A 72,089-nucleotide genomic window follows, 5' to 3' on the forward strand; every position below is an offset into this window, starting at 1 on the left:
CAGTAGCTACTTATCACATACAGTAGTGTACTACGTACATACTGTTCATAGAGCTACTTATCACATACAGTAGTGTACTACGTACATACTGTTCATAGAGCTACTTATCACATACAGTAGTGTACTACGTACATACTGTTCATAGAGCTACTTATCACATACAGTAGTGTACTACGTACATGCTGTTGTTCATAGAGCTACTTATCACATACAGTAGTGTACTACGTACACTGTTCACAGAGCTACTTATCACATACAGTAGTGTACTTGTACTATGTACATACTGTTCACAGAGCTACTTATCACATACAGTAGTGTACTACGTACATACTGTTCACAGAGCTACTTATCACATACAGTAGTGTACTACGTACATACTGTTCATAGAGCTACTTATCACATACAGTAGTGTACTACGTACATACTGTTCATAGAGCTACTTATCACATACAGGGTACTACGTACATACTGTTCACAGAGCTACTTATCACATACAGTAGTGTACTACGTACATACTGTTCATAGAGCTACTTATCACATACAGTAGTGTACTACGTACATACTGTTCATAGAGCTACTTATCACATACAGGGTACTACGTACATACTGTTCACAGAGCTACTTATCACATACAGTAGTGTACTACATACATACTGTTCACAGGGCTACTTATCACATACAGTAGTGTACTACGTACATACTGTTGTTCATAGAGCTACTTATCACATACAGTAGTGTACTACGTACATACTGTTCGACTCAAAGTGCTTGTTCCGTTTTATTTTCACTCCCCCGCCTATGCCGCGCTGCATGCTGGGATTCTGCGGGAAGGAGCGGAGCGGAGCGGGCAGAGAGAGAATGCTATGGGACGCCATCTTTAAACCCCACAACAAGACTCTCACGCACACACACACAGACAGCACAGCAGCAACCGGGACGAACTGGAACAACGACACAGCAAAGAACACACAGACGCAATAACTTGTGAATTCGAGGTTTTTAGCGGGCGAAGCCAGCGAGGAGCCGTCCAGTGGGACCGTTGGCACGGCGCACCGCGGGGCCAGCGGACATGTTGTTGGAACACGACGGCCGCACAACAACAATAGACGGAAAGAACAACAACAACGGGACTCTGTGCTAGGCTAGCCGAGCTAGCATCTTAGCTCGAGCTGTAACTCGAATGATAATTACGAGCCAAAGCTAACCAGGCTAACGTTAGCTAGCTAACCACATCGCGAGCTAATCTCGCTCTAGACGTTATTTACTAGACTGGTGTTGTTTTGTCCCCGACTTTTAACAGTCCGGTGGCAGTTTTAATACAAACCCTCCCCGTGTTTTACGACACGTACCCACCGCCTCGTCCATCTTTCTGCGTTGTGGGACTGGAACCGCGGCTGTTGTTCGGGGCTGTTAAAAACTGATAGCACTAGCAGTAGCTGGCTAACGAGCTAAGCTAAGTCCCCGACTCGGCCCCCCTCCACCCCCACTCCCCCCTCCCGTCCCCTCCCCAGCAGCAGCGGCCCTCCGGCCGGCCGGAGATGCGTGGAAGATGTCGGTGTCGGGGCTGAAGGCCGAGCTGAAGTTTCTGGAATCCATCTTCGACACGAACCACGAGCGCTTCAGGATCATAGACTGGAAGCCAGACGAGCTGAGCTGCCAGTTCAACGTGACCGGAGAGAAGCTGTTGATCATCCACTGCAATATAACGGTAAAAAGACTGAGTTATGAGTGTGTGTGTGTGTGTGTGTGTGTGTGTGTGTGTGTGTGTGGGGGGGGTGGGGGGGGGGGGGGGGGGGGGGGTTATATGACCAATACGGCCTTGTTTATTGTTAATTTAACCCCTAGAGCAGTATTTCTCATCAACCATTTTAATTTCCATGACCCCCTCCCCCCGAGTTTGATATGCATTAGTCCACGGACCCCCCTTTTGATACCATTTTGATCTCCGGGACCCCCCAATCATCGTTAGTGTTATCACTGTTAATTTAACTCTGTGTACAAACGGGTCCATTTGGTTTCATTTGTACACTCTGAGTTAAGACACATAAGGGGGTCAATTTGGTTTCTAACTATCAATTTGGCTGGGGACCCCCTGGAACCCCCCCTCCCCCCAAGGACCCCTGGGGGTCCCCGGACCCCACTTTGAGAACCACTGCCTTAAGAGTGTGTAAATGGAACCAAATGGACCCCGTGGATGGTCCACTTGGTTCCATTTGTACACTCAAGAGTACAAAATGGATACATCAACAACACTGCGTTTCTTTTTTCCCCTCTTTTTTTTTTTTTTTTTTTTTTACTGTGTAGCTAAAGTTAGCTAGCATTTTAGCCGTTATGCTAGGCTAGCCCAGGATAGCATTTCGTGATGTGGTGATGATGAAACTGTGGGCTGGCTTCCTTTTGCTTTGCGTAGTTGTTTTACCTACGCAGTAAGAGGATCTATTTCTTAAAGTCGTCACACCTTGAAAACACCCCCTAAAGGCCACAGTCAAAATGCGGCTGGTGACGTTATTTTCTATCCTCACCACAATGAGGTCTTACTCACTCACTCACTCACTGCAAGAGAGAGAGAGAGACACACGCAGTATGTTAATGTCAGCGACGTGATGATGATTATTGGAATCGGAGGGACCTGATCCAACATTGAGGAACCGGAATCGGTTCCGTCACATTTGGAATCGTTTCCGGAACCGTTTATTAATTGCACTGTCAGAGCTGGTATGTGGACTTAAGTTAACCTCTGCTATACCATTACAATACCAGTGGTATGACTATAACTCTGAGAGTGTGCAGGGTCCATTTGGTTCCAGTTTGGAATCTCCTATAGGAATCGTGAAAGGGAACTGCTAAGGAATTATGGGAACGTCAAGAAGGGAATCGTTAAGAAACTGGAATTGTTAAAATCCTAAAGGATCCTAACAATGATCTGATCTGAACTGTATGTGTTTGTTTTCCTCAATCTTTCCTCCTTTAGGAATCCTACCCTTCTACACCTCCCATATGGTTTGTGGACTCTGATGACCCGAGCCTTGCACAAGTTCTGGAGCGTTTGGAAGATGTGAGACGAGGCAATACACTGGTAGGTGTCTTGCATTGCATACACATAGACCATTTTATATCCTTGCCATTTGGACACCCGTTGAATTTACAGTGACATTGTCATGGCAGCATGTACAATGAGCAGAATTAAGCTTTTAATGCATTTAGGGATGCCAGATGTTCTCAGGAATGACATGTATATGTTCTCACAGCCCAAGTCAGGAATGAACTTGAACAATTTCATAACAACAATGAGGCAGTGGTTACTGGTTAGTGACCAGATTAGTCAGCAAATCTTTTCATGCCCAACACGTTTTCTTTATAAACATTCTTTAGTGCTAGTTTTATCTAGCATGCTAAAGCAAAATTTTTCATGCCCAACACGTTTTCTTTATAAACATTCTTTAGTGCTAGTTTTATCTAGCATGCTAAAGCAAATTTGATTTTCCCTTTCAGCAAAACTGCTGTGTTGATGAATGGAAGGACAGAAATAGATGAGTAGAGAACTGAGAGATTAGGGCTTATTTGATGAGAGTTGGCAGGTTAAAGAATTATTGCCCAGGTTGTTTCCCAGCGGGGGTGTTTGTCTGTGTGCATTATGGTGACATAACGACAGCATGCTGGGCTTCAAAAACAGACAGATAATTGTAGTCAGTGCTAAATCAACTTTTGGCTTGTCTTTTCAATTATAGCCTTTGATTTAACAGTTGGGGAACGCAATCAATGAAAATTTGTTTGTTTTCAACTCTCTGTGCGTCAATATTTTGGGGGTATTTGCAACAGTTATGCAGAATTGCAATACATTTCCACCAAACGAACACAAGCTGCTAAATGATCTTTGTGGGCTTCTCTCTCCTGATTGGATGACATTTGTAATCCATCTGAAAATGTAATTTCTGTTTACTAAAGGGCTTGAGAGTTACCCCGGTTACTGAACAAACTCTCTGTAAAAATTATTACTCTCAGAATATAGAGATTTAAAAGGTATGGTAAGTGATATTTTTTGGTTGAAACAAAAGGTTAATTGTTAAAGCACTATTCTGATAGTAATCATTGCTATTTTGGGGCTATTGTCAACAGTTATGCAGAATTGCAATACATTTCCTATGTATTTGTTGCCTATTTTATACTTACTATCAGCTATTAATTAAAAAAGTTCACCTACAATGACATGACCAAAATAGGGACGCCAGGTTTAAAGTGGTCAGCATGGTGGTGTTTTAAAAAGTGCTCATTGCTCCACCATAAATTCCATGCTGCTCACAGCCATGTTCATGTAGCCGGAGATGAAGTTCTCACTGCCACTGAACAGGTTCCTTTTAGCTTTTAGCCATGTGAATTGTTGCAGCTGGGGATTTGCTGTTGGGTATCATATCGTTCAAACATTAGACAGTTTTCGGTGTTGACGTGAATGCAGAGGTCGTCCGACAAAGCCGTACTACTTGCTGTCAGGCAACTGGAGGGGAGGGGTCCATTTGGCAGGGCTGACTAGGCTCATAGGGGTGGCTTTTCATTAGGCCAAAGGGCCCTGTCATGTGAACACGGTTGACATTTGAAGTCAGAATATCGGTGACAAGCAGTTCCTTGTATAAACGTACGTGGTGGCATCCTTCAGCTTAGATAGCCTACTTCTTCATGCCACGTGGCACATGCTCTTGTTTATAGGCCACGAGATATGCTTTTTATGGAATTGTTGTCATTTTTTTGTGCTGGAGTTGTGTTTCTTTGCACCTTTGCACCAATACTGCTTTCAGTAGTAGATGCTGGCAGTTACACAGAGGCAGACTTTGCATTCCTCTGCACAGATACCATCTTTCTTTGCCAAAGTGTCTTGCTCTTGTGTAGACCTGAGGTATGTTTGTGTTGCACCAAATTTGAAGAGAGTAATACCAGCTAGCAATACTAGTAGTACCAGCTTGTATATAGTGAATATTCAGTTATTATTTGGTCTAAAAGGTGTTTTTTAAAAACATATATTTGTGTGTGTATATATGTATGTGTATATGCATGTGTTAAATAGCTCTGTATTCTGATAGTAATAATTGATATAGGTGGTTTCTTCGGTAACAGGGGTCTCCCTGTCTCTCCAGCTCTTCATTAAATAGAAATACATTTTCAGTTCGGGATATCATACCAATTTGATTTCATCTGGAGAGAGAACTCTTGCAGGTCCAGGATACAGGATAAACAAGTGAAATTGGAAGTGATGAAACAAACTAATACATTTGCAGACAAATGTAGAACACAAGCTGCTAAATGATCTTTGTGAGCTTCTCTCTCCCTGATTGGTGGATTTGTAATCCACCTGAAAATGTAATTTCTGTTTACTAAAGGGCTTGAGAGACGGAGTGACCCCTGTTACTGAACAAACGCTCTATAAAAATGATTACTATCAGAATATAGAGCTTAAAAGGTATGGTAAGTGATATATTTTGGTTGAAACAAAATGTTTTTTGTTAAAGGTTAGAGCACTATTCTGATAGTAATCATTGCTATATAGTGTTGGTTCAGTAACAGGAGTCTCCTCATCTCTCCACCTCTTTAAAAAACAAAAAACAGTTTCAGATTGCAAAATTTCAGCCAATCAGGAGAGAGTACCCATTTATCAGCTTCATTTTTATTGTGTTCCAGTTCCAATGTTGTTGTTTAATCTGTATCACCTGAGTTCTCTCCCCTGATTGGATAAAACATTGGTATCCCGACCTGAAATGCTTTCTGTTTAACACATTCCACGCCAGAGTTTAATATCATAATGTACTCACCACCAGTGCCAGCGATTTATTATTATTTTTTGGTTTTTTTCACGTCGCCACAGACCTCGCTAAATACCATATGATCGCGCGTTAAACTGTTTGTAGACGCACAGGGTAGCTGTGTGAGTGGCCCAGAGAAGACCGTTTCAATCGGCGACATTCCATTTTGCAGTAGTCGCGGTTTCTGTTAAACGGCGTTCAGCGAGGAGAAAAACAACTCCGAGATAATGGCGGATTAGGGGAAGCTTTAGAGCGGCGGCGGATGGGAACGAAAATCTCCGGATACGGATATTTCCATATGCTACAATGAAATGTGTCACTGTGAGGGAGGCTTACAATGAAATGTGTCACTGCGAGGAAAAAAAAAAAGACTTTGCGTAGAACTACGCGACTTGCACGCTGCGCAATTATTTAGGTTTGCGCAGAACTACGCGTTTGGCACGCTCCTGCTTGTCAACTCCTGTTACTGAACAAACACTCTAGAGCAATGAGTACTATCAGAATATAGAGCTATTTAACACTTATTTTAACTAAAGAAAATCACTTACCCTACCTTAATGTTTTAACTATATACATTTTGTTTAAATCCAAAAATATCACTTATAGCACCTTTTTACATTTTATGAGCATTTGTTCCTTTGTATTCCAGTAAGTGCATGGTTTACATTCTATGCTTAGCTGCTTACTTCAGTGTGATTCCCCACAAATCCTAGGATTTTTAGGCATGTCCAAATAGGCGAACATTCTGCAAAAAAATTGCAGATCTACATGCTTACAATGTGCGAATGCAACACATTGTGATCTTGTAGATCGACAATTTTCTGTGAAGTTTTTAAGTGTGTAATTAATGTACAATTGTTCACCAGTAACCTGCGCTGCAATTTTTAGTTGACTGGTGATACAAATGGTTCCCATTTCTGCTTCATAAAATAACTGGTAGGCTATGTCAAAATACTCTTGTCACCAGTAGGCAGATAACAACATATTTAGAGTGCAGATCAATTGTAACCTCCGTTCTTATGTTATGCTAACAGAAAATGACACCCACACTGCACTCGACAAAAGCTAAACTTTCATTGTCTATCTCCTGTGACCGTGTATATGTCTATCATGTGTCCACTGCTGTGCTCTTTTGTTTTTTTACCCTCTCTGTCACCCTGACCCTGACCCGCTGTTGCCTCTGTTTTTCAGCTTTTGCAGCAGCTGAAGAAGCTCATCTGTGACCTTTGTCGGCTGTACAACCTTCCCCAGCACCCTGATGTGGAGATGTTGGACCAGCCCCTGCCTGCAGGCCCCGTAGCACAAGACCGAAAGGCAAGTCTGCGTAAAAGTGCTCTTGCCAAGTACTTTTCCTGTGGCTTAGCACAGCAACAGCACAGGCCTGTGTTTGATTTTGGGTGACACACTTTCTAGCGATGTGGGAAGAACATCCGTAGCAGGGTTTTCTGCACTTGCAGACCACTTATGCTCGCTCAGTGCTGAGATGGTAGCTTACAGAAGACCCGTAATGATGTGCTCTAAGCCTTCCACAGATCAATAGCCTCTTCCTGTGGTTTAGGGTCAGCGAAAGGTGCTCTCCTCTGACAAATTGTCTTGTCAACTTGGCATGTCTGCTTTTAACCACTTGAACCCCAGCATCCCTATTCTGTGGGGAACATTCGCCAAAAGTAGCAGATCTACAAGCTCTCAACACGTCGATCTGTGACATGTATCTTGTAGGTCTGCTATTTTTGGCGAAGACATTTTGTGTAGATTTGAAAAAGAGTGGTTTAAACCACTACAGTCAACTTACCTCATTGTGTTCTCCATTATATTTTTAGCATGGGACCACTGATGAGGTCACATCCGAGGAAGAGGAGGAGGAAGAGATGGGAGAGGTATGTACACAATATTTTCTATTAAGGACAAATGGTAGTCCATTACCATCTGTGTATCTTTGTTTATTGGGGAAAAGTACAAGACAGTGTTGGAGAGGCACATCAGAGATGACTGGCAGGTTTCCATCTCAAGACTAGCACAGGTTCATGTGCTTCCAGAGTTAAACATCTTAACTGCTATTTTAGGCCTGGGCGATATGGACAAAATCAAATATCTCTGCTTGAAGATCTGATATTTAAAAAAAGAAAGTTTTAAAGTATGCCATATCACAATATTATGATATCCAAAATCCAAGAAGATATGTAGTCTATCACAATATCGATAAAATATGCCCCAGGCAAATAATATGATCTTTTGTTCTCATTGTGTTGTGTTTTCGGTTCAGTGATGATCACAATTGCATAGTGCATTTTGTAGTTGCATGATGCTGTGGTATGTGGCTTAGAACAGTTTGTCCAGCAAAGTGTCGGAACCCAGAAGTGGGTCAAGTAGAATTGGACTTGATTGAGGTAGTACAGTCTCAGAACTAGCTGTGAAGTGGATCCTTATGTTTGGTGCAGGATCTGGTGTTGGTTGGGTAACTGGATGTGGAGTCAGTGTAATGGGGGTTGTCTCTGAATTATTTGGCTTAGGAGTAAGTATATGAGTAACCTAAAGAGAGACTGAGAGTAATGGTAGCATTTCTGTCAGCACCTGTAATATTTGATTACACAGTTCTATCAGTATGCAGTTATACCACACACATCTTTATGTATGAGCATTTATAACAATATAGTTGTTGTTGTTGTATACAAAGTGGTCTGTCCCATGTTCTAGTTCCTAAATTAGCCATCGATTGTCTTCTGGCCCGCCATCTAATGGCTTAGAAAAAACTTGGCTGATGGCCAAACGTCTTCGCCGGCCCCTGGTTGAACCACTTTAAACCCTGTACTTGATTGACTGGAGTCCCCCAAGGGGATATACTTGCCCACCTCCTTTTTTCCCTCTACACCAAATAACATAGCTCAAAATAGCCAATCTAAAAGCTCACAGGAGTCACAACACATTGCTTTGCGACATGTGAACGTTTTGTTCTCTCATTTTTGCCGAATGTTGCTGACAGAATAGGGATACTAGGGTTCACGTGGTTAAACTGATCCTCATTTTGCTGAGAACCCCCTGGAACCCTTTTAGCAATTTTTTAAATAGCAAAAATAAGACATCTACAAGCTGACAATGCGATCTACAAGTGTTGGGCTTGTAGATCGGCTATTTTCCCTGTTTTTTATTTTAATTTTAAAAGTATTAAATTAGTATCAAGTATATGGCCTTGTGCATTTTTTGTTTACAAAGCCTAAAAGGCAAACAGAATTTTTTATTTTATTTCTATGTTTCATTGTTCAATGACAAATAATTAAATCATTAATCGTAATTAATTGTATGACAGTTAACCGTCAACAAAAATGTCATGATCGTGGCATGTCGATTTTATTAGATTTTTATGGGGTGACCTGAGAATTTAAAGGAGACACACCATGAATTTAAAAAATATATTTGATATTTAATATCATATGGTGTATGTCCCTCAAACCATTTTCAAAAGGTTTGAGCCTAAATCAACACTCAGATATACTCATCCCAAGTCAATTCTCTCAGGCTTATAAAGCACTTTCAGCTGCAATACCAAAACGTCCTGTTGGGCAGAGGGGTGCTGTACTGCGGTACTGAGCAATTCTGTCTGTCAAAATACATGGGCAGAAAGTTTGGTGAGGTAAGCAAAGACACTGGGGAGCCCAAAAAATACCCAAAAAAGTGAAATTCATGGTGTGTCTCCTTTAAGCTATTTCTGACAGCTTCATAAGTGTGTGAGATAAATGCCTAAAATGCCAATTTAACCCCACAGGACATAGAAGACCTGGACCACTATGAAATGAAAGAGGAGGAGCCAGTGGATGGGAAGAAGTCAGAGGATGATGGCATTGAAAAGGAGAACCTGGCGATCCTGGAGAAGATCCGTAAGAACCAGAGGCAGGACCACTTGAACGTAAGTGCTCATTCGGTAAGGTGACCTTTCATACATTTTTGGGGGTTGGGGCTGCATGCGGTTGATAGTGTTACAGTTGATGTAGGTCATAATCTCAGTGTATTGGTAAATTCTCTGCATGCCCTTTTGAGACAGTTAAATAGAAATTGTGCATGATCAGCTTACCATTTAACTGTTAACACCAGCCTTTGTCTTCAGTTTTATGCAGTGGTGTTATTTGAAATAACACCATCAAATGATGATCAACCCTGTTTCATACTCATAAAATAACTGGAATGACATTGTGAGAATGATTTGATGAAATGCTGGCTTAAATACAAATAATTCATAGTTTTGGGCAAAATGTGCTTGACATTGGAGGTCCTGTTTCTCGATGTGCTTCTATATATGCCTACAGCATCCTTCCTTTCAGGTTCCTTGAGATTCTGCCCATTGATGCAGCATTCTTGTGCAAACAATTGATTGTTCAGGGGGACTTCCCCAGTCCAGCCTTTTCTTCCCTCTTGTTTAGATGTTCAGCTGTCTGAGTTTATTTGGGGTCTGAATTGGTAAAAAAAATATATAATTATAGGTCAACCCAGTGGCGCAGACTTCCCATGCTCTCCCAAAGCATGGGGGTGACGGACTTGTGAGAGCATTCTCACAGTGTGGGAGATATAAATGTCAAAGTCTTAACATGTTTGCATTTGATGCTTCGTATTATTGACAGGTTATTAAGCACGTGCTGTGCCTTGGTGTCTTATTTATTTTGTAGGGGGCCGTGTCTGGTTCAGTGCAAGCCTCTGATCGACTGATGAAGGAGCTTAGAGAGATCTACAGGTCCCAGAGTTACAAGACGGGTATGCACAAATGCCTTCTAAATCAGTTGTTCTCACACTTTAAAGATGTTTCAAAAAATAGCAGATGTACAAGCTCGCAGCATGCGCTGTGAGCTTGTAGATCTGCTATTTTTGAATAGCCAACGCAAAAATGACACGCATGCTTTCCTGTTTTTGATGGGTTAAAATAAAAGCTGTTTTGTTAAAACGTTAAAGCTCCATATTCTGATGGTCATCATTGTTATAGTGTGTTCAGTAACAGAGGTCTCCCAGTCCCAGTCTCCCAGTTCTCTTTCCTGATTGGATGAAGTTGGTATCCCTACCTGAAAATGTATTTTCTGTTTACTATAGAGCCGGAGAGACCCCTGTTATTGAACAAACGCTCTGAACCGCAATGATTACTATCAGAATATAGAGCTATTTAGCTGACATGCCCTTTAAATAATGTGTATTACTATCTGCAAATAATAATTTTATGTGTATTATAATCTGTGTACCAGATATGTCATAATGTCATGGTTAGTTGTTAGTACTTCACAGTACTAATAACTTTCATATGATATAAAGTATTGTGTGTAAACACTATTTGACCTAGCTCTGCTTTAGAAATGGATAGAGGCATGTTGATTTACCCCCGAATAATAGATGTTATCTGTTTAATATACATGCATTGAGATTTGATGAAACCGAGCAGGCAATTTCTTGACACTAAATGGGTAATGTTATCTAGGTGTGGTAATCTCTTTTTATCTCTCCCAGAAATGATAGAAATAATGTGATGGGTGCGGTAATCATCTGTCTATTATATTGTGGGAAATTAATCATTTGAATTGTAGTCTTATCTCATTGCAGTCTTATCTCATTGCAGTCTTATCTAATTGAATTGAAGTGTGAGCTCATTAATTTGCAGTGCCATCAAATTATGTGATCTTCAAGTAAATGGAAAGACTGGCAATACTTTAACCCTTTAAGACCTGTAACGCATCTGTGTCACTTTAGATTTCTTTGGCTATTCAAAAATAGCAGATCTACAAGCTCATAGCGCGGCACCGAGTGCCGCGCTACGAGCTTGTAGATCTGCTATTTTTGAAAAATCGTGAACATTATTTTTTAAATATTTTTTTCCGAAAAAATTGTTAGGATTAGATGCGGCCTCGGGTCTTAATGGGTTAATTACTGTGTTTAGGATTCTTTCAATGACGCCAAACCACCTTGTCTCTCTTAACAGGCATCTATTCTGTGGAGCTGGTCAATGACAGCCTGTATGAATGGCACGTCAAGCTGAGGACGTAAGTAGCCTCCAGATTTTAATTTAGTTTTAGATCGATACTGTTTAGTTTCACATACTGTTATTATGAATTCACTGATTACACAATCGTACAATTCAACAGGGTGGACCCAGACAGCCCTTTACACAGTGACCTGCAAGTCCTTAAGGAAAAAGAGGGAATGGATTACATTCTGCTAAACTTCTCATATAAAGTGAGTACAGAGATTATTTTCCTTTGATGGAGTCTTGCCCGATTGGGTTGAAACGCTGCTAGTCGATATAAGTATCGGGAAATGTAATCTAATCTGCAGTCTTCTGGCTGATTTCTTCATAGGATAACTTTCCCTTTGATCCACCATTCGTGCGGGTAGTTTCACCTGTGCTTTCTGGAGGGTGAGTTCATTCCACATGATTATGTTTCCCGTTTCGACTTCGTTTTAATCGACACCTGGGTGGTTGTCTGCAGTCTGCAGGTGGCTGCGTCTGACGACACGCCCGGTGGATGCCCCAGAGGATGCAATAAAGAGATGACAAAATAGGCCATCAATGTTTTTGGAATATCATTGTGATTTGATAATAACCCCCTTCTGTTTCATCGTGTGTAGCTCATGTTTTTATTTTGACTTTTCTTCTTGTTCAAGTTATGTTCTTGGAGGAGGTGCCCTGTGCATGGAGCTTCTCACCAAGCAGGTATATAGATGTTTGATTTTTTTTACACTTAACCATAAATTGAATACATAGAATTGTAAGCAAAAACCAGTATATGCTCATAACGCTTGGCGATGAGCTTGCGGATCGAGTATTTTTGAACATTTTGAAGAGGGCTTAACCCATTGAGACCTGAAGCCGATTCTACATGTCTCCTAAATCTCAACAGTATTCTGAAAAACGTATGTTTCTATATCAGTGGTGCTCAATCTTTTTCATGTCAAGGACCCCCAAAATTACATGTGTTTGGCCGCGGACCCCCATCAAAATATTTTGTTCCAGGGACCCCCCAGAAGCAAAGATTTGAGTTAAAAATGTTCGCTTTAAAAATATATATATTCAAAGATTTGCACACATTTTCACAATTTTTCAAAAATAGCAGATCTACAAGCTCGTAGCGTGGCACTCGGTGCCGCGCTATGAGCTTGTATATCTGCTATTTTTGAATAGCCCAAAGTGTAACATAATTCTTTTTAGCTCAAATCTAAAAATGACACAGTTCCAGGTCTTAATGGGTTAAGTGGTTAAATGTAATGGCAGCAAATGCTATATGTTGCTGTGAATTTGTCTATTTTACAACTTTGTGTTTATTGGCACTACTTTGACTCTACATTGCAGGGCTGGAGCAGTGCCTATTCCATAGAGTCTGTTATCATGCAGATCAATGCCACTTTAGTCAAAGGAAAAGCCAGAGTGCAGTTTGGAGCCAATAAGGTAAGCCGGGCAAACTGTTAAGGAGTTCACTGAAAGTAAAATAATGTCATGTGGTAACTTTAACCCACTTAACAGAATGAGTGACACAGACCATGGTCATATTGCTTGATTTAGGGTATTTCTGTGGCACGGCTGAAGGATTCTGAGAACGCTAAGGGTCTGTTCCAGTGGCATTTGCACGTGGTTTGACACATAACAGTTGTAAACAATGCTCATTCCTGGATGACACAGTTTGATAACCATGTTCAGCAAGACTGAAGTATAACAGTGGGAGGGTTTAATGCTGTAGGTATTCAGTTTTTCACGGCTTGGTGTCTAAGGGGCGAGTCGTCAGCGATTCCCAACCTGTATTACTGGATCCACTGTGCTGTGAGGATATTGCAAGTGGGCCCCCAAATAATTGGCAAAACACCAAGGTTTTATTCATAGTATATCCTAGCATTAATATTTAAAAACTATTATAACATAAAAGCAAATGTCATGTTAGCTTTTTTAAACCTTGAAAAAGGTGTTTTAATTGTGATACAGATACATAGAAACTTAAAGCATACCACGTTAGTTCCATTAATCCAAGCCGGAACACAATTGATTGATCACCCATCTGAAAAATCTAATTATAGTTATAGAGTTACAGAGCTAGCATGACATGACATCTTTTGGGTGATTTGATAAGGACATCCGTACTTAATTCAACATTATACTTATTTGAACGACCATGTTGCTTGATGAAGATGTATTTTCAACTTATAAAAGTGTCGACACAAGTCACTTCGCAGTTGCTGGGTATCTGGGGGTCATTCAAGTCTGGCAAATGAATGGTGCAAAAGATTTGGTCTTGAACATCTGAAATATGAATTACAGTGGATTTGAATTGTCAGAATTTGATGGGATAGTTTTAGGAAATTCTGATTTGTCACTGCCTTATACTAGCCTCCTCTTTGTGTGATTTTGTTTGTTCACTTGTCTACCTAACATAGGCTAACTTATGTGACTCATTGGGTATGCTCGATAAAGTCAGTACTGGAGGCGTCAGACCGCCTCCAGCGGATATGACCTTGATTGGTCCAGTTCAGGGCTAAACAGGGTAATGTGTAGCTTTATGTCAGCGGCCTCATTCGGCTTCAGAAGGATTGTGGAAAAGCCCTTTTAACCTCTGCAAACTGGCCTCTTGTATATTGCATGTGGCCTGATTGTTCTATAAGAAAATGTGTTATAACTAGTGTTGATTCCCTTAAGGCACTGTGAAGGAAACAAATAGTAGTTGTTTTCTATGCCTTCTGTATAGCCAGAAAGATGATTATCTACGTTTCCCTATGCCTAGCTATGTTTTGAGACATCTCAAAGCATTGCTAGCCACAGCAAATTTAAGTAACGTGGCTAAATCCCATGAAAAACACAGGGTAGCGTGTGCACAACAGATGAGCATTGCCTGCTCTCCCAATGTCTGCCTGAGCGTGGTCATCAACAAGTGCCTAATCAATGTCACAGACTGTGGCCATAATGCTTGAACAGATCCAGCCCAGAGTGACCTCTCAGAGCAGGCCTGATGTAATTCTGTCTACATGGTCCTTAAAGCTTGAGGCTCGACTTACGCAACATGGTGCTGCGCTTAGCAGCCTGTTGCGTCTTGGACAGCCAGGGAACTGCTGAGCTCTTAATGCAGCGGCAGCATCCTTCCAGTTCACTCTGTGCTGTCACTTTCCTTAGACTTTATCGTTCTTTTGGTGGCAACCAACCTGGCCCCAGGCTCTCGTTAGAGTTTGAAACAGACCCAAACAATCTAAGATAGTATTTATAAGCCACCCTGGAAAGAAAGCTTGTTGTCCCAGTTTGGCCTTATCTCAGCCACTGAAAGAAATTGATGTTGGGAGCCCTGATGTTTTGATTTCCCTTTGGGCATTCAGTTTTTTCCTTGCCTGGTCTTGTTTTCTTATTTCCTACATGTATATTTTCTTTCTGTGTTGTTGAATATGATGTTGGTAAGCTGTCAAATTCACCAGAATCAGTCAGCATTATATCTTTTTGCATCCCTCGAAATGAATAAACATGTGTGTGTCAATCCATTATCTATATATGTTTGTGTACCTGTGTCTAAAATGTATTTAGTTTCCACAGGCAATCACAACAAGACAACTCAAGTGCATGTGTTACTGGAGCACCATTTTTTTTAGATCTGTCGTTAACGTAGCTCACTGTCATAGGTTGACTGTCTCGTCTCTTTGTGCAGAACCAGTACAATCTTGCCAGAGCACAGCAGTCCTACAAGTCCCTGGTCCAGATCCATGAAAAGAACGGTGAGTGTTATCGTATCCTGTTTCATACAGGGAACATTGCTGACCTTGTTTACTGAAACCCAATCCCTCCTTCTGTTCATCAAAGTGTTTGAAAATGACTGCTGGCTCAGTGATACCGCAGTTCATATTGTTTCTGCAGTAAACATGGACAGCATTTGCATGCACACAGTGTAGTTATTGACCTGACTCTTGAGTCTGAAAAGGTTTGTTAACAGTTTAACCAACATGAACCCTAATGTCCCTGTTCTGGGGCGAACAATATGCAAAAATAGCAAATCTACAACAACCCAGAAAGTGTCGCAGTGTGACGTGTTCTTCGGCTATTGGGTGTTGAGGGGAAAAAAGAAACAGACATTATTGAGCCCTTTGGAACCTCGGTCAACTAAGTAAATGGAACTTGAATATCACATTCATTAGTCCTTGAATGGGCTTGTAATAAAAGGCAAGTTGTTTTTGATGCCATATAAGGATTAGAATGGGATGGTCTGTTTTGGCTTACACCTTTTGTTTGCACATCTTGGTAGATATTCAGATTAATTTAGTGTGCAAAACAACAACAAAATAACAAAATTCTGACTGCCTGACTCAAAAGTGAAATTACACCAGAGTTTGGCATTACAGGGCTCGATATTGCAAACACTGTAGATGCATATGCTCCCAAAATGTAATCTTCGCCTCAAAATATAAATGGGAGTATTTGTGAGAGTGCAAATAATAATTCTGGTGTGATCAAAATGGGACGTTGCGAGACAAAAACGAACGCTTCTCGCCATCCAGAAAAGCTCATGCGTCGTCATCACTACATTGTGAGCTGACAGTAGGCGCTCTGGTACTATGCAGTAGTGTGGAGATAGTTTGCGCATTGGCATGACGGAGCAGACGTGTCACTGAGGGCTGTATTTTTAACACATTGGCTGCCAAAAACGCAGATCTGCGGTCTATTTAAACCAATCACTTGGCTGCCAAAGACGCAGATCTGCGTTTTATTGAAGGAAAAAAATAATAATAATAATTATTTGACCCAAAGACCAAGGAGATATGATTTTTCGAAGATTTAGACTCCCATCCACTTCCTTGTTAACTTAAAACTTAAAATTATAAATAAATAAATAATAATAAATAAAATAAATTAGTCCATTGCTTGCTTGGCTGCTTGCCCGATGTGTGTGTGCTTGCATTTTTAGGTGACAGAAGAGTCATGGGAGAACACACAGCTAGTATAATTGTATACAACTGATTTTGATTCAAAGATTCAGATAAACAATACAAAAATGACAATACTCAACTTGATTGTTGCACACATAAGAAGTGAGTTGTGAACATGTGAGTGGCTATATGCAATGGCCAATGTAACAGCGTATAATACCCTCTACTACACCACTGGTTGCAGCCCAACGTTCATCTTTTCTCGTAACTTTTCTACAGAGCCATTATGTATATTCTTTGTTTGCACAGAAGCGGACATAAACAATATACAATATATGACAATATTATTTAGGTTACTATATCTATTATTTGGGTTGCTATATTTACATGGGCTATCAAATATACAGTTTATACTGTATACTGCCTCCGGCTCATTGAAGAGCTAGATTGAAGGAGGACAGATAGCCTGCAGACCATATTTTGAATGTCCGGGATATTGCATAAAGCCCTATGCAATTTCAAGGCTACTTTACCCATTTTATGTTAATTGTAAACCGTATGGATAGATTGTTCTTTTTTATAGATAGGGTTAGAAAATTACATATATTGCCAGTGCTCCTACTTTTTTGCTGGTGCAATAGTGCTATAAAACAAAGCCCTACATTATTTGCTGTCTGCCTCGTCCTCCACTCTATTTGAATTTAGTCTCATTGTTAATAAAGAGGAAACTTTTTATAAATTAATTTGTCTTTATTCATCAGGCATACGAAAATACTCATTGGCTTGACAGAAATGCAAAAAACCTGATTATTATAACATTCCAAATATTCAAGCAGAAATATATTTTATTTCCCCCCTCAGGGCTCATTCACAAAAACTTGGAGCTAGGACAGATCCTCGCAGAGAGGCTTCCTTTCTCACTTTGTTTCTTTGTTCCATGTGCAGGCACTGGAATATATTTGCACATCTGAATTGTTGTGAAGGCATTAACATTTTCAAGATGGTCACAGTTCCAAAACAATTACTTCTTTCATCGATGACAACATTCATAGCCTGTAACGAGTGCGCTTTCCTCCTGAAATAAGAATTTGTTTGTCACCTGTAAAATACACAGAAAAGTCACGTTAAGCTATCATTTTCAACATAATGTTTGAGACAATTTATCAATACTAGAGTAAGACTTGGGAGGGGAAAGGAACTGGTTGGAATAACGTGTTCCTTCCACACGCTACGTCCAACCAGGGAAACTCCCCTGTCAGGTGACAAGAAGGTCAGTTGGCTCTCATGCATTGAAGGAGGCATGAGCTCGGCCCTGGCCTCCCTAGGTTGGCAGAGGGAAGGTAGTGCCCAGGATTACATAGACAATTGGCACTGGGTGTAAAAAATAGGGTTACAAAAATCATGGGATAAAAATTTAGAGTAAGACTTGGGAGCTGAAATATGTCTAAAAGGCAGCATTTGAAGGCAAGGAATCTATGAACTACCCCAAGTGTAACCCTTCTTTCAAGCGATTTGGAAGGCAGTATCTTTCTTTGATTCTTCAATTCTGTAACGCATAACATCACTTAACATTTGTCACATGTGCAGTACGTAATGCCATTCTTTGGTTTTAAATCTGGAAACTGACTCTGAATTCTGGGAGTGTATTTTACTATTATAAAGTAGTTGCATTTTGTCTTTTGTTTTCTCCATTCCTTTTTAATGGGGGAAAAAACAAGACGTGTATCAAATCTTACATTCTTGCAATGATCATTAGCTATTAGTTCATCGTTTAACCCATTAAGACCTGGAACGCGTCTGTGTCACTTTTTGATTTGAGCTAAAAAGCATAATTTTACACTTTGGCTATTCAAAAATCGTGAAAATGTGTGCAAATCTTTGACTATATATTGTTTTAAAGCGAACATTTTTAACTCCAATCTTTGGTTCTGGGGGGTCCCTGGAACAACATTTTGAGATGGGGGTTGGCGGCCAAATACATTTAATTTTGGGGGTCCTTTGACACGAAAAAAGTTTGAGCACCACTGATATAGAAACATACGTTTTTCAGAAAACTGTTGGGATTTAGAAGACATTTGTAGAATCGTCTTCAGGTCTTGGATTAATAAAACTACATAGCACATACTGCCTTGGAAGCCTGTCTCAACCAGTTTAGTTTCCATGTACCTCCATACTAAACGTTTCCTTCAAAGGACAGCGACTAATAATCAGGCAGTTGCCTCATTAGAGTCAGACTGACACAAAGCCATAATCTTGGTGATATTCCTAAGCCTCATTTATACTTGGTTGCACGCCAGTGGCAGTTGCCTGATTAGAGGCAGATTGACACAGAGCCACAGTCTTGGTGATATTCTTACGCCTGATTTATACTTACTTGTGTGCGGGTGTCGTGCGCGGCTATTTTCGGCACACATGTATAATTCAGGCTTTGTACTGCATGTTTGAAGTGCCATTCTAGGATTGTGTATTCATCATATTACTTAGTTTGTAGTATTAACTCTGTTGTGCTTGTCCTCCCAGGTTGGTACACACCACCAAAAGAGGATGGCTAGGAGAGAACCATCCACCTTTCCTGCACTGGGACCACATGTCGTAGGATCAACACCTTTTTTTTTCTTCTTGTGACCAATTTTCTTTCTCATTTTCTTTTCTCCCGCCTGTTATTTCTGGAGTCAGTGGAGTTACTTTCAGTTGAAGTTTTGGTCCCCTGACCAAATTCCTCTCATTCTGCAACCACCCGGTTACTTATACACACATACACACACACACACACACACACACACACACACACACACACACACACACACACACACACACACACACACACACACACACACACACACACACACACACACACACACACACACACACACACACACACACACACACACACACACACACACACACACACACACACACACACACACACACACACACACACACGCATACGTGTCAGATCACAACACCATCCGGCTAGTAGGGGATATTGTCTCCTACTCTCTAAATATTTTGCTTCTTCACCTTTGTCGCCTACATTCACACTTTTTTTTCTTTCATTTGCACCCTCATCCCCATACTCCTGAGGAAACAGTGGACTATGTATCAAACCCCCTCTGTTTGATTTGATATCTGCGTTGGGCATGCCAAGATGACTGCCTATGACCTTGGCCAAGGCTGAGGCATGGCAAAGCTTCCCAGCTGCGACGGCGTTAACGCTCGGTTTCTGGACAGTGCCTCTCCAGCCACAGACTGGAACTGAAGAACGACAAGCGACGTTACGCCTCTTGTGATTGCAGTGGTGGGCTGGGTGGGACATTTAAATGCAGGGTGGTGGTGGTCGGAGCCACCGCCTCGCTTTTCCCTGGATGGCTTCTATAATATTTGTGCTTATAAAATATCTGTATAAATGCCAAGATTCCACTCCTGTGGAATAACACGCTCCTGAGGCTAGCTTGCTTTCAAAACACCTTTAACTGTTTGGTTTTTTTTTTTAAAGAAAAAAGCTTGAAGCCCTGAGATGGAATGGAAGTTAAAAGAGACTTCTGTGTCCTGGGTGGGACAATCCCCAATGAAGTATGATACACACTGTTGAGCTCCCAAGGTGGAGGACACTGTTGTCCAGAACCATCGCCACCGACCAGGCCGTTCCCCTACAGAGCTTCAGAGAGTATGGCTAAGATGGCAGCATTCTGCAACATGACCAGGTCAAGCCAGGGGCATGTTGGAATTCGATCACACTGTAATGTAGTCGATTTTAACACCTCATGTAAACTTGTAAATTTGTATTTCTGCAAATGGATTTAATTGTTTTTAATGTAACCTTGTCTGGGTCTTGGGCTGGGCAGAGACTGTGTTACTATATTATACCCTTGACTATTAACAGCAGGGGAATCTGCAACTTCTCAAGACTTGATAGAACAAGGAAAAAAAAATGCTTCATGGAAACTCTTGCAGAAGTAGAAAAAACAAAAAAAAAGAAGAAAAAAAAAGGTATAAAAAAACCGTCAACCATATTCTTATGTAAGCTTAATGACTACTGCTGTTTGTTTTCTGTTTTGTTATTGAGTTTTAATCCTTTAGATTTGTTATTGGCAACAATGACTATATCATTCCTCTTTCTTTGATGGCACCTCTTTATTATGATGGCTGTAACAATAATTGCATAGACACAGCTGTTTATGGCATTCCAGAGATTTCAGCTTATTTGTACCTAATCGCTCAAAACGTGATGAACCTCAGTAAGGCTATGCAGAGACGAGACGGATACTGGAGGTTTAGATGGACTGAATTGTCACCCGCTTCACATCCTGGCTGTCCTGCTAATCCTTTTCCTTCACAATATTAGAGAATAAGTGACCTTTTTTTTCCTGCTGTCTTCTCCTTGACCTCATGGCAGTTTTTTAATACAGCCACAGTTTCAATAGTATTGGTTATAAATAACTACTGGCTTCACTCAGAAAACCAACTTAAGTCCATTCTATTATTAGTGTATTTCTGCAGGTTTTTATAACATCTGAATTGACCACAGGAAGGACCCAGCTCTCCCCGTCTTCATAACCACTCTCAGTGCTGCCATATCCTTTAGCATGCTGAGTCGTAAATATAATGTGAATAATAGGCAGAAAACCGTGTGAAGCATTCTAGTCAGTGCTGTTACACATTTGTTGTGGGTGTTTGTTATGTGGGTATTCACATTGTTTTATGTCTGTTGTCCTAGGGGAAGAAATGGCATTGAAAGCAGTTGATTCCAAGCATTCCTCAGTTTCTGGGCTACGTTTTGGTTTTGGATTATCACAAAATACTAACCTCATTCACATCACAGACAGACTTGCCAAAAAAAAGGTTGCAATGTAAATTTGAGTCCCAAGTCCTGGATCTGTCTGGTATCGGTCATTCCTCTTGCAAACACAGGTCACGTTTTAACTCTTCTGAGACATTTAATATCCTACTTAGCGAGTCTCGTTCACAACAAGCCCTCTCTCAACATTACCGTGGATCATCAGCATGGATGTTTGGTGTTGTGCCACTGGTGTCGTACCGTTTGTTTTCATTTTGGTTGCGTTCCGTCAAGCCCTTCCCTCTGTTCTCTGGAGAAGCAAACTCAGGAATACATACTGCACACTTGACTTTGCAAGGGATTGGCGCAGAATATCTTGATGCAAGATTTGGATGTCTTTCCGTCTTGAAGTGGGCATGGTGAGGGGTTATAAACCAGCTCCTCTGTTTCACTGTAGACTTTGCAGTGTGTTTTGTTCTTGGCATTTAGGCTTTATTTTGCTTTTCTGAATAACTTTACAATTGATACATTCACAGTTCATAAGCTTGTATTAAGAAGGTTTTGGAGTGATATTGTTTTGGGGCAGGTTTAAGCCCGTTGTCTCATCCCCTCAAATTGGCTTGCTCTATAAGGGTGTGTTTGGACTGCTAAACAGCCCCCCCTTTACGTTTGATATTGCTGTCTTCTGCATGTCAGTGTATCAGTAAGTGGTTTCTCCCAAGTTGCTGAAATGGTGGGCAGGTTTGCAGAGGTTGAGTGGGGTTTATAGCAAGACAGTTTTTCCTCTTGCTCATTTAGTTAATATTATGGTTTGCCTACGTTGTGCCACAGGGGTCAGTTCTCCTTGGTGCATTTAATGAGACGAGTGTCAACATCAGAGACACTTGGACTTGAATAACTCATCCTTTCTGGGTCACCTTTACAGATGCCAGGACTCCCAACACTGTAGCAGTTCAGATTGTTGTGCCATCAGATCTAGTTTAGGTCAACGTCTTTTACCTGGCTCTAGGTATAAGACCATACAATGTAGTCTTGTTTTCAGTACTGCAGTGGATAAAAGCTTCTCTTTAATTAATACAGGTGGTCTGATTAACAAAACCTCCCAGTGCTCGAGCAACATCATTTTGGCTCTGAGATCTGAACTAGCCTGAATCTGGGTTCCTTTATCTTGCTTCATTCTGCGGTGGCCGGGTTTTAAAGTTATGCACTGTTGGCATGCTTTGGTTTTGTTTTTTTCCATTGCAAGGGTGATTTTGACAATGTACAGTAATTTGTAAACTTGCATCAAGTTTATGAATAAAGAATTTTATGAAATAAATGTGTATTTTGTACATTATTCTTAATACAGTGTTTGTACATAACTAAACACAGATCAGGCCTCAGTCTGCCTGACACTTGAATCAGATTTGTACAGTAAAAGGCAAGTAAACAAAATGCTGCTTTTAAATATTTTTTTGTCTAGCACTTGTCAATATAAATTGGCTGGAAGACTAACAATAAGCACAACGACAAACAATGGAGCTTAGTTTCCAAAACACACAAAGAAGCTTAGGAGCACCAGACAAAATTCATCAACATTTGGTTACTGGTCTTTCCCTTCTCAATTCAGCGCTGGCCTAAATATATTTTTAATGCAAGCCAAAAGATACTGACAGTCAGACACTACAGGCTTGCTGCTGTAAACTGATTTGTATCCAGTAGATGGCGCCCTTTGCAAAGGATTTAGGTTAGTTTTGTCCCAGGCTGACTTGGCAGTACCCAAAGTTTCTACTTGATTATTCACAGCAAAGACCTGTTGGAAGGGATCCTATGTGTTTCTCTATTGTAGAACAATTAGAATCTAATTATATACATTAAAAATAATTCTTGGAGTTCTTTGAACGGCTTGGAATATTATATTAGTTGGCTACCGGCTGTGCTATTCCATTAGAACATAATACCATCTATGAGGCTGTGAGGAGTTGGCCACTAGATGGTATTGGATTCTTACCGTTATTTACTCACATTTAATGAAGTGCATATGTAAACATCTTCCTCTATGGCATTGGTGGTGATTTGGTGATATGCCCTTATATTCTCCTAACCTTATCCGCTGTCCTATTTAATTCGGTTTTGAATGTTAACAAGGCTACTGTAGCTGTTTCAGTGGCAAGAGTGCTGTTGATGAAAATGTAGGATTTGAGATGGACAACCAGTGTAAGTGTATTTACTCAAGTACCATACTGAAGTTAACATTTTGAGGAAAGCAGTTTGATTTTTAAAGAAATCCATTTGATTCCTTTCATTTAATTACAGTATGAAAACCAACTTGCAGAGACTTGAAACTTGATGGAGATAGGTAATCCAAAACGCTAAATAGCATTGTACAGTTATAGTTTTGAGAAGCGCATTGTTTTTTAAAAGCCTGGGCAAAAAAATCCTGGAGAAAAGATTGGTTTATGAATTGCACATTGCAAACTAAATGAACCTTGTATAGTCCCTTCAAGCACATTTAACAAACATGTTTGCCACAAAGCACAGGGGAAACGATGCACTCAAATAAAGGGCACCCACGGTGACTGAGGTTTTCATGTTTTATTGTGTTTTATGTGCTTCTAATCCCATGCCTGAAAAACAGACAATTCTGGAATCTTTTTTTTTTTTTTTTTACAGCCCATTGAATCCCAAAGCTCTGGTATTGATACAATGAAAAAAAACTACTGGAAATACGCTGACATCAATGACAACCACATTTCCACGTATTGCAAAACACTGATCATTCTAATCATCTAATCATGTTTTCAACAAACATGAATCAAAAGGACGTAGGCTAGCCTACTGGAGATGGGTTGAAGATGGAAAAGTGGAACTCCATGGCTCCGCACCAGAGGATAATTGCCTATTATTGCAGCCATTTGTATTTGTGTCAGTTTTGTTTATTTGGACGCTTCCTTGGCTGCCTGACCTCTTGGCTGGAGAGGACAGACCTCATTATCCAGCCTGAGCCAGTCTCTGTCTGTCTGGCCTGTCACTCCCTGGTTGAAGGCTGAACACTCTGGGGAGGACAACTGGGCAGTGGCGGAAAAAGTACTCACATTTTTTACTTGCAAAAGTATCATACGACAATGTAGAAATACTCTGTTACAAGTAAAAGTTTGGAATTCAAAATTTTACTTGAGTAAAAGTACAAAAGTATTATCAAAATGTACCAAAAAGTAGAAAGTACTCATTATGCAGAATGTCCCATTTCACAAGTTTTTCAATGTATACACATCTTTTGAAAATAGCAGATCTACAAGCTCACAACGTGTCGCGAACTTGTAGAAAGTATATATAAGGCTGAAGTGATTAATGTATGTTTTTTAATAATCAAAACCTACAAAGTAACTAAAGTTTTCTAATAATTGTAGTGTAGTAGAAGTAAAAGTACTGAACATAAGAAATACTCCAGTTAAGTACAAATACCTCAAAAGTGTACTTAAGTACAGCACTCGAGTACATGTACTTAGTTACTTTACACCACTGCTGGGGAGTACAACTGGGTTCCAGACCTGGAGGAAAGAGACTGCGTTGCCTACTCCAGTGGTTCTCAAAGCCCACTTTGAGAACCACTGGAGTAGGCAACGCAGTCTCTTTCCTCCAGGTCTGGAACCCAGTTGTCCGTGAGGGCGTTTAAGCGAGTAAAATTAAGTTAATATAGCATCAAAATCAGTTTAAGCACTTTAACCCTATTTTATACATTGTCTATTCTAAAAACACGTCGCAATGCAACACAATGTTATGCTTGTACATCTGCTATTTCCAAAATATTTTGAAAAACTGAGAAATTTGGAATAATTTTGTGTCTCTGACAAAATACTTTGAAATAGGGGTCCTAATACATATCAATTTGGGTGTCCTTGACATGAAAATGTTTGAGAGCCACTGGCCTAATCTATGCTCCATTGCATGATGGCATTGTGTGTCAAAAATAGCCAATCTACAAGCTCAGAACGTGTCAAATTTGCAGCAAGTTTTGGCCTTGTAGAATAAATCAGACTATGTGTATGTCTGTGGTTTACTTGGTAGCGCTTGCACGAAGACAGAGCGAGGTATAGCTGGTTTTCCCTCCCCCAACGCAGGGCAGACAGAGCAAACCTACATTCTGACATTAGCTGATTGATAGCCTGTGGCTTAAGTGTCCATCAGAGCTTGACTTTCCAAAGCTTTGCCTTCCATTTGTAGCACCTTCCTAGGTCAGAGTAGCATGGTTGGAGCAGGGTCTCACAAATTAAAGGTAGTGTAAGTGATTGTTTTGTTAAAACAAAAAGTTAAAGCTCGATGTTCTGATAGTTTTCTCTGCCTGGCCTTGAGTGTTTGATTAGTAACAGGGGTCTCCCCATCTCTCCATCGCTTTAATAAACTAAAAATACATTTTCAGGCAGGTTGCTAAATTCAGCCTATCAGGCGAGAGTACCCATTTATCAGCTTCAATGTTATAGTGTTCCAGTTCCAGTTTTGTATGCTCATTTATTGTCATCACTTCCAATTTAACTTTTTTATCCTGTATCCTATAAGAGTTCTCTCTCCTGAGTGGATAATATTGGTATCCCGACCTGAAAATGCATTTTCTCTTTACTAAAGAGCTGGAGAAACGGGGAGACCCCTGTTTACTGAACAGAATATAAAGATAATCACAGATCTAGCAGGGTTGATCTGCTATTTATGAAATAGTTAAGTGGTTGACTGGATGTACCTTTGTGAAGGTAACGTGCTTGTGACAGGGAGGTCTGAATGCAATTAGTTACAGATTGATGATTACCTGCCTAAACCACAAATTAATGTAATTAACTGCACTTAGTAGCATCATTTGATTACTCTCATTTTTGTGTTGCCGTACGTAAAAGATCCATACACAAAACGTAGACAGACAATTCATTCTAATTGATGGAGAGCAATTTATTCTAATTTGCAGAATGCAGACATTAATTTCAATGAGTGGTTCTGTCGAGGCTGTGTAGCATGGCACTGCTTTGATTCCCTCACCCGTAGTAAACACTTCAACACTAGTAGTATCAGATATCCACTAAAATTACACTATTAAAAGCCTTGCACGCTTTTCCAGATGATTTTTGAAATTGGTTCCCTTATATTTTGTCAGAATTAAAAAGATCCTACTTCAAACAGGTTGCTGTGTTTTCCAGAAAGTAATAATCTTTGTAAATAATCAGATTAATTGACTATCATAAAGAGATTGCAGTTAGCATTCTTTCTAACCAGATTACTATAATCTCATTACATGTAATCCGTTCTCGCTGGCCTTGCGGGTCCATATCCACAGCTGTACAACTAGACAGATGCTGTGTTGTTTACTGCATGGTGCTTCCTGATTGTAATAGAAAATAATAGAAAACCAACACTTTTGTGGTGGTCTGTCTGCCTTGTTAAGAGTAAATTGACACAGGCACATGGCTTTAGAGAGACATGACCCCTGGGCTGTAAAAGACCACCAGCCCCACTGTGACATTGAATGCCCCTGTGCTGCAGCAGAGCATCTGGGGAGCAATAAGGCAGGTGTCATCTGCAAACAGAACTCATCCCATCACAATGACACAATAGATCACATAAAAACCTATGTTGTCTAACAGAGAATGAAACGAGCATTTTACTGCTCTTCCATCAAAACCTTTTATGTCAGACATTCTTTTCTTCAAGCATCAAGAATTGTTTTTAAAATTGTGATGCATTTTGAAAGTCATGGATCTATCAGTCATCCTGTAACTGGCCATTTAAACATCCAGTACAAACATTAGAATTAATACTATTTCTAGAGTGTCCATCTGGGAACTGGAAGGTCCCTGGTTAGATCCCCAGCTCCTCTTTGGCAGTGTCCTTGAGCAACACGCTGAACCTCTAACTGATCCCTAGGAGCTGCTGGTTGGTGCCTTGCATGGTTTCCTCTGCCTTCTGAATGTGCATCTGAATGGGTGAATGTACATGCTTGCACATTGAAAGCACCTGTGCTTAGACATGTTACAGAAATACAGACCATCTTCCATTTCTTTTTCTTTTTTTTTCTACCTCTGCATTTCTGCTTTATTTCTGATAGTGACAGCGAGAGAGGGAGAGACACAGGAAAGGCAGTAAACAGTGAGGTGATGACATGCAGCAAAGAGCCTCGGGTAGATTCTAACCCCGACCAGCAACGGCATAGCCTTATTTACGTGGCTCAGCCCTTACCAGGTGAACCTCTGGGGTTCCCCCATTTACCATTTCCTTTTATTTTATCGCACAACAACTGTGCGATAAACCTGAAGTCCTCCTGATGCATACAAACAGACTGGGTTGCCGAGAGGAGAGGGGATGCTCTGGCACGGCAAGATTTTATCATTTTGCTGGCATAGCGCTGTTCTGAATGGCTACTGAATAAAATATGGTGTATGAAACTCTGTTTATCTTCTGAATATTTCAGCTGGAGGTTTACCTGGATGGATTCAGGGATTTATACATGTATGTATTTAACCACGTAAACCATACATGGGCAACTGGTGGCTCGGGGGCCACATGCGGCCCTCACCTTCACTTAATGCGGCCCGCAGATTAATATCGTAATGATATATATGATATATTATTGATTTCAGCTGTTACAATTGCAAACTTGCAAATATGACCCGCTTTAATTACTTCAGTCTATATTAGTAGCTTAAATGACTAGTATTCAAATTCTATTGTCTTTTTTATGTCCAATGTATTTGTATCTAAGTTCATAAAGTTAACATAAGTATAACTAAATGCATTTAAAATTAAATAAAAATACATAAAAATGATACTTTTCAGGATTCCAATTAAAAAATAGCACAAAAAAAAATCAGGATTCCAATTAAAAAATAGCAGATTGTGTGACAATGGCCCGAAAGTATATGCAATGTGTCCCTTTGGAGTGAGTGTGGAAATTCAGTGGCCCTCTCCATCATCAAAGTTGCCCACCTCTGACGTAAACCTTATATAATCCATTGGCGGGGCCTGCACCTTATATACTCTCATTTTTTCCCCTCTACACAAAATCAAAATCTCTGCCGACTCACCGGCTGTTTTCACCAAATGTTCACCTATTTCTGCCGATCTCGCTTCTTGACTTGTGCTTTGCTTTTCATCATGGCCTGGCTGCCATCTTGGTTGCCTGAGCAGGGCCACTGTGTTTTCCTGTCATCAGGGTTGTCCTTGCAAGGGAATGTCTCAATGCACGTCATATCGGTGACAGATCTACGCCTCAAGGACTTGTAAATAAATCCTAAGAGAGTATTGGACGGAAGCCTGAGATACAGTACAGAATTATAATAGGACTCATGAAGGCTGTTGGACAGACTCACTGACATACAGACTGACAGAGAGGGATGGAGGGGAGTGAGAGGGAAAGATAGAGAACAGTGGAAACAGTAGGAGAGAGAGAGAGAGAGAGAGAGAGCTCATTCAATACCGCTAGATGTTCTGAATTAGTTTTAATTATAATAAATTATGCAAAGATAAATATTTTTTACGGAAATTACCCTGAAGCAAAAATGCTGCATGAAATTACAAATGGACACTTAAGCCCTATTTCAAATGTAGTGGAAATAGTCAATCCGCAAGCGATGCGACGTGTTTTTCTTTTCTTTTCTCCTAGGCATCCCAATCATTGGATCCGTGCTCTTGGCTGTCCACTGTGATGCTGGAACTCTTGTGACTGTAAAGCTGCCACAGAGGATGGGCAGCCATTCTGGTTGTGTCCACACATAGGTGTAGGTCCACTAGTCAATGGACAAGTTTGCATTCATAGCTCAAAATGTGGTTCAAACGTTATAGCCAAAAACTTTGTCAGGTGGCGGTCATATTGGATTTGGCCACTATGATGACCCTGAAGGTCGCTGGCTCGGGCGCCCTTGCTAAATCATTAGAGCATGCCCTGGGTTACATCTGGGACAAATGTGGTGCTCTTAGATTGATTTGCGCAAAAATATCCCTATGGCCCTGGACTGTAATACGTTTCTTTTAGCTGTTCTGTCAAATATCAAATTAGAAATTTTACACTTTACTATGTTTCCCTAATCATAAGTATTCTGAACATTTTGAGCACCTCAGTAAATCTGTAGCTCCAAAGGTTTAGCAGATAGAGCCATGTTGGAAGTAGTGCATCGGTTATGGTCATTTAAAAAAAGAGCGTGGTCATTTTCGGGTATTTCATCCCGGATAGAGAATTAGTCACAGTTCCTAAATTGTTCCCTGGGGTCAAATTAGCCAAGAACAGTTGAGATATTCTCTCCTAGATTAAGTGCATACAATAAAGAATACATCACATGGATGCACCTGGGATGTATCATCAGTGTTGTAGACTGAGGTCATATGGTGTTTCGGGTCTCGCAACATACACCCAGCCGGGGTTGATCAAGCCCCAACTTACATCCCAGGTAGCTACCCACGGTCAGTCTTTTAGGGAAAGACAGGGCCACTCAGTCCGCTTCTCCGGAACTACTCTGCCTGAACACGGGGAGGCTCTAGCACGTGGAGGGACTAGGCTCTGTGGGTGGCCTCCTGGCCGGGCTCCTCCTTCGTCTGACCAGGTCCATGACCTGAGAGTCATAGGGGCTGAAACCTGGTCCAGTCGGGCAAATGACCACCAAGTCATCGAAGACAAGAACTTTAGAAGGATGAATTAGGTATGTAAATATGTACTACTGTTTTAGTACTACTGTACTCTAATAGGATAAACACTAACAAATATTATTATTGTGATACTGAAATTATAATTTCCCAATGTTATTATATGTTGAGTTCTTAAGTATAGAACATGTGGAGTATACCAACTAGTGTCACTCATCTCTGTTACACACTCTACTGTACAAGGCTCTTGCTGGACCTCTCCATGACCTTCCGGTGCTCAAGGTTGAGCACCGGAAGGTCATACAAGAGCTTTGACCCCCCTGTCCAGGCCATTAGTCTGCACCATGGGAATGTCTGCATAAACCCTTGGTTGACTCCCGCTTTGGACCTGTACCTGTAGGCTGGAAGTGTTCTGTCCTACCAACAGCCCCCAGTGAAAGCACTGCACATACAGTACTGCATCACAAAGATGCTCCACCGTTCCCTCCACTCCCCCTGGATGATTACAGACTTGCCTAGACCAGACCATACTTTGCCCTAAGTGAACAGGAAAAACTTCACATTAAGTTTCTTCATGTCACATTTTCTACAGCTCAGAACATTTAAGAAGATACAACAGAGTGTCAGTTCTGAGTTGAAATCGAATGTTTATTCAACATCTAGCACTTTCTATTTAATTTCAAGGTCCAGGGTTCTGCCTAACCATATTTCAACATTGATTCACTTGTTTTTTGCTCAGTCTCAGGGGCCCTAAGGGCAGGTACACATTGCAAGACATTAGGTCCGATATTGCTGTCGCCGACATTTTTTGACGCTCGCCGACAAAACCTCCCGATCTGACGCAGATCGGCCTTTGATCGGCGAGATAATGCTCTGTGTGTGTGAAAGGCTCTGCGACCCGATGTGGCCGCGATTCTCCGCTCTGCGACGGCTTTCCGACCGTTTTCAGATATCTAAATTGCTAGATATTCATCTCTGTCTGGGACAGGACAACATACAATATCATACACTATGAACGGGGCTGCGAGCACCTTGCAAGGAGATGCACGCTACAGCCAATGAGAGCACATTACAGCCACACTGGCTATAGGGGAGCGTCGACCTGACCACAACAAACAGTCCCTACCGCAATATTACCGTCCAGTCCTGTAATAAGTTAACATTATAAAACAAAATGAGAAAGTGAGCGAGCCTGGTGGGCTGTTTATTTTAGAGGAATTGTACAGAGAGACAGAGACAGAGCGAGAGCTCTCTCTCTCTCTGTGTGTGTGTGTGTGTATATCTGTGAGTGCAGCATGCCTGTCACACGCTGTGTCTGAACAGCGTTGCCAGATGTTGCGAGAGAAATAAGCAACCAGGTCTATGAAAACAAGCCCAAGAAAAGGCCACTTGAGCACTTTAAACCTATTTACAAATACATTGGATATTTGAAAATAGCCAATCTACAAGCTCACGTTGTAGATAGGCTATTTTTAAAGAAGACATTTGGGGGGGGGGGGTTGATGGAGTATTTTCCAAATCCACACAGATCTTGTATGGGGGTCTATGGCACAACATATTTTCAGAAGGGGGAGGTCTGCGCCTCTGCGGACAAATATTAATTTGGGGGTCCTTGCCATGAAAATGTTTGAGAACAACTGGTTCAAACAACATTAGGAAACAAGGCCAAAAAAGCAACTACACTTTCAAGCAACTTTACAGAAAAACAATCCCAAAGTCGCTTATAATAAGCGGACATGGCAACTCTGTCACAGCGGAATTAGCGCACTTGCCGTGCAAGAGAGAGAGAGAGAGAGAGAGAGAGGGGGGAGAGGCATATCACGGGATACCTCGATTAAAATGAATTGGAATAAACAAAAATGTATGTATTGGGTCTGACTCTGGAGATAGCATCCTAGTGAACTATCCTACAATGTGTCAGCCCTTGTCGGGGATCAATCGTGTTGGGAAGACCACAACGACATTATGACAGCCGATTTCAAGAAATAAACTCCTGCAGTGTGTTATGCTTAACGATCAGATGACCCCCCGACCACTTTAAGGTCCTGCAGTGTGTACCTGCCCTAAATGTGAGTGCTTTAACTGCATACATTTTTGGGGTGGGGAAATTGACATAAGGCTCATTGCCCAGGGGCCCTGGTTGTCAAGGCCCCTTGGGCACAGTTCCAGTCCATAATGTGTCCATGGGGGCAACAAAGAGTGAGTGACAAGATGACTTGCAGGGGAATGAAGAGACCAGGAGCTGCCAGCCAGCAAACATGCTGTGGGAGCCATCACATAATTGTTGATACAACCAATGTAATCATTAAGACAAATATAATAAGTGTGCTCATGTGCCCCATTGTTTGAAGAGAAATGCTGAGTCAGGTGGCGAAGGGCAGACGAAGGATGTGTCTCTACCAACCTGAAGACCACCTCACATTTCAGTATATAGGGGCTCTAGGGACAGATAGGAGGGCTCAGACTTTGTGAAGTGACCTTGATGCAATTTGTTGCTGATAAGTAAGCTAGTGTGAGCCCAGAGATCTCTGTTAAGTACATTTCTATAACTTTTAACGTACTGCTTGATTAATAAATACACTTAATTTTAACTCATTCAGTGCCATTGACGTCGCCGACGTCACGTTTTTATAAGCCCAGGGTGCCAATGACGTCGCCGACGTCATTAAAAAAAAGAAGAAAATTCTAAAAAATGTTGTTTAAAAAAAAAAAAAATTTCAGAACCCAAGATATCATGATTTGAAGATTTGCTGCTCCATTCACTTCTTGTTTTACATCTTACTGAAAAAGGCTGTGTCTCGCTTCCTAAGCACTTTTTTTTTTACAATGTATTTTTGGCTCTGGCTCTGGCCAAACTGCCAGAAATAAGTCAGGCACTGAATGAGTTAAACCAGTGGTGTGTAGTGCTGTTGTATTGGGCCACATTAAGAACCTTTCACTCCCATAGAGGTATAATATAATGCTCACTCCGCTGAAACGAACGGCCGCAAAGGGTCCGCTGTTTACCCTTTTCACCACATCGTATCCAAAAACGAATGGTAGATCTCATTTATTTGATTGTACTGTAAGTTATATGAAAAATAAAAATCTTGCTACAACCACTTACAAGGGTTGAAAGGCTGGACTTTTTACTGTCTCTCTCTGTGTGTATGTATGCGTGCGTGTGCGTGAGTGCATGCGTGCGTGCGTGCGTGCGTGCGTGCGTGCGTGTGTGTGTGTGTGCGTGTGCGTGTGTACACGTGTGCAAGTGCGTGAGTGTGTGAGTGTGTATGTTGATGCTAAATTGTCTAAATTATGGTTCTCAAAGTGGTGTCCGGGGAGCCCCAGGGGTCCTTGAGGGGGTTCCAGGGGGTCCCCATCTAAATGAGTTATTTCAGCATCAAGATCAACTTGACTACTTTTATCCTAAATATATTGTGGCCGGGATTTGAACCTCGGTCTCCCAAGTGGGAAGTCAACATCTTAACCGCTAGACTAAAGAGTATTTTGTATACTCTGGGGGGAATAGGCTCTATTGACAGCAGCCATATTGTGAATACATTCACAGGTGTTACCAAAGATACTAAGGCTCTGCTCCATTTAGTGTAGCACAGTGGTTCTCAGATTTTTCAATTTCCACGACCCCCATAACTCTGATAGTGTACAAATGGAACCAAATGGACCCTTACGGGTCCATTTGGTTCCATTTGTACACTCTCATCAGAGTTACACACTCGTAAGGGGCCATTTGGAAACCCCTTAAGGAACCATGACGGTCCCTGGACCCACATTTTAGAGCCACTTGGTGCAGCAGGCCATATATGTTAGTGCACGGTGGATTTGTAGTGTAGCAGAGTGTTTCCAGTGAGCCAACATGCACAATATCAACACCCTGACCTCTGTTTGAGCAGAATGGAACAGAACCTTCATTAGTATCATTGGCAACACCTGTGAATGTCTTCACAATATGGCTGCTGTAAATAGAGCCTATATCAGAGTTTTATAGAAACAATAAAACTGGCACATCCACTGGACGGCAGGTGCAGGACCAACAGTGGATATAAATATAAGAAATAATAAAGTCTGCACACTGAAAAATGTCAAGGCTTTAAAAAGCCTTGACTGGGAGCTTCTTCTTTTTTTTAGTGTGCAGACTTTATTATTTCTTATAGATATCAGACTTTTATCTCATCAGGCTGTGAGCCACTCTGCTACATATACATGATGCAACATGTTGTGAGCTTGTAGATCTGCTATTTACAAAAATAATCTCGGAAGAAATTGGAAAAGAATTGCAATATATATATATTCTTTAACATTTTAACAACACAAATCCTTGAATGGGGGGTCCCTGGCATTAAAACATTTCAGATGGGGGTCCGTACCCAAATACATTTTATTGTGGGGGTCCTTGACATGAATTTATTTTGAGAGCCACTCGTCTAAATGTCCAAGATATCATCATCATCATCATCATCATCATCATCATCATCATCGGCATAGTCAGATAATAGTTTGGGCAGTGGTGTAAAGTAACTAAGTACATTTACTCAAGTACTGTACTTAAGTACACTTTTGAGGATTTTTTACTTTGCTGGAGTATTTCCCATTTTCAGTACTTTTACTTCTACTCCACTACATCTCAGAGGCAAATATTGTACTTTTACTCCACTACAATTATTTGAAAACTTTAGTTACTAGTTACTTTGCAGATATAAATATATTCCATTATAAAACACATTAACCACATCAGCCCTTTTTATACCTAGGCTATTTTCAAACATTTTAGTACTTTTACTTTTGGTACTTTATGTACATTTTGATGCCAACACTTGTACTTTTACTCAAGTAACATTTTGAACACAGGCCTTTTACTTGTAAGAGTATTTTTATATTGCGGTATTGCTACTTTTAAGTAAAATATCTGAGAACTTCTTCCACCACTTTCAGAGAACAGTTTGGGTAATATTTCATACATGTGAATCTAAATGTACTTTTTCTTCCTACATTGACCATCTTAATGGAGATAAGATGCTGGTTTCCTTTTCCAGCAGCACTTGGCAAAACTGCTGTTCAGACGCCATCTAGTGTCCATCATTAGACACTACATGTGTCTGACTATGGCTGCCATTAAGTCACCACTTAATTATTAAGGGGTGACTTAGCAGGATGCATTAAGGTTTAATGCATCCTTCAGCAGCTATATTAATTCATGACCAACTGAAAATAATTGATGCCCAAATTATTTTACACTCCCCCAGGTGCTGATAGCCTCCCACCTGCCCTCCTATGAGCTCAGGCACAACCAGGTGGCCTACACTTGACGGACAGCACTTCAAACTCAGGGTGGAGCGACAGCACCTGACAGTCCATGTCATAGGTATGGTATGAGCTCAATACCCTTGATCTGCTAATGATTTGTGAAATGTTTCAGTTCCAGAACTGCAGGCCACTGAGGCCTCCGACGGTATTCCTCCCGGCGTATCCCTCGAGTCGTGATACGGTCGGCGCAACCACACTTTGCAATTTCCCAGAATTGCGACGGTCCTGTTATGGATGCTATAAATCAGTAGAGACCCCCACATTAACGTATGCTTTATGGCCACGGACCCCTAGGGACCCCCTGGCCCAGGGGCCCCCATCTGAAAAATATTTAGTGCCAGGGACCCTCAGAAGAGAAAATATATGTTAAGAAATTCAACATCATTCAAAATGTTCCAAACATTTTCAAGATGTTTCAAACATTTTTTAAAATATCAGATGTACAAGCTCGCTGCGCCGCCTCGAAGTGACGCGCTGTGAGCTTGTAGATCTGATATTTTTGAATGGCCAAAGTATAAAATATGGATAAAGTGGTTAAAATGATTGTGATGCTGTATTTTAAATTGAATCGATTCTTTTTTGTTTTAAAACAGACTGGTTTTAAATAGACAATTTATTCAAATATGTAAATATACACGATTCACATATGCAAAGTACAAAAGTATTCACATTAAAATATACTTAAGTGCTGAAAGTAAAAGTACTCATTTTGCAGAATATCCCATTTCACAAGTTTCCAAATGTGTAAAAATGCTTTGAAAACAGCAGATCTACAAGCAGGACTGTAGTGGTTAATACATGTTTTGTAATCATATTAAACATATATAAAGTAACTAGTAACTAAAGCTTTCAAGTAATTGTGGTGAAGTAAAAGTACAATATTTGCCTCTGAGATGTAGTGAAGTAGAAGTAAAAGTATTGAAAATACTCAAATAAAGTACAAATACCTCAAAATTGTACGTAAGTACAGGAGTACATGTACTTAGTTACTTTACACCGCTGCTCTGCACAGGTGAAGATGATTTAGTGTTGATGAGTAAAAAGCAGTCTGTGGGGATCTATTCACTCTGCAGGATGAAGATCCGGTCAGAAAACGCAAATGGTTTGTCCATGTGACGTTCGTTTGAACGTGTTCAACGCACCGGATCCAGTAGGCGGGGCTTTAAACCGGATGTGAATACGGATTTAATAAAGAAGAAGAAGAAGTTCGTCTGCTTTCAAACATTTTAGCTTGCACCACGTCGCGCCGCTCTGCTGAAGGTAATGTTTGATTTATATCTAAAGTTTAAACACTCACTGTGTGGGGGTTTGTAGATCTAACCCTGCCATATGTTCATGTGTGTTTATAAATCTACTTTAGTCTTGGATCAAGACGGCCCGTCAGGGATTGTATTATTTATGGTGATCGAGTCTAATGTTTGTTGGTAGTTTTAAACGGATCATAAATCCTCATAAATGAACCCAATCCAACATATAAAGTGTTTAAACACAAAGACACGGATGTTACCCGTCCATACGGGTCTGTTGTGTTCCGTAATATTACGTAGAGTTTAATAAAGACGCGTCTTAGTCCCGTGTGCGTCTGAACGCCGTTCTAGTTCCACATTTACATGGACATTTACCTGCTGCAACAGCCAGTTTACCAAATAGTTTGTGGTTCTGTGTTTAAGGCTCGTGCGTCTATACTTATGTATGCATTGTAAATATAAAGTGATTATCTTAAAGCCACATATGTTATCCGTACATACGGGGTGTTGGTGTTCAGTTAATGTTCAGTATAGATTAATAAAGAAGTGTTTTAATCCCCTCTGTGGATGAACGTCATTGTATTTCCTGGATTACATGGGGTGTAATACCGGTGTTCACCTGCAACAGCGCCACTTACACCCATTGAATGATATATACAGTGATGTTCAGACAGACCAGATTGAAACATTTATTTATCGAATAATGCGGAATATTACCGAACATAAAGGGTCTGTATGGTGGGATAACATCTGTGGCTTTGGGATGACCACGTTATATTTAGAGTAACATACATTTATCAAGATGTTTGAGACTTTAACATGGAACCAACTAACAAACACTATTTTTGGAGAGTGTTAAGAATGTCAAAGATAGGATAATGAAAATAATGTCATTTTATTTGTACAGCACTTTTCACATTTCATACTTTTCATGAAATATCTAGAACAAAACAAATGTAAAAGCCTAAGGATAGAGATTAAACTGAGCTAAATTGTAACATAAGATAAATAACACTCAGGCAGGATAATAAGTAATCTAAACTAAATATCGATATCAAAATCGATAAGAAATCTGAGTCTTGATCTAAGGCTAAGATGAAACTATAATATCGTCTCTATCGGGAGGAAACCATAGAAGAAACTGTTACTTTTCAGGATTAAAAAAATGGCAAAAGTAGCAGATCTACAAGCTCAAAACGTGTTGCTTTGTGCCACGTTTCAAGCTTGTAGATCTGCTACTGTTGATGGTACTACTTGAAAATGTGTCCACATTTTTCAATATGTTTTTTTAAAGCGAACATTTTTAACACTAATATTTGCTTCTGGGGGGATTCTACAAATGTCTTCTAAATCAGTGGTTCTCAAACTTTTTCGTGCCAAGGACCCCCAAATAGACATTTATTAGCCCGCGGACCCCCATTTGAAAAGATAAGCCAGGGACCCCCATAATAGAAGATTTTTACGGCTCTAGCAGTGATTTTCAACCATTTTAAATTTCAAAGACCCCCAGTTTGACATGCATTAGGGCTACAGACCCCCATTTAATGGCATGTATGTCTCTGGGACCCCAATTCATATTGTAAAATCAATGTTAATTTAACTCTGAGAGTGTACAAATGGAACCAAATGGACCCGTTAGGGTCCATTTGGTTCCATTTGTACACTCTCAGAGTTACAGACCCATAAGGGTCCATTTGGTCCCTGTCCATCATTTAGCTGGGGACCCCCTGGAACCCCCTCAAGTACCCCTGGGGGTCCCCGGACCCCACTTTGAGAACCAATGTTCTAAATCATACGTTTTTTGAAAAAAACTTATGTTGCTATAATCAAACTTTTTCATGTCAAGGACAAGGACCACCCAAAATGATATGTATATTTGTTCCAGGGACCCCCCAGAAGCAAAAATTTGAGTAAAAGAAATTCAGACATTTTCACAATTTTTCAAAAAATAGCAGATATGCAGGCTCATATCGCCGCACTCGGTGAGCTTGTAGATCTGCTATTTTTGAATATCCTAAGTGTAAGATAATGGTTAAAGTGTTTACACTGACGCGTTCCCGGTCTTAAAGGGTTAACACTATAGCATACATGGGCAACTGGCGGCCCGGGGGCCACACGCGGCCCTCACCTTAACTTAATGCGGCCCGCAGGTTAATAGTGATATATGTTATTGATTTCAGCTGTTCCAATTCCAAACATGCAATCATGACCCGCTTTAATTACTCCAGTCTATATTATTAGTTCAATGACTTTATATCCAATGTATTTGTATTTAAGTTCATAAAGTTAACTTAATTATAAGCAAATCCGTTTGAAATTAAATTAAAAAAAAACTGTCAGGATTCCAATTCCAAAATAGCTGATCTACAAGCTCAAAACGCGTCACGATGCGACGCGCTTTGAGCTTGTAGATCAGCTAATTTGCTACTTTTGTGTGACATACTAGAATGACGAATTTAACCCATTAATACCTGGAACTGTGTCATTTTTAGATTTGAGCTAAAAAGCTGAGTGCCGCGCTACGAGCTTGTAGATCTGCTATTTTTGAAAAATCGTGAAAATGTGTGCAAATCTTTGAATATATATTTTTTTAAAGCGAACATTTTTAACTCAAATCTCTGCTTCTGGGGGGTCCCTGGAACAAGATATTTTGATGGGGGTCCACGGCCAAATACATATAATTTTGGGGGTCCTTGACATGAAAAAGATTGAGCACCACTGATATAGAAACATACGTTTTTCAGAAAACTGTTGGGATTTAGGAGACATGTAGAATCGGCTTCAGGTCTCAATGGGTTAATTTACAAAAAAAGTAAAAATATGGAGATAAGAGGCGTCTGCCCGACAGTAACAATAATATGCAATGTGTCCCTCTGGAGTGAGTGTGGAAATATAGTGGCCCTATTACACCATCAAAGTTGTATCACCCCTGCACTATAGCCTACTTAAAAACTGTATTTTCTATTATTATTGTTATTATTATACAATATTTTAAATGTAATGTTGGTATATATCTGTGTCTTGCAGGTTAATCATGTGACCTTCTGCAGAGTGGACTAAATCTACTTCATACAGTGAGTTAAAAACGCTGAGTCATGGCTCCTAGCTATGACTCAGCGTTTGACTCACTGTATGAATGCTTCAGGGAAGGTTCAAAGGATGGATGGAGTCATCAGGAGATAGCTGGTAATAGAGTGTCTGTAACTCAGGACAAGGGGCTTGAAGATGGAACCTCGATGGCGTCGACGCAACAACGAGGCCCTGAGAGCTGAAACGAATAACGGTGCCAACGAACGTTCTCCGTTTGAGATACAAGGCGTACGGTGCTCGGGACGTGGTGCCATACAACCTACGCGGCTCTATTAATACCAGCTATCTTCAACCACGCGGCGGGAGGCCCCACACGGTACGTACCTGGATCACACTTGGCCAGCAGTGGTGGAAAGTAACTAGGTGCATTTACTTGAGTACTGTATTAAGTGCAATTTCAAGGGATTTGTACTTTCCTTGAGTATTTCCAAATTTCAATACTTTTACTTTTACTCCACTACATCTCGGATCCAAATATTGTACTTATTACTTCTCTACATTTATTTGAAAACTTTATTTTAGTTACTTTGTAGATTTTTACTATAATTAAGAAAAACAATTATTAACCACTTCAGCCCTATATACATTTTGGCCATTTGAAATTAGCCGATCTACAAGCTCACAATGCGACGCATTGTGAGCTTGTAGATCGGCTATTTTTAAAAGATTTTAATATATTTTGAAAACTTTTGAAACGGGATATTCTACATAATGAGTACTTTTTATTTTTGGTACTTCAAGTACATTTTGATACCTGTACCTTTGTACTTTTACTCAAGTGAATTTTGAATTCAGGACTTTAACTTGTAACAGAGTATTTCTACATTGCAGTAGTGATACTTTTACTTAAGTAAAAACAAATCAGTATTTTCTTCCACCACTGCTGGCCATTATAAACTAGGGCTGTGTCACCATTACAAAATGGAAGTTGACGATTCATTGTCACATGATTGATTGCGATCAAAGATTTAATTGACGTTGAGCATGGGAACATTATGAATACAAATGTAATTTATTTTTGGCTTTTAGGGCTTCGTAAACAAAAGTTGCACAAGGTAGATATGACACATAATATACATCATTTAATTACAACAAATACATTCATAGTGGGATTAGCAGAGTGGAAATAGCCAATCTACAAGCTCAGAACGTGTCGCATCGCAACACGTTTTGAGCTGGTAGATCTGCTATTTCCACAAAATGTTTGAAAATGTATGAACATTATTAACATGGTAATGATTATGACGATTATGCAAAACATAATTGCAAATTCAAATAATTGCAATTAGGCTATTGCGTAATAATTGTGACCGGTCTAGTATAAACCCTAGGGTTTATACTCATGGTAACTGATGACTGGTATCAGACATCACTTTGAGAGCCACTGGTCTAGCGGCTGAGAGCTGAACCAAGACGTCTGTGGTTTTATTTTCAAGCCGAATCCCAACCCTCAACATTCTGCCTCCTCCAGTGTTATGGAGAAATTGGTGACCTGGCAAAAGATGTGTCCATCGTGTCCATCACATGTCAAACATCCAAAGTAAATCACTGCTGTTAGTTCATGAACAGAGTTGCTCTGTTCATAAACAAACGGTTGTTATTTACATTTGGACGTGGTGATGTTTTTGTGAAGTCCACGAGATGGTCGCATGTTTTCTGAAGGTCACCAATTTCACTGTAACACACAACCATGCTGGAGGTAGGAGGCACAAACTGGAGTTTTGGAATCAGCGGCCATATTGGAAATAAATCGGGCCTCTTCCTCATTTCCCTTCACAGGTGTTACCAATGATGCTAATGAAGGCTCTGTTCCAAATGGACCCTTACGGGTGTGTAACTCTTGAGTGTACAGATGGAAACAAATTACAGTCCATTTGGTTCCATTTGTACACTCAGAGTTATGGGTGTCCTTTGAGAACCACTGTGCTACACTAAATAGAACAGAGCCTTCATTTGTATCATTGGTAACGTGGTAATGTGAAGGAAGTAAGGAAGAGGCCCAATCCTTGGCCAAATGAATATTCATGTGGGGGTCCTTGATATGAAAACATTTGAGAGCCACTGTCTTTAGTTGTTTCTGAAACTTGATGAAATGATAAGCATTGTAGACTTTACTTGAACATGGTGTTTGATACAGGAATAGACGGCACCTCTTTGCTAAATTGGCAATGTTTCTCCCAAAATGTAAAGCAAATGAAGAATTTGCAAAATGTTCTTAAAGCAGGGGTCTTCAGCAGGGGGTCCGGGACCCAGAGTTACTACAGGGGGTCCGCCAAATCTTTTTTTACATTAACCACTTGAACCCTAGCATCCCTTTGCTGAGGAGAACTTAACCCATTGAGACCTGAAGCCGATTCTACATGTCTCCTAAATCTCAACAGTATTCTGAAAAACCTATGTTTCTATATCAGTGGTGCTCAATCTTTTTCATGTCAAGGACCCCCAAAATTCTATGCATTTACCTGGTCCCCTCTGGAACCCCCTCAAGTACCCCTGGGGGTCCCCGGACCCCACTTTGAGAACCAACGGTTTAAAACACTTTTTCCTATGGATTAGTCACCCCATGGAGACATAAATTCATGAATATGTTTTTGTTTTCGTCTCATTCCTAAACCAATAATTTGATGACCGGCAGCGGTTCTGGTAGAGTGCCTACCGGTCCATAATTCAAGGCTCCGTGGGGTGACTAATCGAAAAAAAGTATGTTTTTGGGTGAACTATCCCTTTTTAAGTAATGTAAAGTATACATGATGTGAACATGTACGGGTGGGTACATCATTATCAGACCTAAAACGTATTGTTTTATGCCCACAGTGGCTGTAGGCCAGTCAAGCATCTTCCAAGCATGTACTTAAAGGAGTAGTTCACCCAAAAAAGCACTTATTTTCTATAAATTGCACACCCCATGAAGCCTTGAATTCATGATTTAGTTTTTGTCTCATTGCTAAGCCAATCATTTGATGACCGGGTGTATTTCCGGTAGGAGACACAAATAATTTACTTTGTGTCTCCTACCGGATACATTAGCCGGTAGGAGACGGGAATCTAATTATTGGCATAGGAATGCGACAAAAACAAATCCATGAATTAAGGCTTCATGGCGTGTGCAATTGATAGAAAATAAGTCATTTTGTGGGTGAACTACTCCTTTAAGTTACTTAATTACTTACTTTGAGGAATAGAAATGGCCAATTACACATTGAAGTGCCCACTTTTCCCGGGTGCCCACTCTTCTAGTTACAAAAATGTTGATTTATTTTCAAACATGTTCAATGTTCATGTACAATACAATTAAATCCTTAATCACAATTATTTGTGACAATTACTCAAGTAAAATGCCATAATGGTGACACAGCCCTGTCAGTGACCAGCTTATGGCTCTACAGACCATCTTGGCTTCCAAAATGTCACCCTGTAAGGCCTGCTCAACTCAACGTTTTTGTTTTCTTTTTTGTGTCTTTACAGAACACGAAGATGACAAGAAGTAGACGTCCGTAAGTGAAGATGGCAGGAAGGTAGGAACCTTTTGATTGCAGCTGCTGCTTGTTAAGGGGGCTACATGCTACATGCTACCATACCATGTATGTGGTCATTTGCGTCGTCTATCGTTTCACGTCATTTGCATCGCGTCATTTGTGGGTAAAGCTTCATCACGTCGGTCCACATCACATAGGACCATGTGCCTTTCTGTGATGTGGATTAATGTGATTTTATTTATTGTTTCACGTCATTTGCGCCCAAAACTTTGATCACATCGGTCCACATCACATATGACCATATGTGGTTGTAACTTCTCCTCTTTTTCTCTATTCTTTGCTTTAATAAAGCAATAACAAGATTATTTGTTTTTATTTACTTTTGTGTCTGAGTTATTTGATCGATTTTTTATTTTTGTCTATCTTTCTTTTCACAAACACATTTCTTTCTTCTTGCCTGTCTATTGCACTAGTTCTTCACTAGTGGTTTGTGTGTACAAATGTATGTGATGTGGAGCTATGTGATTTATGTCTGGTATCATTATGGTAGCATGTAGCCCCATTAACACTGTGTTAACAGTCATCTATGCTGTAGGTCTGTGCAAACTAAAAGAGAAAGCAAATGATGTGCGACGTGTCATTTGCTTCTTTCTTAGTGTTTTTTTTATATTTCATCTGCTGTTTGAGTCGTGGCTGCTGTTCAAGGTAAGTGATAGTAGTGACACGGTCTATCATTGGTTGTCGGGCAGAAACCATATATATATATATATATATATATATATATATATATATATATATATATATATATATATATAATATATATCATTTTTTTTGTCGTAAAGACATTTCTTTACTTGGTCATACCGTGTGACAGTGTCACATACTAAAGCAGTACAAACAGCCGATCTACAAGCTCACAACGCAAAGATCATGATAATTATATTGGATCCATTGGAACACAGGTTATTTTGTGTCCATTTTAAAAAGTAACAATTTTGGACATACAAGGTTTCTGCCTGACCTCCATACTTTAACTTCCCCTCTTTTCTCTTCATTATTTGCTTGAATAAAGTTATAACTTTTTTTCCTTCTAGTGTGTCTTTGAGTTTTTTACAAATGGAACCAAATGGACCCATCACTGGTCCATTTGGTTCTATTTGTAGTACTGACAGTATACGTATTCAGGCTGTTTATGTAATGACAGGGTACAGTATATGTAGGCCTACGCTAAGCTGTATAATATAGTGACAGGGTACAGTATATGTATACTAGGTTGTATAATATAGTGACAGGGTACAGTATATGTGGCTCTTGGTCACATAGCAAACTCACATAGTTAAACCTATTTGTGCTTTATCTATTTTTGATAAAGTTAAAAATATAGTTTTTTTTTGCCCTGTCATAGTATCAACTAAACATTTTTTTAGCTTTAACTGTAAAATTTGCACTATCAGCGCCTCTTGCGTTGCGTCATTTAACGGGTGGCGGGCCAGCGGTTTGCGTCGTTTGCGTTCAATGCCCGTCATTCGTGAAGAATATGTAAGGGACTGGACCAGTGTTTTTTATTATTGGGTCACGGCCAGCGTTTGTGTGATTTATGTCTCGTAGCATTTCGCGTCATTTGCGTTTTGATTTGATTTGCGTCGCGTCTCAGGATTTCACGTCATATCCGTGCAGGTAAGTCTTCATCACGTCAGCCCACATCACATAAGTCCATGGTGTAGTGTAGTGTAGTATGTGATGTGGATTGATGTGATGTATGTGTTGTCATTTCACAACACATGCGGGTAAAAATTACATTTGATTTCACGTCGCTTCCGTCATATGCAGGTAAGTCTTCATCACGTCAGCCCACATCACATATGACCGTACACGGGGGCCGTATGTGATGTGCATTGATGTGATGTATGTCTTGTGTTGTCATTTCACAACATATGCGGGTAAAACATCATCACGTTAGTCCACGTCACATATGAACATATGTGGAGGTATGTGATGCATGTCGTCCTTTACGTCATGTGTCGTTTCGCGTAATTTTATTGCCGTTGTACCGTTTCAGGCTATTTGCGAGTAAAGCTTCATCACGTCAATCCACATCACATAATAATAATAATAATAATAATAATAATAATAATAATAATAAAAAAACATCACATTACTGGTCGTAGGGTTAGGGTTATATGTGATGTGGATTTATGTGATTTTGTGATTATTTCACGACATTTGCGGATAGCTCGTCATTCACATCGGTCGGCAATTTTTTCTTTTAGGCGAGGTACACGCCGTTGTTTACAGTAGGTCAGAACAGGGAGAGATGTAGGGCCATCATTCATATCATATGCATTTAACCCATTAAGACCTGGAACTGTGTCATTTTTAGATTTGAGCTAAAAAGCTTTATTTTACACTTTGGCTATTCAAAAATAGCAGATATGCAAGCTCATAGCGCAGCACCGAGTGCCGCGCTATGAGCTTGTAGATCTGTTGTTTTTGAAAATGTGTGAAAATGTGTGCAAATCGTTGAATATATATATTTAAAGCAAATATTGTTTAACTCAAATCTTTGCTTCTGCGGGGGGGAGGGGGGTCCCTGGAACAAAATATTTTGATGGGTGTCCGCGGCCAAATACATATCATTTTGGGGGTCCTTGACATGAATAAGTTTGAGAACCACTGATATAGAAACTTATGTTTTTCAGAAAACTGTTGGGATTTAGGAGACATGTAGAATCGGCTTCAGGTCTTAAAGGGTTAATGACTTTGGTTATTCCTGTTGCTTGTGTTGTATGTTGTGTATTAATGTCATTCATAGTGTTGTATATTGTGTACTAATGTCATTCATAGTGTTGTGTACTAATGTCATTCATGCTGTTGCTGTATTGCTGACAAATATTGGCACAATTGATTTTGCGTTGCGTCATTTGCGGTAAAGCTTAATCACGCCAATCCACATCGCATATGACCAGTATGTGATGTGAAGGTGTTTGACGGATGTCGGCATGTGCATCACGTATAGTTACTCGTTATTTGTGCCGTCATTTGCGACTAAAGCTTCATCACGTCAATCCACATCACATAATAATAATAATAATAATAATAATAATAATAATAATAATAATATAATAATATAATATAAACGATACATACAACCATATGACCAGTATGTGATGTGGACTTCGTTTCACGTTGTTTGCGTACAATGCTCGTCATTTGGCCGGAGAATAATGAAGAAAATGGACTGATGCTGGACTGAGACTGATGCAGAGAACATGAAACAAAGAATGCTGCTGCCATTGCGTCATATGCGCCTCGTATGATTTATGTCAATCGTTCACAAATGATGTAAATTATACGAGTCTCTCTATCTATCCCTCTCTCTGTCTCTTCATCCCTCATCTCTCTATCTCTCCCCCTGCTAAGTATGTTGGTGAATGTAATGCACATTACAAAGTGCTTTGGTTAAAGGTACTATAGATAAATGCACCATTTAAATTGAAACTTTGAATTGAACTCATAGGCATCAGCTAGCAGCCACTGTGACACTGTGTAAGAGGCAGTTCAGTCACTGTAGACTGTATTACTTCTGGAAAATAAAATAAACATTAGTCATAACTGTGTGATTGCATTCTAAACATTACAGTCATAACTGATGTCATTCAAAATGTGTAAGCTCTATATTTAACAGCTACCAGGCATTGTGCCACTGCAGAGGTTCCCAAACCTTTTAGCTCAGGACCCAAACTAGTGAAGATAATAGATTTGCAAGCTCACAACGAGCGTGTAAATCTATTTTCACAACCTCTTTTTTTTTGTTTTTGTTTCTAATTTATTGCTTAGATTTGTTGTTTTCACGAAATAGCACATGTTCTATTTTGCTTGCTTCTTATATGTGCTTTTAATTCATTTTCATTTTACTATTTGACCCCAGAAAAAAATAGTCACTGTTTGAATCTGGATCTGAAATTATCAATAAACAAGCAATGGCAAAAACACACTGGAATGTAAACATTTCAGTGTAAAGATTTTCATAACGTTTTAGCTCGAGACCCAAAAGAGAAATGTGATGTCTCCCTGGGACCTAGTGAGAATAGCAGATCTACAAGCTCGGCTTGTAGATCTGCTATTTTCATTACTCTTATTTTAATATTTTAAATTGAATTTCTTTGATTTTTGTTTTTAAATGTATCGGGTTCTTTTGAAACATAAGAACGTTTTACTACTCTAAATATTGTATTTTATTCATGTAAAACAAATGTAGGATGCTAAAAGGAAAGAAGAATATTCACTGACTGATCTCAAAAACAAATTAAAACTGGCAGAAATAAAGACTCACACCATAAAAACCTTAAGGAAAACTCCTCAGACAGAGACTAAGAACATATATTTTTATTTTATTTTTTCTATGTTCATAAAGTGCTCCAAGTGCTCAAAGTGAAAAGTGCAGCGACACACATTTAGGTCGTAGGACCATCGTCAGTGCAATTAAAGCTTCATCACGTCAGTCCACATCACATAATGACCGTAATGTAGTGTAGTGTAGTGTAGTATGTGATGTGGATTTCTGTGTTGTCATTTGTGGGTAAAGCTTCATTATTCATGCCGGTCAATAGGCGAGGCACTGACGATGGTCCTTTGACCCAAACGTTTGCTGCTGCACTTTTCACTTTTAGCACTTGGAGCTCTTTATGAGCATGAACAAATAAAACACTAATATATTGTTTTAGTCTCTGTCTAAGGAGTTTTCCATAAGGTTTTTGTGGAGTGAGTCTTTTCTTCAACCGTTTTTTATTTTTTATAAAGATGTTAACATGGCTACCCATTTATGGTCTGTAAATTATTACATTATTACAATTTTCAAAAATATAAAATTGGTTGGAGTAGTCAAGATTTTATTTCACACTTGTAAGTTTTGTGGACATTTTTGTTTTTTGATAACAAATATGATCTATATGCTGTAGTTGTAGATCTTTGAAATGTGTAAATCAGTGGTTCTCAACCTTATTCTGGATCTGACCACTTAACATGGCAGCCGTGTTAAGTGGACAGATGGGTGGGCCTTTTCAGAGCATGCTTTAAAGACCAATCAATCCATTGGTACTAACTTAGTATAAATTCTTTATTTAGTATAACTTTTTTATATTAAATCTTAATGTTTTTGCCAAATATTTAGGAGGAGAACCACTGGTTTAAATTTCAACTAAATGTACGTTGTATGTTAAACAAATGATTCCCCTACTTTATGGAATTGCTTTTCTTTTTTAAATTTACTTTATGAAATTATTTTGAGCTTGTAGATCTTCACTCTTGTAGATTTTCATTATTTTCTTTTCTTTATGGAATTTCTTATTTAGCATTTTCTTAAATTACATTATTTTGAATGTTTTTCTTTATTTTGTGACATTGATCATGTAGATCGGCTATTTTCACTCTTTATGTTTTTTGGACATCAACAATATTCCAATATGTCATATCTGCTCCATTCAGAACAAACCAATGTCATTTTCAAATGTATTTAATACATTACAATGTTCAATGAACCGTAATCCACAGGCCAATCACCTGCTGGAAGCTTTGATTGAAATCTTAATTAACAGGTTGGGGGGGGGGGGGGGGTTATTTACTCATGACCCAAGAAAATGTGTCCACGACCCATTATTGAGTCCCGACCCATAACTTGGGAAACAGTGGACAAGGGTCCATTTTGTTCCATGTTTCCTTAAATATATGAGGTTCCTTTGAAAAATAACGTTTTATTTCTGTACATTTCTTTCTTTTTTTTTTATTGTAGGAAACTAAAAGGAAAAAGAGAAATATTTACTGACTGTAGCTGGTCTCAAAAACAAAGCAAAACTGGCAGAAAAAAACACTCCTTCCACAAACTCCTTAGACGGAGACAAAGAAAAGCTACTTTTATTTTATTTGTTTCATGATCATAAAGTGCTCCAAGGGATCAAAGTGAAAAGTGCAGCAGCAAACATTTAGGTCATAGGACCATCGTCAGTGCTATATCATCAGATCTAATCATTTGCGGTTAAAGCTTCATAACGTCAGTCCACATCACATAATGACCATAGTGTATGTCTGGTGTAGTGTAGTGTAGTGTAGTATGTGATGTGGATTTATGTCTCGTTTCATTTTGCGTAATTTGATTTGCGTCTCGTCTTATCATTTCACGTCACTTCAGTCATGTGCAGGTAAGTCTTCATCACGTCAGTCCACATCACATATGACCATAGGCGCTGTATGTGATGTGGATTTATGTGTTGTCATTTGCGGGTAAAGCTTCATTATTCACGGCGGTCAGTAGGCGAGGCACTGACGATGGTCCTTTGACCCAAAAGTTTGCTGCTGCACTTTTCAGTTAGCTCTTGGAGCGCTTTATGAGCATGAACAAATAAAATGCAAATATATTTTCTTAATCTCTGTCTAAGGAGTTTTCCTTAAAGTTTGTGTGGAGTGAAAACATGGCTACCTATTTATGGCCTGTTCATGAATTTTCCATGGCCAGTCATTTGGGATCAATAAAAGTAGGACAAAAGTCTGTTATTCTAGTCCGGACTTGTCCTTTAACATGGCAACCTTGTTAAGTGGATAAACTAAATTGGTAAATGGATGAACTGTGACGGGATAGATGAGGGAGGTCAGCAAGAGTTTTTTTTGTGCAAATATTAATTTGAATATCTGTTAGTTTATTGTATCTTATCTGTATTTTGTTTTAGTTTTTCTCCTTTTTTATTGTAATGTTAATTATTGACATGTATTTTGGGTTATTGTTTTCCTGTTTTCTTCTTGGTCGTCATGACTTCATAGGCTTGTCAAAATTACATAATAGCATTAGTCTTGGATATGGATAATATCATTGGAAATTATGTAATATTTGCACAAAAAATATTTCAGTTGTAATGTATGTTTTGTTTTAACTTCCATTTACTGTATTTGAATGTGATTGTATTCTATGTATGTGTTTACCTTGTTTATTGTGAGTCACTCTGGACAAAGAGTATAGATGAATATCTACATTGAAAATTGTGAAGTGACTTTACTGTTGAAATGTAAATGAGTGAATGTTACCATGATTTGTAAATAACAACATAAAAACAAAGGCTCTGGTGTGGTTCTCCTGGTTTACCGGGATGGGGTTCAATTCCCTGCAGTGCCCTACTCAGAGTGTTGTATTTACCATTTTATATTGTCTGTTTTATTTATGTTCATAGTGTTGTATTTACCCTTTATGGGTTTATGTTTTATTCTTTATGTTCATTGTGTTGTATTTACCCTTACATGGTTTGTTTAATTCTTTGTTCATAGTGTTGTATTTCCCCTTATGTGGTTTATTTTATCTTTATGTTCATAATGTTGTATTTACCCTTACATGGTTTGTTTTATTCTTTATGTTCATTGTGTAGGGTTGGGATCCTTCATTATCATTATAATTGTTGATGACCAAATGGACCATTACAGGTCTGTAACTCTTTAGTGTACAAATGGAACCAAATGGACCCGTTATGGTGGTCCTTGAAACGTAAAAGTTTGAGGACCACTGGTATTGTAATGGTTTATCAGACGTGAAGTCCACACACCAGCTCTTACAGTGTGATGGATACGGTTCCAAATGCTAACGCAGCTACAAGCTCTTAGCCTGTCTCAAAGTGGGGTCCTTGGGGGGATTTCAGGGGGTTCCCAGCTAGAGTAGTTAAGGTAGCATCATAAACATTTTAACCACTTTATCCATTTACTAGAGTCTCGGGGGACTACGCCCCCCGAGACCCCAGCCGTTGCGCGGGGCTTTGCGTTCGCTGGTGCCTACGTGTGTCTGTCTTTGTGTTAGTGTCGCTGTAGCACAGAGTGGGCATTAAGATGGGATGTATGCTCCTTTAAGGGAGGTGGATCGTGGGATTCTGTTGTTTGCAAAGAGGCGTTGTGAATATTGGCTCATTGCAGACTCACCTTATTGCCACCTGATCGTGTGAGTGAGTGTTGTGTGTACGTAGGGCGGAATAGCTTGCGAGGTTGTGTGCTTTTTTGTTTGCTACTGGGCCTTGCATAGGAATGGATATTTTGAAAAGATGTGTTGTGATGACATGTGAAAAGGAAGTGCAATAATGGTTGTGGCAAAAGCAGTGCGGATCGGAAACTGTCGTCTGGCCCAGTCAAAAGGGAACTGTCCAGCTTCAGGAAGGAACTTGATGCGAGGGATCAAGACTTCCTTTTGTGTGGCTGCGATTGTGCACAGCAGGAGCTTGTTGTTGAGGGACCTCTGGAAGAAGAGTTTGGTGCCATTGCACAGTCCGTCTTTAGGGCTGATGTTGCGGAGTAGCATCAAGGGCATTCCAGGCTTGAGGGTGATGATGTGGCGGGGAAATCCACTGGGGCAGAGGGTGTTGAGATATTCGATGGTGAAGCGCATAACATCTTGGTAGTCCACCAGGGTGTCAGCACTGGTGAGCTTGGTAGCCATACCTGGCATCCAGGTCTCCATGATGTCATTGATGGTGTCCACCTCTTTGTTGGTAGGGGCAAGCAGTGATCTGCCGTGCAGCCAGTCAGTGCGTGCGTAGTTGGTAGGCAAGTCTGGAAACACTGTGTTGCAAAATTCTTTCATGGATGTGGCCTCTGCGACGTTGTTGCGATCTGTGTTAGGTTGAATGTGGAAACGCATGCTTTCAGGGATGGAGACGAAGTCGTTGGCATCATTTGCTGTGCCATCGCCAAGGCTGAGGGTCCACGTGTCGAAGTCCTCCAGACGTGGGTCTCCACTGGCCTTGACGCGCATGTTTTCTGTGAGGGAGAAGATGGATAATTTTTCCCAGAGTGTGGAATTGTTCAGGCAGCTGTCTATAATCTGGCCCTCATTGGCCCCTCGAATCACTGGGAGACACTGTCGGAAGTCACCTGCCAAGACAATAATTTTGCCACCAAATGGAGTGTTTGGCTTCTGGAGTAGGTCTTGCAGTGAGCGGTCAAGTGCCTCTAGCAGGTGGCGGTGCATCATGGTGGCTTCATCAATCAGCAGGAGGCGTGAGCGGCGTAGTAGTTTGGCCAGGCTGCTCTGTGCTGTGATGTTCAAGGTAGTGTTCTTTGTGAGGTGGAGAGGAGCTTTCAGGCGCGAATGGAGCGTTCTGCCGAGGTGAATGAGTTGGGCTGCAATGCCAGTGGTGGCCATGGTAAGGGCAATGCAGCCACCTGGTTCCAGACTCCGCACTGCATCTAGGAGGGCATTGAGCAGGAAGGTTTTACCGCAGCCTCCACGTGCAGATATGAAGACTTGTAGGCTTTGTTGTTGTGTGACAGCTGACATGACTGTGTCGTAAATCTGTTGTTGTGCTGTAGTGAACTTTGGTATTGTTGCCTCCACAGTGGCGGAGATCTCGCGCACATCATAGTTCATTTCTTCACGGATGAGGGCGTCTTCCATGTTGACCAGCCCATGGAGAGTGGCCTTTTCAGCATCAGTCATTGGTTCCAGGAAAACGTCGTGGAGGTCCTGGTGATGTGACTGGAGTGAGGCTTGTAGATCCACTCGGACCATGGTTTTCAGCTGGTCCTCAGTGAAGGAGAGATTCCTACGCTGTGCTGTGCGCTTGAAATCGTCAGTCCACTGTGACCAGTTGTCGTTGAACAGTGTTTTGGGGTCAGCTGGTTGGCAGAAGAGGAGGATGATTACGAATAAGGGTAGCACTTTACAATAATGACCCGTTATAAAGCATTTATAAACGTTTATAAGTAGTTTGTAGACTATTAACAAATCATTAACAACCTGTTTGTTGACATTCGTAAATTATTACTAAAACCTTTATAACTACAGTTACAAATCATTTGTAAAGTATTAGTAAGTAGTGAACTATTCATGAATAAGCCATTTATATACATCTGTAAAAGATTATTAAATCGTTTGTAACGACCCATTCTAAAGCATTTATACACGTTTATAAGCAGTTTGTAGACTATTAACAAATCATTAACAACCTGTTTATTGACATTCGTAAATGATTACTAAAACCTTTATAACTACGGTTACAAATCATCTATAAAGGTATTAGTAACTATTCATGAATAAGCCATGTATAATACATCTGTAAATGATTATTAAATCATTTGTAACTGATGTTACATAATATATACAAGCTATTGGTAGCTTGTTCATGTTTAACATATGCTTTGTTAAACATTCCTAAAGTATCTATAAATCCTTAGTACATGTTATTATGTGCCCTATAGTAAAGTGAAGACAGTTCATCATTTACAACTGTCTGTTAATGTGTTTGTTCATGTTTAACATGCTTTGTAAAACATTCCTAAAATATCTATAAATCCTTTGTACATGTTATTATGTGCCCTACAGTAAAGTGAAGACAGTTCATCATTTATGACTGTCTCTTAATGTGGACTTTCTCCTTACCTGTTGCAAACTACCTGGCTTTCATGAATGCAGACACCAAACAATTACTAGAATTATCATTCATATTAAGCAAATGATGCGTAAGACATTCGTAAAGAGTATGTAAACCATTTGCAGACGTTATCATGAGCCTGAGCCTAGTTGCTTCTTTTGGGCTTGTTTTCATAGACCTGTCCGCTTGTTTCTTTTGCAAAATCTGGCAACACACTGATTACCTGCATTACACCTGCAGTAGCCTACTAGGGAGGAAGTGAACAGTGATGCAGTTGCAGACTGGACAGAAATATGTCTAATTCATGTTTTATGTGTTTTAACTGTCTTGTTGCAGGTGATCGAGGTAACATAAAATGGCTAATCTTACACACATGAAGTAGCATTATGACTAGGGGGTATTTTGATGGTGGCTGTTTGTATCCACAATGTTTGTTTTGATGTGTAGGCTAGTAATGTCCTCCATGCTTAGCAGTTTAGCTTAGCAGCTAAAGCTAACTTGCACTGGGAGGTGGTGACTGCAGAGGCTCCAAGCCGCTACTCTGTGATTCTGTTGTGATTAATTTCTTTGTTTAAATGTCAGTGTGTGTGCTGTGGCCAAGAGTTGCTACATTTTATATCTTAATAAATTGTTGTATACTATATAACGTTACTTTTGCCACTTTTTGATGTCACATGTTTTACTAATCACTGTTAAACATGAAATAATAATGCATAGTCTTCACTTTACAACAAGGCCCATGATAACGTTAGCAAATGGTCAACACACTCTTTACGAATGTCTTACGAATCATATATTAAACATGAAAGATAATTCTAGTAATTGTTTGGCATCTGCATTCATGAAAGCCAGGTAGTTTGCAACAGGTAAGGAGAAAGTCACATTAACAGACAGTTGTAAATGATGAACTGTCTTCACTTTACTATAGGGCACATAATAACATGTACTAAGGATTTATAGATATTTTACTCTACTCAGAGTCATAAGTTTACAAAATGTACTAAAGTACAGTGAACGTCTGTGCGGTTTGTCTTCATCACTGAAAATAACGTACATGTAAACTGATATAAAACTGCTGTCATGTGCAGTTGGGGTGAAGAAACACAACCATTTCACTCCTAATAATACCTATTTGATTTGACATCCTGACTTGCTGCTGTAGCTGAGGCTTGAACCTGTTACCTGCGGCTCACTAGTCAGTGACTCTATCCATTCACCTACAGCTGTTTCCTTGGAATCTGTGGTTCTGAAACGCTTTGTTGTCAACCCCCCAAATTGACATGTATTTGGGCAGTGGACCCCAATGTGAAAAGATATAAAGTTATTTGTCTTGTTTGTTGTTCAAGTCAAAGCACCAGGAAGGCTGTACTTGTCAGCCATCTGTTAGCTCAATGGGTTGAGACGCAGTATTCATGATCCAGAGGCCATGAGTTCAAATCCCATTGATGTCTTTCCTATGATTCTTTCCTTTGCAGACTGGCTTCCAGAAGATCAAGTGAAAAGTACCAGGAAGGCTGTACTTATCAGCCATCTGTTAGCTCAATGGGTTGAGACGCAGTATTCATGATCCAGAGGCCATGAGTTCAAATCCTACTGGTGTCTTTCCTATGATTCTTTCCTTTGCAGACTGGCTTCCAGAAGATCAAGTGAAAACTACCAGGAAGGCTATACTTGTCAGCCATCTGTTAGCTCAATGGGTTGAGACACAGTATTCATGATCCAGAGGCCATGAGTTCAAATCCCATTGATGTCTTTCCTATGATTCTTTCCTTTGCAGACTGGCTTCCAGAAGATCAACTGAAAAGTACCAGGAAGGCTGTACTTGTCAGCCATCTGTTAGCTCAATGGGTTGAGACGCAGTATACATGATCCAGAGGCCATGAGTTCAAATCCCACTGGTGTCTTTACTGTGATGCTTTCCTTTGCAGACTAACTTCTAGAAAAATAAGTTAAAACGACCAGGAAACCTGTAACTCTCAGCCAACAGCTTAGCTCAACTGGTAGAGCATCTGTCCAATAACAAGACTTGACCTGACTTGAGTGGGTTCGATTCCCACTCCGAGTCATGTGTCCCCGGTAACTTGGGGCAACGGATAAATTGACTGATATTCTTCGTGATGCTTCCCTTTGCAGAATAACTTCTAGAAAAACAAGTTAAAACCACCAGGAAACCTGTAACTTTCAGCCAACAGCATAGCTCAACTGGTAGAGCCAAGTCAAGTCAACATGACTTGACTTGACTTGAGTGGGTTCGATTCCCACTCGAGGCAAGTGTCCCCGGATATCAGTCAATTTATCCGTTGCCCCAAGTTACCTGGGACACTTGACTCGAGTGGGAATCGAACCCACTCAAGTCAAGTCAAGTCATGTTATTGGACAGACGCTCTACCTGTCGAGCTATGCTGTTGGCTGAGAGTTACAGGTTTCCTGGTGGTTTTAACTTGTTTTCTAGAAGTTAGTCTGCAAAGGGAAGCATCACTAAGGATATCAGTCAATTTATCCGTTGCCCCAAGTTACCGGGGAGACTTGACTCGAGTGGGAATCGAACCCACTCAAGTCAAGTCAAGTCATGTTATTGGACAGACGCTCTACCAGTTGAGCTATGCTGTTGGCTGAGAGTTACGGGTTTCCTGGTGGTTTTAACTTGTTTTTCTAGAAGTTATTCTGCAAAGGGAAGCATCACGAAGGATATCAGTCAATTTATCCGTTGCCCCAAGTTACCGGGGACATATGACTCAGAGAGGGAATCGAACCCACTCAAGTCAGGTCAAGTCATGTTATTGGACAGACGCTCTACCAGTTGAGCTAAGCTGTTGGCTGAGAGTTACAGGTTTCCTGGTGGTTTTAACTTGTTTTTCTAGAAGTTAGTCTGCAAAGGAAAGCATCACAGTAAAGACACCAGTGGGATTTGAACTCATGGCCTCTGGATCATGTATACTGCGTCTCAACCCATTGAGCTAACAGATGGCTGACAAGTACAGCCTTCCTGGTACTTTTCAGTTGATCTTCTGGAAGCCAGTCTGCAAAGGAAAGAATCATAGGAAAGACATCAATGGGATTTGAACTCATGGCCTCTGGATCATGAATACTGCGTCTCAACCCATTGAGCTAACAGATGGCTGACAAGTACAGCCTTCCTGGTACTTTTCAGTTGATCTTCTGGAAGCCAGTCTGCAAAGGAAAGAATCATAGGAAAGACATCAATGGGATTTGAACTCATGGCCTCTGGATCATGAATACTGCGTCTCAACCCGTTGAGCTAACAGATGGCTGACAAGTACAGCCTTCCTGGTGCTTTGACTTGAACAACAAACAAGACAAATAACTTTAAAAAAATGTGTTACAGCATCCTACTATAATCCTACTATAATTCTAGTAACCTCTGTGCGTTTGTAGTGGTGAAGACACCCGGTTCTCCTCACTGGCTGGACCAATTGCTCTGATTTTGCACACAGCCATTGACCATTACCATCTGAACTTAACTGTGAAGCCCGTTTTTCAATTTCATCAAATCTCAGCTTCTTATTAGCGTTTTTGTGTCAAACACTGTCGCCATGGTTACGGGGCTGCCCAGCTATGGGACGAACTGCCTCCCGGGTTGCCAGATCATGTGCGCATATCCCCCCACGGATGCGCTGCGCCGACCGGGTATGGTCTAGTAAATATAAATCTTTTTCATGGGGGGCCCTGACACTACATCTTTTCACATTGGGGTCCACTGCCCAAATACATGTCAATTTGGGGGGTTGACAACAAAAAGTTTCAGAACCACAGATTCCAAGGAAACAGCTGTAGGTGAATGGATAGAGTCACTGACTAGTGAGCCGCAGGTAACAGGTTCAAGCCTCAGCTACAGCAGCAAGTCAGGATGTCAAATCAAATAGGTATTATTTGGAGTGAAATGGTTGTGTTTCTTCACCCCAACTGCACATGACATCAGTTTACATGTACGTTATTTTCAGTGATGAAGACAAACCGCACAGACGTTCACTGTACTTTAGTACATTTTGTAAACTTATGACTCTGAGTAGAGTATAGCCTGACTTAAACAAACAAATAACAACTTAGTATAGTCAGATTATTTTTTACACAACTTACATTTTGTAATCAAACTACCGAAACGAAAGTTGGTCACCACCGAAACGAAAGTTAAATCCGAAATAATCACTAAGTGTGGAGGCCAAAATCGTCCCCCCAAAAACCTGTTAGGAGTACGTTTCAGGCAATTTAGAGTTGATTGGTAGTACTTTGTAGTGACTTTTTTGGTCCCTAACACCACAAATGGTTTACATACTGTTTACGAATGTCTTACGCATCATTTGCTTAACATGAATGATAATTCTAGTAATTGTTTGGTATCATTCATGAAAGCCAGGTAGTTTGCAACAGGTAGGGAGAAAGTCCACATTAACAGACAGTCATAAATGATGAACTGTCTTCACTTTACTGTAGGGCACATAATAACATGTACAAAGGATTTATAGATATTTTAGGAATGTTTTACAAAGCATGTTAAACATGAACAAACACATTAACAGACAGTTGTAAATGATGAACTGTCTTCACTTTACTATAGGGCACATAATAACATGTACTAAGGATTTATAGATACTTTAGGAATGTTTAACAAAGCATAAGTTAAACATGAACAAGCTACCAATAGCTTGTATATATTATGTAACATCAGTTACAAATGATTTAATAATCATTTACAGATGTATTATACATGGCTTATTCATGAATAGTTACTAATACCTTTATAGATGATTTGTAACCGTAGTTATAAAGGTTTTAGTAATCATTTACGAATGTCAATAAACAGGTTGTTAATGATTTGTTAATAGTCTACAAACTGCTTATAAACGTTTATAAATGCTTTAGAATGGGTCGTTACAAATGATTTAATAATCTTTTACAGATGTATATAAATGGCTTATTCATGAATAGTTCACTACTTACTAATACTTAACTGTAGTTATAAAGGTTTTAGTAATAATTTACGAATGTCAACAAACAGGTTGTTAATGATTTGTTAATAGTCTACAAACTACTTATAAACGTTTATAAATGCTTTATAACGGGTCATTATTGTAAAGTGCTACCCTTTTTTTTTGGTCCCTAACATTCATCGAGCTCTGGACTTAGTAATTTTTTTTCCGTTTCGGTAGTGACACTACCGAAACGAAAAAAAAATTGTTCCCCCAAAAACCTGTTAGGAGTACGTTTCAGGCAATTTAAAGTTGATTGGTAGTGACTTTTTTTTTGGTCCCTAACATTCATCGAGCTCTGGACTTAGTAATTTTTTTTTCGTTTCGGTAGTGACACAATGGTGTCACTACCGAAACGAAAAACAAATTGTTCCCCCAAAAACCTGTTAGGAGTACGTTTCAGGCAATTTAAAGTTGATTGGTAGTGACTTTTTTTTTTGTCCCTAACATTCATCGAGCTCTGGACTTGGTCATTTTTTTCCCGTTTCGGTAGTGACACAATGGTGTCACTACCGAAACGAAAAAAAAAATTGTTCCCCCAAAAACCTGTTAGGAGTACGTTTCAGGCAATTTAAAGTTGATTGGTAGTGACTTTTTTTTTTGTCCCTAACATTCATGGACTTAGTCATTTTTTTCCCGTTTCGGTAGTGACACAATGGTGTCACTACCGAAACGAAAAAAAAATGGTTCCCCCAAAAACCTGTTAGGAGTACGTTTCAGGCAATTTAAAGTTGATTGGTAGTGACTTTTCTTTTGGTCCCTAACATTCATCGAGCTTTGGACTTAGTAATTTTTTTTCCGTTTCGGTCACTAGCGAAACGAAAAAGAAATTGTTCCCCCAAAAACCTGTTAGGAGTACGTTTCAGGCAATTTAAAGTTGATTGGTAGTGACTTTTTTTTTGGTCCCTAACATTCATCGAGCTCTGGACTTGGTCATTTTTTTCCCGTTTCGGTAGTGACACAATGGTGTCACTACCGAAACGAAAAAAAAATTGTTCCCCCAAAAACCTGTTAGGAGTACGTTTCAGGCAATTTAAAGTTGATTGGTAGTGACTTTTTTTTTGGTCCCTAACATTCATCGAGCTCTGGACTTAGTAATTGTTTTCCCGTTTCGGTAGTGACACAATCGTGTCACTACCGAAACGAAAAAAAAATTGTTCCCCCAAAAACCTGTTAGGAGTACGTTTCAGGCAATTTAAAGTTGATTGGTAGTGACTTTTTTTTTGGTCCCTAACATTCATCGAGCTCTGGACTTCGTAATTTTTTTTCCGTTTCGGTAGTGACACAATGGTGTCACTACCGAAACGGAAAAAAAATTGTTCCCCCAAAAACCTGTTAGGAGTACGTTTCAGGCAATTTAAAGTTGATTGGTAGTGACTTTTTTTTTGGTCCCTAACATTCATCGAGCTCTGGACTTAGTAATTTTTTTTCCGCTTCGGTAGTGACACAATGTTGTCACTACCGAAACGAAAAAAAAATTGTTCCCCCAAAAACCTGTTAGGAGTACGTTTCAGGCAATTTAAAGTTGATTGGTAGTGACTTTTTTTTTGGTCCCTAACATTCATCGAGCTCTGGACTTAGTAATTTTTTTTCCGTTTCGGTAGTGACACAATGGTGTCACTACCGAAACGAAAAAAAAAATGTTCCCCCAAAAACCTGTTAGGAGTACGTTTCAGGCAATTTAAAGTTGATTGGTAGTGACTTTTTTTTTGGTCCCTAACTTTTTTTTTGGTCCCTAACAAATTTGGACCGTGACAGTTTCCATCTCTCTCTCTCTTCAATCTATTCCGTTTCCATGTCTCTCTCTCTTCAATCTATTCCGTTTCCATGTCTCTCTCTCTCTCTCTCTCTCTTCAATCTATTCCGTTTGCATGTCTCTCTCTTCGATCTATTCCGTTTCCATGTCTGTCTGTCTCTCTCTCTCTCTCTCTCTCTCTCTCTCTCTCTCTCTCTCTCTCTCTCTCTCTCCATTCTTCATTCACTGGCCCCGTATTATTGCTACCTGCAACTATATTTTAATTCTTAATTTTGCCTGATTTTACTGATGTATTGTCAAAAAATTAACTAAATAATGCTGCGCACATATATTATATATAATTTGCACAATTCCCAGAATTTCCCAGCATAACATTTGGGAAGGCTTAGCCTACCCTAGCCTTCATTACCCGCCGCTTATGGCTTTTAGGTCTTGTTTACATATAGCTACGTCTATGTAGCATAGCTGTGGCCTTCCCTGAAGCGAAGTCTCCATAAAGGAGGTCTTTGGGGATTCTGCCATATTATGCATGTGGCCAAGCCAGCGAAGATATATCTGGGGTATCTGTCCTTCGCGTATCTTGAGAACCGACTGTGGTGCCCGGTGTGAATGCATTGGCGGTTGTCAGAACCGCGAATGCGACTGATATGATGATAACAACAAGACAAACAAAACAAAAACATTGTAACTGCAGCGTTTTCTATCGTTTGTTGTGCTGTTGCTTTTTGATGTCTGAATGCTTTTGAACCAAAATGGCTATTTGTCATTATCCACTTGGCATTACTTTAAAAGCACGGATAGAGGCTCTCTGGGTAAAGAGTCTGTCTGGCAAGCAGAAAGTCACGGGATTGACTTCCAAACCCGACAATGTGTCATTGAAGGTATAATCTCAATATCTTGAAGAATCCTGTTAAACTTTTAATAGTTTTTTGTTTTTGTTTTAAATTCAAATCTTTCTTAAGGCACAAAATATTTTCAGATGGCGGCCTTGACATGAAGATGTTTGAGAACCCCTGTGCTATTTAACGGAGGCAGCCATGGCTCAATGGGTAGTGACTGCCTGGGAACCAAGAGGTCACAGGTACAATTCCAGGCCTCACTTGAGTGGATAAAACTGAAAACTGAATTTCCCCTGTGGGATGAAACCAATTACTTCAGGACAAGTGGAAATGGAGAAGATCGTGTGCATATCATGATTAAATCATCATGTTCTGCCATACCATTTAACCTTGTCCAACAAGGGATTAGATTGGCTGTAGTTTTAAACTCTCAATAAGATATTCTATCAATCAATCAATATTCTAATAGCTGACTTATACAATAAAACAAGGCTAACGTCTAGTACAACACTTCTAGTATTAATAACACTTTGTTGAAACACAGAGCACGGTGGTCTGTGTTAAAACATGTCTACATGGTCCAAAGGTCCAGGGTTCAAATCCTACCAAGGATATCATACTCTCTACATCCAGAAGAACACTTAGCACACTAAAGAAACCTGTGATGGAATAGCAGGCACAATAATAGCACATCTAAAAAAAAATAAGAATCTTTGAAAGTTTTAGACAAATCTGGTACAAAATATTTTCTGATGGGGGGCCAAATACGTATTAAATTTGGGGGTCCAATTGACGTGAAGATGTTGAAGAACCACTATGCTGTTTAACACCGATCCGATCGATATGCCCATATATGGGCATATATAGAGATCCGGTTGTCCAGAACCACCGATCCGACCTATATGCCCATATATGAATGGGCATATAGAGATGAAATCTCTGCGTGCATGCGTGCTTGTATCTCAAGACCATCCGACCGCCCGGTGTGACGTTGGTCGGCTTGACGGTTGTCCAGAACCGCTGATCCGACTGATATCCCCATAAATGGGCATATGGAGATCCCTGATGTCATCAATCTGACATCATAGAACTACCATCATAGACTAGCCTCTAAGTACTATGACGGAATCTTCTAAGAGGGTCACAATGATTCGCAGATCTAGGGTAAGTGTCCGGCCAAATCTCAGTGCAGCACGTGGAACTATACCTCTGCCTGTGTACCAGGATGCTACCCAACTGAATGAGGAGGTTCAGTCTGTTAAGCCACAACAGTCAGACATTAATAAGCGAATAACTGGCAGATCTAGGTTCAGTGTCCAACCAGATGTCAGTGCAGCACAGAGAACTGTACCTCTTCCTGTGTCCCAGGATGCTACACAGGTTCAGTCTGTTAAGCCACGCGCAGAAATAAATGAGGAACATTCTGTTGCTGTTGTGACAGTAAAATCTAGTGTGTCTACTTTAATGAAAAACACTGTCCCAGGGGATATCAGTGACACAAGTGGTGATGGCACCTCTTCCTCAACTGCAATCCAAAGGAGGACGCGTTTTACTATCAAGCCCAATGTGGCTCCAGCCCTAACCTGTTTCAGGACAGTCTTGACATCTCCTGTAGAAGGACCAGCTTATCCAGACAGTGAGGATCTGATTACATCCTGCCATACTGATGCAACAGTTTCACAGGAACCCATCTCCCCAAGCCAGCAGAGGCTCTCTGGAGAGGAGGAAGAGCCTAGAACACAGATAGCAGTTCCTGCAGACGAGGATTCACTAGAACAGACCCAACTGTCCCTGGGAAAAAGCAGACAATTGGAACCTTTGCCAAGCAGCAAAGCCAAAGACGTTCCTCCCAAACTACCAGATATGTTATCTCCCTCTCTGCCAGATAAAGGGTCCATAGAAATATCAGAGAGTGCCGCCAGGGCCAAGACCCTACCAAAAACGTTCAGCTTATGTAGACTCCTGAATGATTCCTCTGACCTACAGAGGTTGGCAAAGGCCCGTAAACTCAGAGAACTGCTCAAACGGGAGATCCACAAGGATAAGAAAACCAAGACATCATCTAAAGCACGTGTAAATGAATATACCCCCTATCCTGCCAATATTACCATGAGAGATCTTATCTATCATTTACCTGTAGCTAACCCCATGACCTCACCCAAGAAAGCCCGAAGCTCAGAGTCAACTCCGCAGGTGGACGAGGGAGTACATAACGAGCAGGATGATGAGGATCAGCAACCGACGGCTCCCATGGTGACAGTGGCAGAGGACGGCTCCCTGATTATTGATGAGGAGAGCTTGACAGTGGAGGTCCAGAGAGCAAAAGGACCAAACCCAGCAGCCAATAAAGACCCCATCTTTGAATGTGGCTCCACTACCACTTACTCAAGCTTCAGGAAACGGACCCACACTAAACCCTGGTCCAACGAAGAGATAGAAATGTTCTTCCTGGCTATCAGCATGTTGGGGACAGACTTTTCCATAATTTGCCAGTTGTTTCCCCACAGAGCTCGATCAGAGATAAAGAACAAGTTCAAGAGGGAGGAGCGAGACAATTCCTGGAGGATTGACAAGGCTTTAAGAGAGAGGTGCAAACTGGATATTGGGTTGTTCTCTAAGCTGATGGACACGATTCTTCCCAAGTCCTCCAGAACGACAAAGCTGATGAGGAAACACAGCAGGAAAAGGAAAAGGAAGAAAGGTAGATTCTTCTCTATTTTGAGTGATATAGAAGAGGAGGAGGAGGAATGGGAGGAAGGGTAGCTTTAAAATGAAAATTGACTGGAGGTAAGTCCCTGTGACATACGAGTAGCATCGTGTTGAGAGGGGTGTACTTGTAGAGGAAGCTTCACACCTCGTTTTATGATTGTATGAAATAAATCTAAATCTATACATATCCTTAAATGCTCAAAGTCTCTGTGTGTCCACCCATCTCCTGTATATCTTGAGAGCCGTCCGACCATTCGACTTCAAACTTGGCATGCACAAGACCCGAGGGATTGATGCCAAGCGGGAAATTGGTCGGATCGTCGGTTGTCCAAATACTCGATAAATCTGTGAATCCCCATACATGGAGAACCCTGATGTCATCGATATGTCTTAGTATTGATAGATAGACATATATACATAGATACCGATATGCGAAGCAGAGAGAGCTAAATGACATTTCAAATCAATAATTTTATTCATAAATGATTTACCAAGAATCTCTATATTTTGTTAAAATCTAAAAGAAATCCGACTTTTTGAATAGCTTGCTATCTAATATGGGGTACAAGTACCTTTAGGGGTACTCTGAGGTGCTACAGGGGGTACATTAGAGGAAAAAAAGTATTTTACTGTCATATTTGATGATGAGACAGTGTTAGGGTCAGTGACAAAACGGGGTTGGTAAGATGACCAAAAAAAAGGCATGAACAGTGTCATACTGACCATGATACTGACATGATACTGACAATGATCCTCACATCATCTTTTGCAGTATAGGCCTACTTTTGTTTTCCTTTCCTTAACTGCACCATCTTGTATGAATGGTTCGGTGCACTATTAGGTGTAAATGCAGTTGAGCTGCCCTTGCTCTAAAGTGAACCTTGACCTTGATATCATGCTGGTATACAAAATACATTCACTGTGTTCAAATGAACCCAACTTTTATTTAGTTAGAACCTTGATGCCTCTATGTCCCCAAACAATACATTCAGTATATACATTTGGCCATGAGGGACTGTACAGACATATGTTATAGTAGTGCACAGTCACACATACATACTGTACATACATACATGCATACGTACATACATACTGTACATACATAAACATGGCAAGGAAATGTACACAAAGAACTCATACAACCATTTTACCACATTCAGTGGCATGAGAACACGCAGGGCAAGTTGATGGCTCATGGCTGGTCACGCATGACACACACATGCATACACCACATATACGTACATGCACGTACACACACGCACGCGCACACACACACACACACACACACACACACACACACACACACACACACACACACACACACACACACACACACACACACACACACACACACACACACACACACACTTTAAGACACTTCTCTGTGAGAGAAGGGCTCATATAGGTTCTGACAATAGAGTTACAGTATATGAACAGCGGTTCTCAAAGTGGGGTCCTCCGGGGAACCCCAGGGGACCTTGAGGGGGCTTTGCACACTCTCTGGAGTTATTAGGGGGGTCCGTGGCCTAATGCATATTGAACTGGGGGTCCTTAAAATAAAATAAATTGGGAACCACTGTAAAATAATTTGCTATTATTTGGGCAGCTGAATGCAAGAAAGCCGTCCCTGTGCCAGAATGAACTAGCCCAGGGTTTCTCAAACTTTTTCAGGACCCATAAATTGATATGGATTTGGCCGCGGACCCCCATCTGAGAAGATTTTGTGCCAGGGACCCCCAGAAGAGAATATTTATGGGTTTATTTTAAAAAACATATAGATGGATAGTGGTTAAAATTGTGACGCTATTACTACTTTTGCTGGAGACCCCCTGGAACCCCAAGGTTCTCTCGGGGACCGCCCACGGCCCAAATGGACCCTTGTCTGTAAGACAGACTGTAGATTGGGGGTCCAAGAGATGGAAAAAATGGAGGGTCTGTGGCCGTGGCCTGATGCATATCGTCTCAATGTATGTCTAAAACTGTTACTTTTAAGGATTCAAATTCAAAAGTAGCCGAACTACAAGCTAAAAACGAGCTTGCTGTGGATGTGTTACTTTTGATACTTTTATATGTATGCTGTAGTTACAGTGTAGTATGATCAAACTTGTAGGGCATTAACCACTTAAACCTCCAGCATCGGTATCGCTGAAAATAGTAGATCGACAAAGCTCACAATGCGACGCAGTGCGTCGCGTTGTGAGCTTTGTCAATCGGCTATTTTCAGCAAAAGCTTTCCCCACGATAACAGAAAACACACTAGTATTGAGCGCTGAGGGACTATGGTTACCCATATGGGGTTTTAAGGGGTTAATTTACGGAAAAAGCACTGCCCGACAGCAACAATATGAAACTAGTGGTCCTTGAAACTAAAAACCTGACGGTGAGAAACAGTGGTCTTGTCTACGATAATAAAGTATAACACTTGTCAGCAGCAGTACTGTCGCCTCTTCAGTCCACACTTGATTACTATAACGGGCACATTCTTAAGACATAATATGATACTGTACATTACACATACAATTTCATTTATTTTCATCTGCAAAAGACACCATTATAGCATACATTTCTGTCAAAGAATTACATAGGTCCACTTCAGTGACATTCTGTTACTTTATAAAGCTGTGTAGGGCCGTTCCTCACTTTTAAAGGAGTAGTTCACCAAAATTACTATCCCCCCATCAATTACTCACCCCATGAAGCCTTGGAATTAATGGAGAGGTCTTTGTTTTTCCAATAATTGATGAATTAAAGTACGGTAAGTACAGTAGGGGGCCAAGCTCAACAACGGCAAGATATATTTAAAAAATCTGCTCATAGCCTCCAACACTTGGATTACAGTGTGAGAGTTTGTTTTGGAGTTTATGAATTTGTTTTCTCTTATATGGTTTTCCTGTTGTTAATCTTGGGCCCCTATTTCACTTTCATTCATCAAATATTGGATCAGGAATGCAACAAAAACAAACAATTCTCCATGAATTCACGGCTTCGTGGGGTAACTGATAGAAAAGAAAGTCATTTTGGGGGTAAACTAATTCCTTTAATCACTTTTAAAAGACCCTCATATATCCCCACCTGCTCCAATAATAAGCTCCATCTCATCCACCCTCACTTTCTTTGCCATCACATCACAGTACATTTTGTATACGCCACACTCCCTGCTGCACATAAACCTTTTTAAGTAAATCAGGCAATTATCCTGATTAAATATTCTTTTATGTGGACAATTTGCACCATCGCATCTGTCAATTACTTCAGTGGTTCTCAAAGTGTCGTCTGCTATTTGAAAACTGCTGATGTACACGATCACAAGGCATTGCGGTTGTAGATCTGCTATTTTCAACAGCAACAAAATAATCATCTTGAAAGGTTTTGATTTTTTTTTTAAATATTTTCTTAAAACATTTGAACAAATATTGTATAATATGGTGGTCCCTAGCACACAATATTTTCAGATGGGGGTCCGCAGCCAAATAGCCTACATATTAATTTGGGGGTCCTTGATATGAAAAAGTTTGAGAACCACTGAATTACTTTATCAAATGGGCACTTTCAACTTGGATCATCCCTTCCAAAGCCTATGGGGGTTGCATAGCAAACAGCTAACATCACTAATATCAAGTTCAACCAGCCTGGGTTCTCTGCTCATAGTTGCAGCTATCGTCTCTCTTAGCATTGATTGCACCTCAATCTCATTCTCACTCTTACTTTTTCATCATATATGAGACAGTCTTTTTTGCCAGTAAGGGGGCTAACAGTGGGAGGATAGTTTGGGCATACTGGCCTGTACCACAGTAGCCTGTAGCCATTATGCATTTAAACCGTACATTTTCTACTATAAACTGAGGATAATCATCGATGATCATGTTGTAATTCTGGGTATCATCCCCCAAAAACAGCTATACCAATGTGAAACAGAAAATATCGTCTCTGTCGGGTGGAAACCCTGTATATCCAAAAAATGGACATAATTCAAATTTAAAAATAGCAAAAGTAGCAGATCTACAAGATCGAATTGTAGATCTGCTTCTTTTGATACTTTTGTGTGACACTGTAGTATGATCAAGTAGGACATCCATTTACGAAAAAACACAGACATTTAGAATATGGAGATGAAGAGGTTTCTGTCCGACAGCAACAATACTCTGGCAGATCTGCGCTTGTAGATCTTGCTAGATTTGGTAAAGAGGGGAAAAAAAAGTACAGTTGCAACTCAGGTCCGTTTCACTAAGACATCAAGAGAACACACATGGCAAGTCTATGGCTGATGGATGGTCGCGCACACACACACGCACACGCACGGTGACAGACTGGAGGTCAGGACTTGATCCAGTTGAAACATTTCAAAATAAAATGGCATACTGCGTATATATGCCAGTACTGGCATACTGGCATATTGGTCCAGTTGAAAACATTTTTTTAAATAAAACGGCGTACTGCGATTGGTCCAGAGGGGGTTTGGGGGGGGGGGATTCTTCCGCAAGTCCAGTCCATTTCAGAACAAAGCTCAACAATCCCATTGGTCAGGAGGAGAGACGCCAACCCGCCAACTCAACAATCCCATTGTCAGGAGAGACACCCGCCACGCCATGGTGTCTCTGGTCAGGCCACCGAGGCAGATGAACGTTAACCACTTAAACCCCATATATGGTTGAGCGGAGTCCCCCGGGGCTCTATGCTAGTGTATTTTCTCTTTTCTGTTATTGTGGGGAAAGCTTTTGCTGAAAATAGCTGATCGACAAGCTTAACAACGCGTCGTTGTTAAGCTTGCCGATCTGCTATTTTCTGCGAAAGCTTTCCCCACGATACGGATGCTGGGGTTTAAGTGGTTAAAGACACTGGTTCTCAACGTCTGGTCCGGGGACCACCAGGGGGTCCAAATGGACCCTTAGCAGGTCTGTAACTCGGAGGATTTTGTGGTGTGGATTTGATTGATTGAATACTTTATTATCATGCTTATTAACAGTCCAGGTATTACAGTCAAAGGTTATGCTAAAAGAAAAACACATTGCGGTCCTTATTGAGGGATTGAGAGTGGTACAAATGGAACCAAAATGGGTTCCATTTGTATGCTCAGCGAGTTACAGACGCAACGTGGTCCGTTCAGACCGCTGTGTGGTACCCGGATCCGGTGTTGAGAACAGCAAGAACTTTAAACAGAATAAGAAATAAAAAGGCAAAAGCACCACAGTAGAAGAGGCTGGGGGGGGGGGGGGGGTTATTCCCCCCAAAAAACACGATCACATCGGCACAATGATGGGCCCATCATCATCACAGAGGAGGAGTAACACATCAGTAATCATTTTTTACCCCAGTATAAATTACAGTCACAGAACAATCCTTTTGAGAAACAAAAACGAAAAGCAGAAACTCTTGAAATCAGCTGATCTAACAAACTGATTGTTTTTTTTTTGACCCATGCATTTTTATAAGGCATTAACCAAACATTTTAGTTTTTCTGACATCACACAATATCATAGTAGTGACTATACATACAGACGCTGATCTGGACAAACTAAAACAAAATGTTTATCTTTTTTTGTTATTGAAAAAAACAAAAAAAGGAAGGAAGGAAAACGTCTCTTGGACTAATCGGTTTATGAAAAAGAAGAAGAATACATATTCTTTTAGACCAATGATGCAATTTGAAGGGAATTGGAAATGGGGGGTTTGGAGAGAGGCAGAGATCGATCCCCAGCAATCCCATTGTACCTATTGATCTGCAGATGGGCGAATGAAATTGATTTTTTTTCTGAGGTAGACAATGCAGGCATATTTCATTCTCCCGATGCAAAGCCGCTCTAAGCTGGGGGATGGGGGGGAAAGTGAGGCTAATTTGGTCCATTTGGACAGGCTCTGGTCTCCTCAGCCAGTGGTGGACAGTAACACTTGCTTAAGTACATTTACTTGAGTACTGCTACATAAGTACATCCTTTGAGGATTATTATTTTATTTTATAAGCACATGACTCACTCCACTACATTTCAAAAAGATATTTTGTACTTTTGACTCTACTAAAGTTTTTCTAGGAATGGAACTTAACAAAAATATATTATGAATTATCCACTTAGGCCCTATTTCAAATAAAGTGAAAATAGCTGATCTACAAGATCACAACGCATCGCGGTGCAACACGCTCTGAGCTTGAAGACCTGCAATTTTCACAATTCTTTTTTAAGATTTCGGGAAAAATCTGAATGAAAAATGCATTGATATTAAAAAGGAAAAAAATAACTTTGTAATTTGTTCTTTTGAATACTTGAGTATTTACTCGAGTATATCGTCTCTGTCGGGTGGAAACCTCATATGTCCCGTTACTTTTCAAGATTCAAACTCCAAAAACAGCAAAAGCAGCAGATCTACAAGCTCAATATGTGTCGCTTCGCGCCGCGGCTCAAGCTTGTATACTGTATCTACTTTCTTTCGATACTTTTGTGTGACGCTGCAGTATGATCAAGAAGGGCGTTAATTTACGACGAATATGGAGATAGACCTGTCACAATTATTACATAATAGTCTAATCGCAATTATTTGAGATAATCGCAATTATGTTTGCATAATCGTCATAATTGTTTCCATGTTGATAAATGTCAAAATGGAACATTTTCCCCCCAAAAAAGCAGAAATAGCAGATCTACAAGCTTACAACGCGTCACTTTGTGACGCGTTGTAAGCTTGTAGATCGACTATTTCTTTTTTTTTTACATGTATAAAAGTGTTAAATCAATAATTTCTTTGAATATTTCAGTTATTTGTCATATCTGCCCTGTGGAATGTTTGATCACGAAGCCTAAAAGACTTCATATGTTCCAGTGTTCAATGCCACACACACACAATTACATCGTTAATCGCAATTATTTTAGTGACAATTAATCGTCAACTTAAATTTGTAATCGTGACAGCCCCTAGATAAGAGGTTTTCTGCCCCCGACAGCGACCGATATATACTTGGTCCACCACTGGTTGGGAGTGTGGGGGTGGGGGGGGGGGGGGGGGCGGTCTGATGATGACCCATCCATCAGGCTCCAGTGAGTGGCTCAGTGCTGCGGTGCTTACGGCGTCATTGGTGCCATCCACCCCCACTGCAGGTGATGGATGGCCAGACAGCATGCCTTATGACAAGAGATAGAGATGTCAGTGTGCAGCCCCATGCTGTTCTGCAGCGCTACAGCATACAGACACACAGCAGCGTTCACGCTAGGCCAGCTTTATTTCATATTCTGGCCACTGAACGACGAACAAGGCCCATATGAACGATATTGCTGTAACAGGCCTCATAAATGTTCCTTCCCCCCCCCCCCACCCGACCCTAAAGTTACGGGTTTTACAATCGTCCGGTCCCTTTGATAAACAATTACCTCACATCGTCACGGTTCGGGCGGGAAAACCTTGTATGTCCGACACTGTAGCTTTAAAAACCTGTGTTCCAATGTAGTTATTATTTAGTCACAGGCGCCTTGTTAATACTTTTCATTGGTTCAATATTTTGGAAATTTAAAATAATAGCAGAAATAGCCCGATCTACATGCATCGACCGATCTACACGATGCGACACATTGTGACATGCTGTGAGCTTGTAGATCGGCTGTTTTTGACAACTTTTGCGTGACACCATTCGCACGACGAAAGTTGGTTTTAAATATTAACGAAAGACGTTGAAATATGGAGATACAAGGTTTCTGCCCCGACAGCAACGACATGTTATGAACAGAGCCTAACCAAATCAGACAATGAAAGAAGCATGGTGCAACACAATAGGCGTTAATACACTCTCTGGGGGAAAAAATAAGAAAATAAAAAGGTACAGCACTTTATAACAGGAAAGGTACATCCTCTGTGACGAAATGCATAATGTTGTACCTTTTTAAGTGTCAAGAGTGTAAAGTGCCAAGGAGATGGGGGATCGGTTAATAAAACAATGAAAATATACTGATCAGATATGTCAGTCTTTGATGTTATGAAGTGGATGTCTTTCTGTCATAAATAAGAAATGAAAATAAAAAAAATCTTGACAGTTCTGTGATAATCACAGTAAAATCCAGAGTGTTAATTTAACTCAGAAAGTGTGAAAATGAACCGGGTTTGTTTCTTTACATTGTCAGAATTTAATCACTTAAGCCCCTATGTACTTCGTCGTATGACGAATAGCAAGTTTCTTTTGTATTTTTTTTTAAATGTTCGACAATTTTCGGAACATTTTCACCAACAAAGACATGCCCAGAAGAGGGCCATGCCAGGGTTAACGTGGGTTAAATTAACACAGCATTTTACCGCGTAAGCAAG

At 40.3% G+C, this 72,089-nt stretch overlaps 2 protein-coding genes across 5 annotated transcripts in view; one reads left to right on the plus strand and one right to left on the minus strand.

Annotated features, from left to right (window-relative positions):
• The first annotated feature begins 825 nt into the window (after window positions 1-825).
• On the plus strand, window positions 826-22,735 carry ube2q1 (ubiquitin-conjugating enzyme E2Q family member 1). Of its 2 annotated transcripts, none has more exons than XM_084063360.1 (13): window positions 826-1,708; window positions 2,972-3,076; window positions 6,981-7,103; window positions 7,610-7,666; window positions 9,550-9,705; window positions 10,445-10,529; window positions 11,737-11,797; window positions 11,900-11,990; window positions 12,113-12,171; window positions 12,420-12,468; window positions 13,105-13,200; window positions 15,428-15,494; window positions 19,161-22,735. In XM_084063360.1, the coding sequence occupies exons 1-13, from the start codon at window positions 1,550-1,552 to the stop codon at window positions 19,190-19,192; spliced, it is 1,140 nt and encodes a 379-aa protein (XP_083919486.1). In that variant the 5' UTR covers window positions 826-1,549; the 3' UTR covers window positions 19,193-22,735. The 2 variants fall into 2 exon arrangements, with proteins under 2 accessions (XP_083919486.1, XP_083919487.1); XM_084063361.1 differs by having other exon boundaries at window positions 9,550-9,690.
• Window positions 22,736-67,563: 44,828 nt separating this feature from the next.
• shf (Src homology 2 domain containing F) overlaps window positions 67,564-72,089 on the minus strand; it is a 176,939-nt gene continuing 172,413 nt past the window's right edge. For all 3 annotated transcript variants that reach the window (XM_084059689.1, XM_084059688.1, XM_084059690.1), the window contains one exon: window positions 67,564-72,089. This exon is cut by the window's right edge and continues 877 nt beyond it. The gene's annotated coding sequence lies outside the window, so the exon portion shown is untranslated.

This window comes from Gymnoscopelus microlampas (genome assembly GCF_963454915.1).
Source record: "Gymnoscopelus microlampas genome assembly, chromosome: 1".
Classification (NCBI taxonomy): domain Eukaryota; kingdom Metazoa; phylum Chordata; class Actinopteri; order Myctophiformes; family Myctophidae; genus Gymnoscopelus; species Gymnoscopelus microlampas.

Excerpts from the sequence above, each read along its gene's own strand:
- ube2q1 (XM_084063360.1), top strand. The coding sequence starts at position 1,550 with ATGTCGGTGTCGGGGCTGAAGGCCGAGCTGAAGTTTCTGGAATCCATC. Across the intron at positions 12,469-13,104 it reads TGGAGCTTCTCACCAAGCAG|GGCTGGAGCAGTGCCTATTC; the intron begins GTATATAGATGT and ends TCTACATTGCAG. Across the intron at positions 15,495-19,160 it reads CCAGATCCATGAAAAGAACG|GTTGGTACACACCACCAAAA; the intron begins GTGAGTGTTATC and ends TTGTCCTCCCAG.